This window comes from Alnus glutinosa, chromosome 12, assembly GCF_958979055.1.
Source record: "Alnus glutinosa chromosome 12, dhAlnGlut1.1, whole genome shotgun sequence".
Taxonomy (NCBI): Eukaryota; Viridiplantae; Streptophyta; class Magnoliopsida; order Fagales; family Betulaceae; genus Alnus; species Alnus glutinosa.
This window is the reverse complement of record NC_084897.1, coordinates 23,398,934-23,459,881: the sequence shown is the minus strand read 5'-3', so window position 1 is coordinate 23,459,881 and position 60,948 is coordinate 23,398,934. Positions and strand designations below refer to the sequence as shown.

The 60,948-nt window shown below is 34.8% G+C and overlaps 6 protein-coding genes across 7 annotated transcripts; 2 read left to right on the top strand and 4 right to left on the bottom strand.

Moving 5' to 3' along the window:
• Window positions 1-937: 937 nt before the first annotated feature.
• Window positions 938-11,650, bottom strand: LOC133851297 (branched-chain amino acid aminotransferase 2, chloroplastic-like). Its single transcript, XM_062287639.1, has 10 exons — window positions 11,407-11,650; window positions 11,200-11,288; window positions 10,543-10,717; window positions 7,724-7,900; window positions 7,463-7,594; window positions 4,764-4,862; window positions 4,071-4,187; window positions 3,704-3,799; window positions 2,283-2,395; window positions 938-1,219 (listed from the first exon to the last, which is right to left on the bottom strand). Exons 1-10 carry the CDS (start codon window positions 11,536-11,538, stop codon window positions 1,102-1,104), a joined length of 1,248 nt encoding a protein of 415 aa, XP_062143623.1. The 5' UTR covers window positions 11,539-11,650; the 3' UTR covers window positions 938-1,101.
• A 1,706-nt stretch (window positions 11,651-13,356) lies between these two features.
• LOC133851208 (protein CROWDED NUCLEI 4) lies at window positions 13,357-20,824 on the bottom strand. The gene is made up of 8 exons (XM_062287537.1): window positions 20,455-20,824; window positions 18,534-18,743; window positions 18,169-18,422; window positions 17,016-17,286; window positions 16,832-16,915; window positions 14,795-16,614; window positions 14,290-14,638; window positions 13,357-13,778 (listed from the first exon to the last, which is right to left on the bottom strand). Exons 1-7 carry the CDS (start codon window positions 20,659-20,661, stop codon window positions 14,329-14,331), a joined length of 3,156 nt encoding a protein of 1,051 aa, XP_062143521.1. The 5' UTR covers window positions 20,662-20,824; the 3' UTR covers window positions 13,357-13,778; window positions 14,290-14,328.
• A 1,309-nt stretch (window positions 20,825-22,133) lies between these two features.
• On the top strand, window positions 22,134-26,139 carry LOC133852023 (dolichol-phosphate mannose synthase subunit 3-like). Of its 2 annotated transcripts, none has more exons than XM_062288686.1 (4): window positions 22,134-22,267; window positions 24,144-24,267; window positions 24,368-24,475; window positions 25,792-26,139. In XM_062288686.1, the coding sequence occupies exons 2-4, from the start codon at window positions 24,166-24,168 to the stop codon at window positions 25,849-25,851; spliced, it is 270 nt and encodes an 89-aa protein (XP_062144670.1). In that variant the 5' UTR covers window positions 22,134-22,267; window positions 24,144-24,165; the 3' UTR covers window positions 25,852-26,139. The 2 variants fall into 2 exon arrangements, with proteins under 2 accessions (XP_062144670.1, XP_062144669.1); XM_062288685.1 differs by having other exon boundaries at window positions 22,134-22,272.
• A 905-nt stretch (window positions 26,140-27,044) lies between these two features.
• Window positions 27,045-28,346, bottom strand: LOC133852440 (pathogenesis-related protein PRB1-3-like). Its single transcript, XM_062289199.1, has one exon. The coding sequence runs from the start codon at window positions 27,676-27,678 to the stop codon at window positions 27,181-27,183; it is 498 nt and encodes a 165-aa protein (XP_062145183.1). The 5' UTR covers window positions 27,679-28,346; the 3' UTR covers window positions 27,045-27,180.
• A 2,035-nt stretch (window positions 28,347-30,381) lies between these two features.
• LOC133852682 (GDSL esterase/lipase 7-like) lies at window positions 30,382-35,173 on the top strand. Its single transcript, XM_062289445.1, has 7 exons — window positions 30,382-30,652; window positions 30,953-31,080; window positions 31,650-31,892; window positions 32,444-32,696; window positions 33,634-33,810; window positions 34,845-34,876; window positions 35,021-35,173. The coding sequence occupies exons 1-7, from the start codon at window positions 30,382-30,384 to the stop codon at window positions 35,171-35,173; spliced, it is 1,257 nt and encodes a 418-aa protein (XP_062145429.1).
• A 933-nt stretch (window positions 35,174-36,106) lies between these two features.
• On the bottom strand, window positions 36,107-41,883 carry LOC133851689 (uncharacterized). Its single transcript, XM_062288225.1, has 10 exons — window positions 41,316-41,883; window positions 41,055-41,241; window positions 40,834-40,967; window positions 40,627-40,739; window positions 40,392-40,515; window positions 39,988-40,137; window positions 39,707-39,862; window positions 39,239-39,318; window positions 39,100-39,149; window positions 36,107-36,577 (listed from the first exon to the last, which is right to left on the bottom strand). Exons 1-10 carry the CDS (start codon window positions 41,757-41,759, stop codon window positions 36,438-36,440), a joined length of 1,578 nt encoding a protein of 525 aa, XP_062144209.1. The 5' UTR covers window positions 41,760-41,883; the 3' UTR covers window positions 36,107-36,437.
• Between the last annotated feature and the right edge of the window lie 19,065 nt (window positions 41,884-60,948).

The window sequence follows — 60,948 nt, the reverse complement described above, 5'->3', positions numbered from 1 at the left end:
TAATGGGATGCATTATCATAATGATCTTAATTAGTACGGCCAAGAAAAATTGATCAAATGAGTCACCGTCGTAGTTGGGATAACGTCGCCATCGTTGTGATCACTATCGTCGTTGGTATCATGGTTGACAGCAGAACTGCATTGTACTGCTGTTGTGGTGATCGAGAGAGAGAAGACTTACTCAGGTTTTGTGGCTTAGACCCTAACCAACTCTCTTTAGCCTATCAAAATTAGGAAAAGATTAGTTTTCCTACTTCTGATAGGAAACCCTGATTTTTTTAACTCCGATCGACTTTCAACAATTTACAGATGTTTTCCACTACTCCCGAGGGTTGTAAAAGGTTTATATCTGCCCAAATGAGAAAGAGTCCAAAGGAGACCTACCAGACCAGATAAATTTTGAGTTGTCCAGTCATCTATCCGGGCAAGTGAATCTCATATGGGCTCTCTTACATTAAATGTTAATTGCTAACAATTTGGACAGTTAATTGTTGTGGATCCCAATCCAGTTTGTTGACACTAAAGAAGTCACGAGACTAACACAGCACAAAGAAGCCTAGTGAAATAGATAAAACTTGCAAATTGTAAAAAAAATTTGTCTTTGCTCTCATGACATCGAATGGCAAGATGCTTTTTACCGAGGATTATGAAACAAAAGAGAAACAAAATGAGTTAGGGTTAGTCTATGATTTTATAAGACAGAACACAAATTGACTGACGAATTCCTTTTATGACGACTTAAAGCGGATACAAGATCCACTCTCAAGGCTCAAAAAGTCAGTTCTCTCTCTCTCTCTCTAAAAAAAAAAGAAAAAGTAGGGCATTTTGAACCTGATACGAGGTCCACTTTAGTCCTAAAAACTGTTTTATCTTATTTGTCATTTGTTTCATATGCTTCAGGGCAGAATAGGGAGAGGGAAAAAAAACCGCAAGCGAATCAGATGAATAAAAAATTTCACGCTCTTTCAGTAGTCAGGAACACACACATTAACTTAGAAATAACTCCATAGTGAAAAACTCCTAAAGATAGTACCCAAAGCAAACTTGACAATCTTTTGCCTCTAGACGTTACAAACTATAGATATGTTCACTTGAAAATACTTACCTCAGCTCAACAGTCCAATCCATCTTGTCTTCTATAAGTCCCATCTGCAGTCTGGTAAGCACAGAGTAGAGTTGTTGTGACACAACACCAATACCACCATCTCTATAAGACACCCTGACAAAGAAAATATTACAATTAAGTGCCATTTGATTCACTTTATGCCATATAATTCACAGTTCTTAAAAGTGCAATGTATGCTCCTACTTAAGCAACTAAACAAAGCAAGCCACTCTTGATCGATAACTACATGTTATAATCTACATTTGCACTTTGCCATCAGAAGAAGGATACATATGATATATCTTTTGATAAGTCCTTTAGAAGGAAGACCAGTGAATCACATTTCCACATACAATTTCAGTTCATCTCAAACTACCTTCACAGCATCCTCATGTTTGGTCCATAAAAAGTTGTTCGAGTGGTGAGTAATTCATGCACATCAAAGCAATCGAACCCTTGACCTCACTCACCACCCCATTCTTGGAGGTAGCATCTGATCAAACATGGCCAATTACTCACCACTCGAACCACAAGGTCACTCATGACCAATGGCAAATGAAAATAACTGAAACAAGGATGTCCAAATGGATGAAAGTTTAGAGCATGATAGAAACAACAAAAGATGTGTAGTTAAATAATAAAAGTAATTCAATCAAATACTAGTTCACCAGATGTTCGACCCATGTTGCATAAAAATTTGAAAAATTCAGTAACTTCACAAAAGCAACCACACGAATTGATTATCTGATGTCGCCAGAAAAAATTCCTATTGATATGTGTCACTGTAGATCCATATTTAAGTTGTGTTATGACTGTAGTCAAAAGGACTTCCATTTGCATTAAGCTCTACAGCCGCTGATCTAAATTTCCAGCGTGACAAGTTTAAATGTATAGCATACATTGACAAATGACTCCAAAAAGTTAGGCTGTAGAATAATATTAACCATTTCTCAACCATTGATGTGATCATGCTGCAATAAGCATCATGTATTTTGGAATTTACATCGGTATGACATACTTCATCAATAAGTTCGTTAGTTCCACCATCTGTTGTTATTAGCACAAACTCATATGGGAATGGAATCATTGTTCATTTAATTTATTAGTGAGACCAAATTCTGATCAGGACTATAATTATGGAATATGGTGGTCAATCTTTCATTTTATATATTAGTACCTTCTACCCTTATAAGTGATGCTGCCCACAGGTGATACAACCACAGCTGTTCCCGTGCAAAAAACTTCATCAGCATCAAGCAATTCATCTACTGCCACATGACGTTCCTCAACCTGCGAATTATTTTACAATAGTCATCTGGCTGGTGGAGAAAAGCTAAATACTGTAGAACTAAAGGACTGATGCAACACATCCAGAATTCACAGAGAAACATCAATGATTTGTAAAATCCAGTTCATGTTATGCAACGACAACTAAAAACCAGTTAAGATATCCCTCCTAGAGGTCCAAGTCAAGTTCGCACAATATTATTCCACTAGTATGGATAGACAAGGGACACTAATTCACACATTGGAGGTTTTCCTCTCTAAGACAAACCAGATGACCACTTGGTACTTGGCACTGAAACCTGATAAAGTTGCATTGAAGAAAATAATAATCTCGTAAAATGAAAACAACATTTCAGGGAAACCAGAAAAATATCACAGTGCAGACAGGTGGAGCAAATGTCATAATGTTTTTTGATAAGTAAAATAACTTTAAAACAACATTTTGTTTCTATGAAGATTTGAACCCATGACCTACTAAAGTCTAAAAGTGTGAATAAGGCCTATTATCAGGGTATCCTCTCTATATGGAAGCATGTAAACATGCCTATTGGATCTGAAAGAGGAACTATAATCGAAGTTATCCCAGCTCGACTTGGATATTGAAAAAGGTGGATTTGTCACCCTAGATACTTTTCAACTCATTGAGCCTCCATTACTAAGAGAGAGCATAACACTCCACCTAAAGTGATATACCATGGAGATGGGCAAGGAATGGAAAAGACATAATTAGATTGGAAACGCTAAAGAATACGTCATTCATAAAGATGACTTTCTGGCCCAAGAGAATAACGTCTGCTTTTGAGAGCCACAATCTTTAAAACTCTGAATTTGGAAGACAACGCCTCTTGTATAAATCCCAAGACCAACACAGCCCAAACAACTGGTACCTACTAACTTTAAAATGTAGGCAACAGTAAGGGCTTGAACTCTTTTCGCTATATAAATAAAATGTAAATTCTACCTTTTGAGCTACTAATTTTGGTCAAAAGTCAACACAATATTGTGAAGAAACACAATGGACTGGACCAGAAGTCTGAAAGAGGCCAATGATTGAAAGCAAGTGTGAGCCATCAATTAAATAGGCCGGTCTATTAGCTTGGTCTACCTCAAATACATACCATGCGAGGTAAAATGTGGGACAGACCAAAAATTCTCATCCTTTTATGAAATCACAGTAGCAAGGAATAAGCAGCATTATAGTGGCAGATCCAGTTAGTAAAGAATGTAGCTCAATAAAAAATGAAAAATGTGCAAGTTATATCTCTAATATCAAATGCTCATCAATGGTGCCCATAGCTATTAAATAAGTACCTGAAACCCTAGGCTACGAGCAACATCAATTATACTCTTTCGAGTAATGCCAGGTAGAATCGTCCCTTTTATCGCAGGTGTAGAGATAACATTATCCTACAAGAACATAAAAATCAGAATATTTCAGCTGTGGCCACCTCTAATGACATGCGTTTAGAAGCATTGTTATTAGCCTTGCAGTTGCTTTTCTATCCATTAGGGAGCATAACAGTTTAAAGAAAAGCAGATAAGATAGAAGCTTTTCTGCAAATAAGAGTGATATTCAATGATTCGACTTACTTTTCCCCAACAATCAGCAATGACACAGACCATAATTATAAACGGTAATAGCTACAGTAAAGACCAGCTTAGCCGTTAACCGTCATACCTTGACAACAAAAATGTTGCAAGACGAAACCTCCTCTAGATATTTTTTGTTCACACAATCAAGGTACAGCACATCAGAGTAGCCTTTGGCTTTTGCAGCAGATTGCGCCTTCAGAACCTACATTTGAGTGATAAAAAAGATAATTCACTTACTCCAAATTGCCTGAGATTCACAAACCAGATAAGTAATGTCTGGTAAAGGGTAATTAATTAATTCAACAAAAAAATTGGGAGATGGCTTGTACAGTGTTGAGTTTAGTTAAAATTAAAGAGCCCACAATTTTCATTGGCCCATTCGTAAGCACAATGAAGCCCTCTTCTTCAAATTATAGCTTTCAACCAAACAGAATTATCGAACAAAAAAAAAATCATATAAGAACTACATTTTGTATACTGCTTTTGGATCCTAGATGGATCATGATTTCCTTTTTCTTTTTGGAAAGTTACACGTGCACTCTGTGGGTTGTGAATCGACGACCTCACCATTCATCTTGTTCTTGCAAGGGGAAGGTACCAATTGAACTAGAAGTCAATGGCCTTGACAATTTATGAAATTACAGAAAGTTATATTTTGAACGCATACAACCATATAACCTTTAGTGAGGAAAAAAGAAAAACAAAGTTTGTCTCAGCACAGATACAAGCATATAAGAAACATATAAGTACTAAACAAGCAATTGCAAGGTCAACTTACTGCAGCATAGTTTCCTATGGTCTTTACACCTCCAGTACCACCAGGAGTTGCACGATGCAGTTCATGTTCAACAACCAGATGTATTGGTGCCACACCTTCCTGGCATCAGACATATAAAAACACATTACATTCAATAACTGCAGTACAGGAACGCATCAAAACCATCAACACAAAACAAAAGACAAGATATGCCACAGTGGAGTAATCCAGAAACAAATGATAACATTTCTAAACAGAAAGAAAAGTTTGAATATGAAGCCCAGGATCAAAAGAAAGAAAGAAAATCATGCACAAAACAACAAAGCAAAGTACTACGACAAACAACCAATTCTCTTGCATAAGCATCAGAACGTTAAGTGATAATTGCAGGCCCCTAGTTTCCAGAAAGTTCTAAAAATAATAATCACCATATTTCAAATCCGAAGCTAAAATGAGAAGCCTCTTCAACTCCATAGTTCTGTTTTAACAAAAACTGAGAAAAGGAACAGATGGGCTAAGTTTTGATGCTAGCACCATTTGACAACAAATAAAACTGTTAAATTGATTAATAACTCATGCAACCGTTAGGGATTGAACCCATGAACTCACCCTCAAGCACTTTTTATGGAGGGAAGGAGTTATCATTTGGTACAGAGATCATTCATGCTAAATTGAAGTATAATGGTGACAAATGTAGGCATACGTTGGTACTAAAAAATTTAACAAAACTTCATACCTCAAAATTTATTCAATGTGCTTGCTATTAGACTATATTATAAATGAAAACCATCCAACATGCTGAATGTCGTGAGAAGTTTGTAATGGTACAATCCCAGAAGTTATCAAGCTACTTAACTCTGTTAAACGATATAGGAATCAAAAGATGCATCAGTCACTGTGGCAACTTATTAGTCACCTCAGTTATCTTTCTTTGGCCACAAGCTTCCAATATGATCCACTCATGAGTGAACCAACTAAAAGACACTGGTCATATGTGGCATCAAAAAGACATAAATTTGTACTCTAGTTAGTTGTAAACTTACACCCATCTTGTTGACAGGTCATTGATATCTTTAAAGAAAGTAGGGCCCACACTGATAAACCATGTCCTTGTAAGTATTAACTAATATTCTTCGCCTATGGTTTAACCATGTTATGATTGTCAGATATTCATTGCACAGAATATTCTTATATTCCATTCCTCTAATGCGAAAGAGTTAGACAATGAGAATAACTTCTATAAGGACCTGGCATAAACCAGGTCCTTTATGCCCTCAAATAAGAAATGGACACATCAGAATATCGTAAAAATCAAATACACACAAAAACACATGATGAACCTTCTCGCAAATCCCCCCATTGTGTTCTCTTTTCAGTCGTGATCCACAGCCCAGTCCACCGCTGACCCACTGCCCACGCCACCGCGGAACGCCGCCAAACCCCACCACCCTCTGCTCCGCTGCTGCTCCACCCCTGGTAAATTGTTAGATTTATTGCTTTCTCTCTCTACTTTCTCTCTTTAGAAATGGGGAAATTGTCTTGGGACTTCTTGGTTCATGAGAAAATCCAGTTGGAAAATTTTACTGAGAAAACCGCGTGGGATTTCTTGGTTCCTCAACCTGCAACCTCAAACTTTAGTGGTATTTCTTGGTTTCTCACCCCTGCGTTATTGAGACAAGGCCTCCGCATAAGTGAGCAAAGGATACTTGTCGACTCATCTCCAGAGTTCCCTGTCAACTAAATTCAAGTGCAAATATCCGATGTGGAGTCTAAATTTGATATTAGAGAGATAGACCAATAATGGATTGAAGAAAGGTGCATGGAGTCCAGCAGAACATAATAAGGGAATATGTACAGAGATATGGCCATTGGAACTGGCGTGAACTTCCCAAGTTTGCTGGTATATATGAAACTGAATTCTTTTTTGTATTATTACTATTTTTTATGAAAATTGGTAAATTAATTTGTTTTTATTTGACAGGGGTATCAATGTGAGTGGAAGAGTAGCAGACTACGATGGATGAATTACCTCCGGCCAGATGTAAAATTAGGGAAGTGCACCAAGGAAGAGGATGAATAATCATCATCATGGAACAGTAGAGGAGGAGAGGGCGTGGGGTTCGGCGGCACTCAGCTCGGTGGTGGGGTGGGTTGTGTCACGACTGAAAAGAGAACAAGATGGGGGGTTTTGGAAGAAGGTTCAATCGTGTGTTTCCATGTGTATTTGATTTGGTGTGATATTATGATGTGTCAATTTCCTATTTGAAGGCATAAAGGACCTGGTTTGTGCCAGGTCCTTATAGAAGATATTATCTTCGACGATAACTTGCGTAGAATTCACTGTTATAGCTCATTATTGGCAATGTTTCGTAAGATTTTCCACACACAACCTTGAATTCATTAAATTATTTAGTGCAGAAAGGGAAGAATCAGTAGAATATCAAACATTTCACAGTAGCTCCAAATTGAAAGGAGGCTCAAATTCCCAAAAATTCCACCTAAAATTCAGCATCTGTTAACAAACAATAATTCAGAGCAGAAATAAGCAAATAGTTCATGAGGAAAAAAAATAAAAAAACATTCAAGTCATGGTATATCTTAACAACATTATGGATCCCAAAAGTAGATAATTGAAGATACTTAAAAAGGGGGTTAAGACATCATATTTAAAGTGGCAACAACATAGAATGGATAACAATATGCAAGGGAGGATTATAAACCTTAAAATAGTTTCCAACAGGTGACACATAAATCAGAAAGGTATACTCTGGAGCAGGTGCAAGACCAAGAACAGCTCCACTCCCCATTAGCAATGGCCTGATGTATAAGGAACCTTTACCTGGAGGTGGAACCTGAAATGAGACATTAAAGATTTACCAATCTGACATGTACTGCCAATCTGCAAGATTAACGAGGTATGCTACCAAACTTTTTTTTTCTCTCTCTCTAAGCAATACAAGGAAGGGGGAGAGGTATGCTACCCAACGTTTGTTTGCTAAAACAGTAGCCTTCACAGCTTCCACAAACTGTTCAACTGTTAGTGATGGCATGCACATCCGCTCTGCACCCAACCTCATTCGCTGTGCATTTTCCTCAGGACGAAACAGTAGAATACTACCATCTTGTTTCCTGTACGCTTTCAAGCCTTCAAATAACCCCTAGAGACAAAAGAAAGAGAAATGAGGGAAACCTCATCAAGACTGAAGCAACGGAAACAGCAATCAAATAAAATGCCATATAAAAGGAAAATAAGTATGATCTTAAGGACAAACCATGATGAAGCATCCATTGATATGCATATACACACACAAGTGTCAGCAGACTTGAAGTCTATCTAGTTATTCCAAAATTGGAATTATCAGAATCTTCATTCAGTAGTAGAATTCAAACTCCTCTAATCCCCTCTTCTATCAATTCTTTCATTTCAAGTTTGACTTCCTTTGAATTCTGGAATCAATCTCATCAAAATCAAGAAATAACATGTATACGAAAACTATTTTGGCAAGTAAACCACACACTATATGATTAACCATTTAAGGTGGTGTCCCATACAGATCATATTTTAAGAGTTCTTGGACTCCTCTAGGATTCCCAGACATTCTCTCCTCCTGACTCTCTCTTCCTCACCTGGCCACTTCTCTCTCTCCATCATCCAACTACTCCTCTCCCTCACACCCGTCAAAGCCAAGAACTGCCAAACTAGCAACCCCCACCTGAAACCTCAACGTGGCCATCCCTTTCTCGACTTCAAGCACTAGATTTCAGTTAGCTCATCAGAAAATCAAACTCTGGCCCCTTTAACTTTTGGTGAATCTATTATTGAGCTGTGTGATAGGGAGTCGAAGAAGTGGACTTGCTTCCAGGTTTTGGACTCAATCCATAGCAACGCACCCTCTTTTCTTTATGAGTGTGACAACGTTCTCTCTTCTGCATTTTGTTGCTTCTGTCTATAGGTTTACCTTGGATTTTTTTATTTTTTTATTTTGCTGATTCACCGTCTTTCATCTTCCGTTCTTTCTGGCATTTCTCCGAACCCCCTATCCTCTCGTACTCCCCCTAACCATACTGTTCTTTAGCTTTAGGTACTGTTACAGGATTTCTGGTGTTTGCACTGGTTGAGTGGCAGAGAAAGAGAGAGGAATTCATGATTGTTGCTCTTTGGGGCAAGTGAGAATGAAAGCATAAAAATAGTAAAGACAGTAATACCTGTGGAGTAGGATTGATGGTGGGAGCATGCATATATACATGTGTTTTTGCAATGAAAGACCTAACTTTATTATTTGTTAAATTTCCATTTATCTTCTTCTCTTTTTTCCTTTATGCTATGCAAACGTATCTTAATTTCTATTGAGCTATTTGTGGGCTAGCTGGGTTGTTCCTCTGTATACTTCCTGTGTACTTAGGGCGCTTTACGCTTTTTTTAATAAAATCTTCTTACTTATCAAAAAAGAAAAAGAAAAAAAAAAGGGTACCTAGTTATAAGGCTAAATGAAATAATGAAGAAAATTTATATGCATTCAGCCATCTGAAGGGAGGATTTAGGGATAAGAATATCCATGTGAATTCCACTTAAAAAAATGCATGAGGATTTAGGTTGCATTCAATCCATGGGATGCAGGTACTAGAGATGTTGGGTGAATCCAATGTATATGTAATATTTGGCTTGGATCTGTAGTTGATGAACAATGTATTTTTTTAAAGGTATGGTTATAGTATTGAAAGCATGAACAACACTAGGTGTTTGAGCTATGTTTTAGCTTTTTGTATTTGAGTTTATTTTTTTTTTTATTTTTTTTTTGATAAGTCATAAGTTGAGTTTATGTAATCCTATTATTATCTTTTTGTTTTCTTTGTTCCCCTTTGATTATAAGTTTATTGAAAATAATATTTTTAAGCAAAAATAAATACTAATCTGTCCAAAATTTGATAGAAGTGACAAATGGCGAGAATGAAATAAAATAAACATAACCATCTTCCTAAAATGCCCTTTGGTGAATTAAAAGATGTAGGTTCAAAATTAAAGGTATTATTTTTGGGAATTCCTGTATATTTTGGATAAGCCCAAAAAGAAAAGCAACACATCTCGGACAAGGATATTTTGGGGAAAAAAAAAGTAATTCTTCCAGAATTTCTAGTAATAAGCCAAACGTGAGAGATTCATATTCTCAAAAATCTTATTAGATTTCTTTTCAAGTCAAATGTGGGTATCATTACATCCCCAACATTCAAATTCTCAGGCATCACGTTCCCAAGAATCTGAATATCAAAGTACATATCGGATTCCTCAAATCAAACGCCACTTAATATTTTAAGAAACCGATGGTAAAATTCCTTAACTACATTTTTAAACATAGATAAAGAGCAAGTATGCATACACGCATGTAAATTGAAGACAGATGCATCCCAAATACCAGTGCCATTAAAGTTCTACAATCAACATCCAAAGGGCCAAAGAAAATGGCCCCAAATACCAGACTAGCAAAACATAAAAACCAAACTACATTTAAATGAGTGTGTACCTCATACAAACTTCTAGCAAGTTAAACAAAAATTAACACAAATTTCAAAATTCCTGTGATGTTTGCATTACTAGTTACACAAAATTCTCACTAAAAGAGCAAAGGGTACAATCCTAATACACAGGAAGTATACAAGAAAAACTGTTTAATATAAAAAAAAGGAAGAACAAAAATCCAAAAGCTCATAAAAATTAGAAAATGACAGATTATTGAATGCTGCTATCCATGCATAAAGGTAATGTAACAGCATATGTCCAGCATATGAAGGTTTAATATCTAACCTGCCCATAATTCAAGACTCCAGCTGATGGGCTCATTTCAATGTTCCCAAAGCGCTGTAATTCACCTTTAGAGAATTCCCCTCCTCGAGCACATTTCATGGTATACATATAATCAGTAGGAAGAAATGAAAATCCAAGGTTGTCCCAGTCTATGTCAGCTAATTCGGATGTTTCACTGCCGTTGTTCAACAAAAAGCATGTCAATGACCAAAAACAAGTCCATCCGGAATGCAATATACATGTTCAACCATTATGTTCTTCCTCGTAGACAAAGAGCGACAGAGAGATTGGCGATGTACCTAATGTGAATCTACCTCATGGGTTTCAAGATAACTCGTGTGTTTGTGTGTATGTGTGTGAGTGAGCGGTCACAGGATGGCCTATCACCACCTATCAAGTTGAAAAGATTAAGCCCATTACACACTAAACCACCGTTACTCCACAAGATTGCCTCTATTTGTTAAATTATATTGAAAAGGCCCGAAACTCAGAAACTAGAACATCACTTGAGAACTTAATGGCCAAATCTATCCAAAGATTAGCTTTGTTTTCAGAACAAAGCAACCCGTGATTCAGTTTCCAAATCAAATAATTATCAAGTCGAAATGAAAAAAATAAAAAATAATAATAATAAATCAACAAGAACAATATACAAACCTGTAAGTTTCAGACAAAACGGCATCAGGCCTAAAGGGAGAAGCCTCTCGAAGAGCACCAAGAGAAGCAAGAGGAAACTGCTTCTGCAGCTGAAAGCAATTTTCACAGGGAACCGAAAGTCAAAATCATTTAAGATAGAAAAAAATCAAGCGGCGAAGGATTCGAAATTGAGAGTGAAAATGAAGAGGAAAGGAAATGCAATAATACCTTGAGAGAGAAAGGAGAGGAACGTGTTTTGTCGGTGAAGGGAAAGGAGGGGAGTTGAGTGGAAGGGTGGCGGCGGGAGGGGCATAGCAGTTGATTTGGCTGAAGCCCTGCCAAGACGGCGCTTCTCTCCATTTCTGCTCTCCTCTCTCTCTCTCTCTCTCTCTACTTGGAACGTATGTCTCTGTGACTCTGTGCGTGCGCGTCTCTCTCTTTGGAGTTTCTATTTTACTCGCTGTTGGACCTGCACGCACGCGACGCTGACTTTTAATGGTCTCCATTTAGATTCCGCTGTTTAACCTAGACCAGATTCTACGCGCCTACCAAACGAGCAAATCCTTGATCAACGGGGAATATATAACTGTTTTATCTTTTATTTTATTTTATTTTACTTTTGTGAATATGACGGTTAAATCGATTTTCATACAGCGAATACAAACTAAAATACCGAAAAATTTGATTGATGTATGACATTTAACTAGATGGTTAAATTTAGAGTTGCAAATTACTGAAAGCTATTGCAGCGACGTAAAAGAAACGTATTAAAAAATTCTCTACTTGCTCGAGAGGCAGCCCATTGGTCAGGCCATTTCCTAATTGAAATTTTTCCGTGCAGGACAAAAGGATAATGCTATCCTTGAATCAAGATTCTGACCTAGTAAACACTCTCATGATATCCTTATGGATACACACTTTGATCCCTCCAAAATGATCGATAAAAGGTTCAACCATAACGTTTACGGTGTTACACCGACCCATTATAAGAATCATAAGTTATTTTGTTTGTTAACTTACTTGAATAATCATTGTTGTAATCACACATTACCTCTATCAGATTGGATAGTTATACTGTCCTCTTTTTTCATTGAGCACGGTCAACCACTCTATTGCTTTAATATTTTTCAATTTTTTAAAATATTAAGTTAACAAATGCCTTTGCAAAAGTTAAATGTACTTATTCAGTCAAAATATTCTTTTTTTTTAAAAAAAAAAAAAAGAGTGAAAAAGCCTTATAAAAGTTAGTGTTTTGAAAATTGTTTTGTATTTTAAAATATTTATTAATGTATTTAAGAATAATAAAAAAATTCAAACTGAAAATAGAAAATAATAGAGTTGGTAGGCTAAACTACAATGAGTTGTCCTTGTCCTTCTTTAGCCAAACATCTCCACCAATTAATGTTTGAAGGATGAGAACAAATTGGGACATGATTGGGTTACAACCCCATCACAACTCTCTCACAACCTCACTCACAATGGTGTGGGGAACACCATTGTGATTGGGGTTGTGAGGGAGTTGTGCAAAAGAGTTGTAGTTTTATCATTTTCCGAACAAATTTGACCCTAAACGCCACTGGAAATGCACACCTACACCTACTTACCTGGAAAAAGAAAATGCACACATACCCTTACAAATACAAATACAAATACCCCAAAAAAACAAAAACAAAAACAAAAACCCATAAAATAAAGAGTAATTTCATAATCAAAATTTAACATTGTTATATCTAACGGTGTAAATAATGATATTTAAATTATATGGCATCATTTATATCATTAAATATAATAATATTAAATCATGATTATAAAATGACTCATCTACATTTTAAGTGAAATGGACTTGAAATGTAAAGGATCCTTGTCCAGTTATATATATGTTACCAAATTCGTCGGATAACTTTACCTTTTCTATGCCCGGTTGAAAAGAAAAAAAGACAAAAGATCAAAAATGTATGAGGCCTTCAAATTGGTACCGATTTCAACAATTCGAGGACTTTAGGATGAGTAATGCTATAGGGAGGTCCTCATTTAATTCTCCTACAATTGAATGGTAATTTTAAAAGACACATCAATTATAAGAAGACTCGACGAGAACATAAGACTTCCTTATAGCATTTACTTCTTAAAGATTGCTCCCAACAAGAATTACACTACATTTCACCAAACAGCAAAACAGACAACCCAAAAGCCATAACATGGAGACCATCATACAAAATGCTCAAACACCACCCCTTGGCAATACAAATATTGGCAACAATCGCCTCCCTAAATGAAAACTACACAAACAAAGCCAATAAAAGATGCACAAAACATTTACAAACTTCTCATAAGATCACTATGAGCAGTCATTTACATATTCAGCCCACTCAAAGAGATATCACCAGCCAAAACTACTTAGAAAGGAGTGAAGAGGACAGTCTGTGTGCATTACAGTAAGTGAACAACTGGTGCATCCAACAAAAAGCCAGAAATCTTCTACTTCTGTTTCGCGACCTTGTCCACTGTTGAATTTTGTCATCAACCTTTTCATTATGATTTGGCAGGGCCATTATCTTCAACTTCCTGTTCACTCTTTTGGAACTGTCTCTTCAATGATACTGCAAAGCAGACATGCATAAGAAAAGAAAAGAAAACAGCAGTATAAATGGATAATTACTCAGCCATGAAATAACATCAATTGTGAGCTTTGTTTTTTTAAGCATATCAAATGTCGGCTTATTTGACATTAAGTAAGGACCCCAGTGTTGAAAGCCCTAAGAAAGTTTCACAGTACTCTCCTAGTTGCACAAGTCATCAATGCAGTACGATCAAGACATCAGCATGAACATAAAGGAGCAGAAACAATTCACAAATGACAAAAGCAGGCAAAATATCATAACCAGCTAGCTATGGAAGAAAAAGACTCAATAGATTAAACAGTGTTTGTGTTACAGGTAAGAACATATACTTGCAATAACATGTGAAAAAAGAAAAACACTGAACATGAAACAGAAATTTCTAAGCAACCCGACAAAAATGAAATAATGTGAATAAAAACTATAAAAATCTTATATATAACCCACAAGCAAAAACATCAATACAAGTAAGATTTGTGAAAACAGCAGTCACCTGACAATGCTCAATAACTTGTCCAGAATTTTGTACTTCTTATGGCTTTTCTGGCGCCTTAGGGCTACAGGGTAAGATACCATTCTGTACATGTGAAGAATCCGCACAACCATTTATTCCTTCACCTGAAAGAATATCCAGCTCCAATTCCGCTAAGGGATTCAACAAAGAGTCTAATTTGTCTTCATTTGGAAAGTTGTCACTATCAGTTTTCTCATGAGTCACTTCTGAGATTTGTATGATTTTATCTATAACAACTACATTAGCCTCTTCAGGACCTTCTCGAGTTCGAGAGGATGACAACAATGCATGCTGATCTTCTGGAACATTTGGTTGGGAGGAAATAAAACTGGAACCAAATAAAGAATATTTACCAGAAAGAAACAAATAATTTATTTATACCATTTCAGACCTTGTAGCATGTTTCAAATTATGCATTCAGAAATTTATAGAAACCCATACAAGCAAAAAGCTTATCGTGAAAAATATAATTAAAAAGTTGTACCTCTCAGTATTGGCCGGTTGAGCTGCAGTGTCATCTTCTCGCTGCCTCCTTTTCTTATTGTTCTGCCTTTGCTCTGGTTGTAAATTAACACCATCATTGGATATAGTGTGTTTAACTCTTCTTTTCCTTCCAGCCCGAAGCCCTTGCTCAGAAACTGAAGGGGCACACTTTTCACTGGCATATTCCTTGATTTCAGATTCAAGATAATGTGTTGCTTTTACATCGTCACCTACAGGGGGCACTTCAACTATCACTTTTGGTTCACCAAGAGCATACCTTTCCTGCTGTCTCTCGCTTGACTTCTCTCTCACATACTTTTGCATATTGCTTGCATTTTCATGGTCAGGTACCAAAGACCTTTCTTCATACTTCATCAAAGCCTTATCTGGAGAATGTTTGAATATTAATTCTCTACATCGTTTAATCCATGAAAAAGGAGTAGAGCTATGAGTAGAAGCACCATCCAGATTGTGCTTAGATGGAGAATTGAACCCATTGTCAATGTCAGTAACATTGGCATTTTGTATAAGAGTTTGCTGTTTCAAAATTCTTTTTGCAGAAATTTTCCTCCTTGGTTCAGAATTTTGCAATTCAGCATCAGCAACAATATCTGATGCAACATTTAAATCCTGCAGTTTTTTAAGGTCTTCAATCCGGGCAAGAATCTCTTCTCTATCTGCATGCAATAGCTCCCTTTGTTTTTTCAATTTCTCTCTTTGGACCTTAAGAACCTCAATGCAATTATTTAGCTCTGCCCACTCCTTGTTTCTTTCCTCACGTTCCAAATTTATCTCCATTCTCTCAGTTTCAAGTCTTTTCATTTCTAAAGCAACCTGTTCCAACTCTTTCTCCGCTTGTACTTTGAGAGAGCTTATATAATGAAGTTCATTTTTCCTTTCTTGCTCAAAGGCTTTCTCTCTCTCCCTCAAATCACTCTCTAATTCTTCACGTCTTTTCTCAAAACAGTTCTCCAGTTCCCTCTTATGCATCTCAATATCCAGTACGAAATCTGCACGTTCTTGCTGCATCTTGCTGAACCACTCAGTACGATCATGCACCATCTTATTCATAAAGTCTTCTCGCTCACGGCTAAGTGCCTCAACATCACATTTATACTGATCTTGCATTTCAATTTTTAACAGTCTAAGGCTATCGCGCTCATCCTTAATAAACTTGGAAGAGGCCAGTCTCTCTTCAGCTACACGTTCTGCTTCCTTCCGTAGCTCTTCTCTTTTTTCATCAATTAACTCCCATTCAGCTTCGAACTTTGCCTTCTCTATTTTCAACTTATCTGAATCAGCGAGGACCTCCATTTTTTGAGCCCTAACCATATCTATTTCTTCTTTAAGGTTCATCTCTAAAACTGATAACTCACTTGTTTCGGTTTTCATGGCCTCTAACTTGTCCTTTGCATAATCAACCAGCTTCTTTTTGTCATCCAATGAATCCAGTGACTTCTGAAGCTCTACTTTCATTTTGTTAGTCACTTCTTTTTCTTCTTGCAAACAGGCTTTGTTCCGCTCAAACTCCTCCTCAGCAGCCCCTAGGCGTTTTTCTTTCTCATCAAGCAGATTCAATGTCTCTGCCACTTCTTTCTCCCTATCTGCCAATGCCCTTGACTGAACCTCCAAATCATGTTCTCTCTCCAACATTAGGTCCTCCCTTTGCCTAAGATCCATCTCCTTCAACTCCCAAGCCCGCATCTTAGTCTCAATTTCATCTTCAATAGATTTTCGCTTCATCTCCAGCTCAGCATCAAATTCTGACTTCCTTGTTCTCAAAGCATTTTCATGACTGGCAATGACTTTTTGGACTTTGTCCTGTGTTGTCCGACCAAAAAAGAAATAAGAAAAATAGAGTAATAACTCTGAGGGAGTTTAGTTTCGTCAGCAGTAAAATATCAGTAAGTATTGGCTGAAAAGATTCAAACAAACCATCCATACTCATAATGGTGATAAAACCTAAGGTCTACCCGACACCATCTTTCGGTTTATCATTTTTTTAAGAGAAATTTCCAGATAAGACAAAACGACTCACAGATTCCTTGCTTGCAAGTTTTTCCTGTAAAATAAGAAGGTCTTGCTGTTCCTTGTTAAGCAAAGCTTCCCTTCTAATGACATCCTGAATATACACAAAAGAGAAACTACATAATGGAGTTTCCTGTGGACAAAGTAGAAATATTATATACAACCAAATCAAATCAGGAATTAAAAATATAAACCTGCTCTCTTTTTGACAAGGAAGCCTTGGTCAGCTCTAGATTGGATCTATCTTCATTTAAAGCTCTACGTTCCTGCTCAATATTCACCTTTGAATCCTCTATCTCTTTTTCAAGTCGATTTAAGTCCTGAGATCTACTAAAAATGTAATCCTCCCTCTGGTTTAGCAAAGCTTGTGCATCAAGTAACCTTTCATGTTCAAGCTGCAATGCTTTCTGCCTTTCACCTAAAGATTGCCTCTCAAGAATGATCTCCTTCTCTTTTTCATCACAACTAGAACATAAAGACAACAAAAAGATTATAAAGCTACCTAACCAGGTTTCTTGCCACAGATTAATACATCACAGGAGCAGCTCCTGAACAAATTGATGACTTGTGTGAATATGGAGTTTTATGAAAGACATAATACAGAAATTTCGTGTGTGTGAACGCAAGTTGACAACTCCTGGTCTGTTTCACCGGTTAGTCTAGGAAAAAAGTAAGTCCACAAGAAGAGCAACCTCATGGTCTTGCATGTAGCTCTCTTAAACTTCATTATAAACTGGTATGGAGAGCAAGCACATGCCTATTAATCCAAGGTTTGGCTGCTAGAGAGAAAAAAAAAAATAAGAGAAACTCATAAATTCATCCTCATCTATGTTATCTGGTCTATAACTGAGGAGAGAGAAGGATGAAGCAAAAATATAAAAATTTTACTCTCAGTCCACCAAATCCAGTCCTAAATAGGCAAATGTTGGAAGAGAAAGCTAAGCACCAAAGATGATAAAGATACCAAAGTTAAATTTCTTCTTTTTGTGTTCACATCATATTCTCTAGGAAATAAAACTGACGGAAATAACATTCTGTTCTTTCCTTTTTTGTTTTTCTCCCTACTTGCTCAAACAAAATTTAAGGATCTCTGGTTGAGTCAGGTGGTACTAAATCAGTTCAAAAGATATCATGTGCTCGAATGCTTCATTGCAAACTCTCAGGACAAGATAAGTTAAGACAGTCAAAGGAGAGGCAACATGAAACTTGATTACAAATAAAATAAGAGCTAATAGATCGCACGGCTGTTTGGAAAAATAGTTGAAACTAACCAAATCCCACTTGAACACATGCTGTTTGGAAAAATAGTTGTGGAAGGAATATGATATAAATGAGTAGGACACATACTCAGACTTGAATGATACAATACGCCTCCTGAGATCATCTTCACGTGCTTCAACTTCCTGCAGTTTTCTTTCAGCAGCATGGTGACACCGACTAGCTTCCGCTTCTAAAGATTCTGCTGCATGCAGCTTTGCATCAGCCTCAATAAATTTCTTGTGAGCATCCACTACCATATTGCGCCCTTCGTCCAATTTACTCTCAGATGCAACCTTTATTTCAGCAGATTCTGCACGCATCTCATGCAAGGCCTTCTCAAGCTACAGCAATTTACCAAATGAACCCCAGGATAAGATAAATAATGATGATAGAGTCATATGGGAAAGACAAAATTTCTGTAATTTAAAGATGGCCACAATTGACAAGCTTACACTTGCTATACACTCATCCTTGACTACTACAGACTTCTTCAGACTATCTTCTCGTCTCCTTGCCTCAGCTAAAGCAGATAGATGCACAGCTTGATCACGCTTACGCATTATTTCAACTGTTTCTGCAGAAGCTTTGATCTGCTCGTGCTTGGAATCTAACTCCTTTCTTTCCAATATAAGAAGGCCCATGTGGTGTTGGTGGTCAAAGACCTACATAATGTTAGTAGTCAGATATAGACTGCAAAGAATAATAAACTGGTATAGCTAGAATGCACCTCATGGTACTACATATTATAATAATAGAACCTACATACAGAGGCAAATTAAGTGCCCAAGCCAATAAAACTACCACCGCATGAATTTGCAAACAGGATTAAAGTGTACCTAAGATTAAACACAATTTTCTTACTCAATAACAAACAATCTTATAGGACTAGTAATATGAGCATAAGCTCTTTCGCACTCATTTGTGTTGCAAATATTCAGAAACCTCACCAAGTGAGGAGGAAGACAAATCATGGCCCAGATCACATGAGCATGGAAAAATTAATAATAATAACAATACAGCATAAAATGAAATCATAAAATCAATGAAACAAGTTAGAAAAACTGTCTACAATTCAAATGCGCCTAATAGCTCTTGCAACACGAGCACCCCCCAACCCAATGACTCTTTGGTGGAGTTCATATTCTGCAACATCAACTAGCTAATAAAAGTTATTCCCAATACATGCACATACTACCGGTGCAAAAATATTCTTTGATACCATATCTCCAAAAAAAACATTATCAAATTCTTCAGGAAAAAAAAAAAAAAATATTGCCTAACAAACTCTCCACCATACACACTTAGCAAAATCATGTAGCAGAAGGAAACACTTCATATACGTCAAAATTAAATATATGCATCTCTCCCATATCTTATCTAAATGGAACCATCAAGAGGCAAGAGATCCAGATTCAGCTTCCTCAAATCGAAAAATCCAACAATCTAAAAATTTATAGACTAAAAAATGTACATAAACTGCCAACATTTCCATCATCATTCATATGGAATCAATGAGATACCATCTTAAGGTACTCTTAAGCTTTTTTTTTGGAAGGAATCAAAATATCATTAAAAGCGCAAAGCACAACCCAAATACCATAAAGTACTCTTATGCTTACAAAATAGCATTCCAGTAACTCTAAAAAAATAAAGATGGAAACCCATAATACTTGAGATTCTCTGTCAAACAAAGCCAATGTATACAAGCAACCACTCTAGCATACAGAATTTAATTTCCTCCCACAACTACGGTCATCTAGAACTATTATAATAACTTCTACATATGAAATGCTAAAACATCGATAATTACTTTCCTTGTCCTCGTAATTATTAAACATAGAAACCATACACTCAAACAATTTGTTTTCTAATAATGATTAAAACAGATAATTATGGTAAAACAAAAAATAGTTCGAATTTGATCATACGTACTAAAGAAGTGCCCCACAAATCAAGAGAGTGAATATTCAGTTCATTTTAGGCCAAGGTCCTTTCTAACACTATGGTTCAACAACTCAGCCAAAACTTTCGTCCAGTTTTTCAAGTGATTATCCTTTAACTCTCTATTTTTAGGATAACACAGCATTAAGGAAATCGAAATTCAACTCACCTAGTCCAAATAGCACGCACACACTGAAAATAAATTCGATGATTGTGAAGCACTAAGAACCGAATTCGAATTTCAAACTTTATTGAAGTCTTTACACTATTGCCGCGTTATCTCACTAAACCAAGAAAGACCTACACGCTACATAAATCAAATAAAATTGCCAAAATAAACACAGAACCAAAAATTGTATTATTCCAAAAGAAATTAAAAAAAAAAATAGAAATAAATTAAAAAGGAAGGAGATTTTGGCAAAATTAACAAACCTCAGCTTCAAGCTTTGCAATATAGGCTATAAGCGCAGCCTTGTCCCTCCGTTTGATCGACTCCTCATCGAACCCGGCCAGTCTGAGGCGCTTCCAGATCGCTTCGTCGCTGAGAGGGGTTTTCAAAACCCTAGAGCCAGGCGTTATCGACAAAGGCCGAGCCGAACTCGGAGTGATCGCGAGCCGTTCCGGTTGCGGACTCGCCATCTCGGCCTCCGAAACCCTAAGATTCCCTCTCTTTCTTTTTCTTTTGCGTTTCGGACCTTTCGGTGCTTTGGCCACTCTTGATCTGTCACTCGCACTCCACGCTAGTCTTCTTGCTTTTTCACGAATAACGCACTAGTGGACCTTACCTTCTCACTCTATGTGAACTCTGCGTCTGTAAAAGTCACCTACTACGCTTTTAATTAATTTTAGTAATTTCTGGCGTTGAAAGTGTTATTTTACTAATATAAACTTAGAGAGAGTTTAAGCCCGAATTTGGGTGATAACGACTGGATGGAACGACGTCGTTTAAAGGGTTTGATGTGCGAGGTTTTGGGGGTTTAAAATTTAAACAGTTTTAGCCGCGCGCCCTTTTGAATAAGAGTCAACTGTCCACGTCAGTTTTACTAAAATAGCCTAAAGAGAAATGCTAAGCTTATACCCACTAGATATGTGACATGTACAATCAACTATTGAATTCGTAAAATCTACATATGGATCGAATTCAATTATTAATTTTAAAAAATGATGTATAAAAAGTGTGCAATAATCATTTCTCTACACCTACATCTAATTACCTACACCTTGACGTGGTATTACCACATAAGATTTTTTATTTATTTTTTTCGTTTTTTTCTTTGAAAACAAATATCGGTATTGGAGTCATTTTTCCCAACACTCTTTCTCTCTCTCCTTGAAACTAGCCGGCCAACCGTTCCTCTCTCCCGGCCGTTTCTCTGCCTAGCCATTCATCTCTCTCTCTCTCTTCCTCTGCACCCATTCACAACCCTATCCAATCGCTTCTCCTCCCTCCAAGACTCCCTCTCTCAAAAATCCGTTCCTGTAATCCAAAATTCTAGCGTTGGAATCCAATTCTTAAGAAACCCTCGAATCCCTCTCCAATCACAATAATTCAATTCCCAAGCGGGTTGGCTGTCGTAGCACGCATCAAAGAACATAAAAAAGGCCGCCCTATCAAAATTTGAAATTTGAAATAATGGTAACTATTAGATCGAAATCTAATAGTGATTTATCACATATTTAATGAAGATTTGAAAAATCATATCAATTTTAGAAAGACTCGTATCATCCTTACAGTACTAGTCGTAAGGAATGAATGTCTAACATATCATTAGTAGTACGGAAAAGCTTATTGCACAATAGTTGTGCATAATTTGTGCACAACACAATATACATGGAGCCCACTACCATATAAGTTCTAGAAAAATGCTTGCTATACAACAGGTTGTGCACAACAAGTGCACAACCTGTTGTGTAGGTAACAAAGCTCTAAGTTCTACCCCATGTTGTGGTGAGTCCCATCTTATGTGTCTTGTATTGTGTACAAATTGTATACAACTATTGTGCATCAATCATTCTTCGTGGTAGTAATAGCAATTACACCGGTGACATGGCATGGCCCGGTGCCGCATCACCAAGCCGTTGAAGAATAAAAAATTCAAAACCAAGCATTTGTTCATTCATGGCCATCATTAATTCATTAGGGCGTCGTCACTGCCAGGCCTCAACCTCTTCTCCTCCTCCCTTCAACACCACCCCCAACGGACCCAACAATTACCATTAAAACCCAGCATTTGTTGGCGGCGCTGTAAGGTCACAACACTTTTCTCTTTCATTTTTTTTTTTTCATGATTTCGTTTCAAATTTCTCTCTATTTCTCTATCTATCTCTGACTCTCTGTTTGGTTGCTGAGAAAACTGTCGTTGGTTTAGAAAATTTGAGGAAAAAAAAACTTGTTTTCTGCAAATCCGAGGGGTTTCCGTTTAATTTTTGGATTTGACCTGTTTTAAGATCTCTGGGGCTTGACGATCTCCAGAGCCATCATTATTTATGTCTTATGAGTTTGTTGATGTTTCTTCGTATGGGCTTCTTAGATTAAGTTTGATTTGTCTGCTTCTGTTTGGTTGCTGAGAAAAAAAGTGGGAAGTAAAAGGATAAATGATTTTTTTTTTAAAAAAAAAAAAGAGTCTAAAATCTCAGTTTCTTTGGTTCCACATAAGCGAGTCTGTTTCTGTTTATATTTCATTTTCCCAAATAAAGAAGTAAGTTGGTGAGTAAGGTGTTTCTTTTGTGGCCGGAAGAACAGAAGAAAATGTTTTATTCTTCGTGGAATGCGGAAAAAAGAATCTGATCGAATTGGTTTAATTTTGACAAAACCCATTTTTGTTTTTATGGAATATGGTTATGATCAAAGTTTGATGACCTCTCTGCGACCAGAACATCATCTTCTATCTTTGGATCCTTCGGGTTCTTACGAATTTCTTGAATTTTATTTAACTTAATCCTCACTTTCACTTGCATCACTCGAATGTTTTCCATGCTTAACTTAACATGTTGAAAATTCATGATGGAAGAACTTGCAAAATGTTATAGTGCTGTGTGTTTTAGTTATTGCTCTATACGTTATTTACCAATTGCATTGATTAAGCAGCTTAGATTAAAGCAATGGGTGATTCCACTTGAAACTGCCAGATGATGTTGGGACATTGCGCAAGGGCTTTGAGTTCCATTTCACTCTCACGTCACTATGGGACAATGAAATATTTTATATGATTTATCCCTTCTGATGGCAGAATGTGATAGATTTTTTTTTTTAGTTTTTTGTTTCTTAATAAATATTTTCAGGTCATGCATCAATGCATGCTTTACTATACATGTAAGCCATAGTTTACTGCAAGTTTGACTATGCAGATAGGTTATTCTAAAATCTGGAGGATACACGTGTTTTAGTCAAGAATGGTGGTTTCTGGATATAAGGTTCTTTAACGTTTATGTTGAACGTTTCTGGATACAGGTTTAACGTTTATATCCAGAAAGGTGGTTTCTGGATATAAAAGAAAAGAGAAAAAAAAAAAAAGGAATGGCTTTCATGCTTAACTTAATATGTTGAAAATTCATGATGAAAGAACTTGCAAAATGTTATAGTGCTGTGTGTTTGAGTTATTGCTATATACTTTATGTACAAATTGCATTGATTAAGCAGCTTAGATCGAAGGAATGAGTGATTCCACTTGAAACTGCCAGATGATGTTGGGACATTGCGCAAGGGCTTTGAGTTCATTATCACTCTCACAGTTTACTGGGACAATGAAATAACTTCTATGATCCATCCCTTCTGATGACAGCATGTGATTTTTTTCGTGTTTTATTGCGTAATAAATATTTCCAGGTCATGCATCAATGCATGCTTTACTATAGATGTAAGCCATAGTTTACGGCAAGTTTAACTATGCAGATTGGTTATTCTAAAATCTGGAGCATACACCTGTTTTAGTTAAGAATGGAGCTGTCTAGATATTAAAATTTCTTTAACAAACATATATAAGGTCCTCAAGGGGGAAAAATGAGAAAAAAAGGAATGGTAATATCTGTTGAATACTTGTCTTAGGTATTTCTTGTCAAGCAATATCTGCCCTTAACCATCAGATATGTTTTTGCTCTGATAGTCTTTTGTATTGTTTCAGGCCTCAGCTTTATCATAGATCAATGAAGCACATTGTGAAGATTATGACATTGCTGGTTGGCATCTCTGCCTTATGGTTTGGCCTCTTGAAGACATATGTGGTTCCAAGTAGCCATACTTTATTAGTGAGTTAATTTCAGAAGTTTTTTTTTTTATTAATCAGTTTAATGTAATTTCTCCAATGTTGACAATGCTCAAAGTGCCCTGTTTCCATCTTCTTCCCAGCTACCTATCTATTTTATCATGTGTCTTGGATGCTATGGCCTATTAATGGTTGGAGTTGGTCTGATGCGGTTTCCAACTTGTCCTCAAGAAGCATTGCTTTTGCAGCAGGTACTTTCTTTTTTTTTCCTCGTTCACTTAACATTGCCATATCATGTATGGTGCATTTTGGTTCATTGTTCTTATGTGTCTCTATCTATCTGTCTGATTATGGTGAATACCCTTTTTCTTTTTAACTTTATTAAACAAACTTCTCCCCTTTAAAGTATTTAAGTTTATGAAGTGAACATTGTGTGGGCCAGAAGTATTGTAGCATAACTTGGGGAAGCAAGGGTGAAAGAGTCATTTTGAGAATATAATGAACTCTTTGTTATACATCATTACAGATATGGCGAGATATTTCTGATTATTTTTTGTTGCGTAGAGTTTTTATATTATCGGTGATGTATTTGCCACCTAGTATCCACTTTTTACATGACCCTTCTTTTGGCAAGATGCAGATGATTGTCGGGATATGATGGGGTTAGCGTATATATTTCCGAAGATTCCTCAAAAATCTGCTTTCTTTTCTTTTAGCTGTAAATATGTTGAAGATGGGATTTCCACTTGCAAGTGTTGGGTTTTCTCACAACATTTGAACAACTATGCTGGCAACCATTTGTTGCATTCTTATTTAAACACATTCCAAAAAAGAGGACATTTATATCTATACAAAGACTTTGTTAAGGATTTCTTTGATTATCAACTTTACTGCTTGCATATGGTTAGAGTTTTTCCCTCTTTTTCTTTTTTTTTTTTTTTTTTTTTTTTTTTTTTCATACAATACATGCATAGCAGGCTTAGCAGCTTTAAAGTTGCTTCTGATACATATCATACTGGAAATCTCAAATTTGGTTCCAACAAGTAAGCTGAAAACCAGGATGCAAATTGTGAAGTAGCTAGTGGGTGAACCTTTATAATTAATTTTCTGTGGGAGTTCTTATCTGATAGCTGAGAAACGTAAGAGTTTGTTTAAAAAATTTGTATCAGTTCATCATGTTTAGCACAAATTTGAAATTGTTGACTGTTAGATGCATATGATTGAGTTTTTTTTTCCCCCTTTGGTGACAACCAGCAGCAGTGACAACCAGCAGCCTAATGAGCATGTTATGATTCTGATAAGCAGTCTCATCTGTGTGCAGATCCTTTGGAATTATGATGATATTTTTGCATTGCTATCAAGGTGTTTAAAATTGCCTTTTAAACATAATTTGTTGATTAAATAAATATAATGTCCCCTAACTAAAATTTCAGTTATTATTATTCTTATAAAAAAAAAATCATTACTGTTATTATTATCATCATCTGTTAATTTTTTATATCCTTGAATCAAGATCATACTTGTTATCATACTTTGCAGAGTCTTAATTGTAGTATTTCTTTTGTAGGACATCATTGAGGCCAAGGATTATTTGAAGCAAAGAGGGGTTGATGTCGGTTCTGAATGATTTGGGGAAAAATCACTTTGTTCAATCTGCCAGTGGAGTGGGGAATTGCCATTTTTAGACAAATATTTTGCAGTGGCATATATATGGATTTTTACTAATCGTTTATCAAGTGACCTCTTAGGCCTATATGTGAACAAATTCCTTTTGCTTTCTTGCCCAAAGAAAAAGAAAGAAAAAATGAATCACTCTATTGGTAGAGTTGTAAGAGTGAAAAATTATGTTAATTTCCCTTTTTTCGGTTATAGTAAGTACAGAAAAAAATAAAGAGGAAGGGAACTTTTTTTAATATCTTTATCTCTTGTATGGTAGCTTTCTATTCAAATCTCACTCATCATAAAGAGTAGAAGAATGTGGAGGGAAGTTTTACTGAAATGTTCAGTTGTGAATCCTAAAATAGAATGGGAAGAAGCTATTGAATAGGGAGTAAGCATAGCTTATTGGAAAATGTTTGAAGGTCACATTGTGTAAACTAGCATTGGGGGCGGTAGTATATCATATATGGAGGCAACAAAATGATATAAAGCATGTCAATTTGGTGAAAACAGAGAGCAGATTCTGATCAAGAGGATTGATTGGCAATTGGGAAATTAGTAGTCATGTGATGGGTGCAGGAAGGTACAAGAAGTCAGAAGAAAACAAGGATTTTTTGTGTTGTAAATGCGATAAGATTCTCTAGAAATAGAAAATTGCAGAGTTTGGTTGTATATAGAAGTTGCATCTGTCTGTTTAAGTTTGATATCAGGTTGTAATTTTGTTAAAAGCTGTTGTTGGTAAGTAGCTGCGGTATAGTTTTGTTTTGCAGTAGTTGATATCAAGATGAATGGGGAGGTAGGAGTCTTTGTTAGAAGCTGCTGTTAATTAACTCCGCGTGGTATAGTCTATTATTTGGATTGCATAATAGTCATGTCAGCCATTTTAAAGTTTGTGTATTTAACGGTGTATAGTACATAATGTCAATACACTATTAAATGCATAAATTTTAAATCATAATCATAAAATAAATACTATAAGATCCTTCTCCTTCTCGGTTATCTTATTTACTCATTACCAATCACATGCAAATCGCAATCCTCATTTAATCACATCATATCAAACTCAAAAAGTACGTGAAATATTTAATTAAAACAAGAAAATAATAACGAAAACAACATTTGAATTACCACTTATCCTGAAATTTAAAGCTAACAGGAAAGGGTAGTTGATTTAATTATTTAATTAATATTATAAAACTTTCTACATCAAATATTGAATATGGACTACGTATGTATATCAAAACTAGCTAAAATCAATTAATATGATTTTAGCGATTCCTGGCTAGCTATGGCATCTTCAGTATGGTCTTTGTCCTATATAATTACCAGGAGGATAATAGTTGCAGGTGATGAAGACTGAAGCATCCGGGCAATTAGCGACAGCACAACCTAGCTGCTTGGTCTTCTTCCATATCACTTGGGTGTAATGCAAGCAGTCCTTCCCGTGCAAGCAAGAATTGCTGTTGTAATCGTAATAGTCCTTCTCCTCGTCAACCCACGTTCTCATCGCAGCCTCCGGGCCCATCCACCCCTCACCGTAGCCCCAGTAAATGTTCTCACCGTAAGGCCCATGGGAGTGGACATGCTTGCAACCGTTGGATCTCTGGTGTCGAGCGTAAGCACCGGCGTATGATTGCAGGGTTGAGTTCCACTTTAAGGCACCAAGACCAGCCCCAACCTCTTGACGGGCGGCGTTGTGGAGCTTAATGAAGACCGGAGCGATGGATTCGGCATAGGAAACAAGAGCCAGCTGGGATAGACTCAGAACACAAAGCAAAAGTACGGTATTTGACATGGGTGTTTTTTGTCTTGTTCTAAATGATCATATATGTTGCTCCTTCTCTTCCAGGCCGGCCAGTATGTATGTATATATACATACAAATCTTGACCTATTATAGTATGGTTTCTGTTGCAACTCCTAAAAAGATGACAGTTTTTCGGTAATGGATTTAGTGATTGGTTGGTGTTTGGAGAGGGTAGCTTCTATACACACATTCTCTCAACGGGTTTGGATCAAACTATATATGATCTTGGACGGTCAAAATCATGGAGTACGTGTTCAAGCATTCACGTTGAGCTTTTTTCAAAACCACTAAATATCAATTTTTTTTTAATTATTTCTCTAATTCAATTAAATGTTGTTTTTTATTGGTGAAACTAACTTTAATGCCCATCTGGCATAGCATATACAGAAAGTAACAGAATTAATTTCTATGCCAAGGACAACTTCAATTCAAACGGTTGCATGGATGAATGCATTAAATTCTTGAAATGTACGTGATGGACAATCAATTTGAAACGTGATGGGCAGAATTAATGGTGTAGATGAATGCAAACCAAAGACGAAAAAAGATGAAGCAGAGACACTAGAAAATCAAGACAACAACAACAAAAACAGTACGAAAAAATAATTCTTTCACGACCTTTTTGCACAACTTTCAAACAACCAAGAAAGTTGTGTAAAATGGGTTACACAATCACCTACAGAAAAAAGTTTGAAGCAAGCATTTAGTGCTGTACCTGAAGAAAGTTGTAGATCAGTGGCTGACGAAGAAGATCGATTTGGAACAGTCACCCACTGACCCACGGTCTCTGATTTGAAGCACTCAAGCACAGTCTCTCTCTCTCTCTGCTCGTGCGCGCGCGCGTACGACGAGGTGATGAGAAAGAGCTCTGTGCGAAAGGGGGGATGAGACAAAGGAAATAAGAGGGGAGGAGGGAAATTTCTGGGCAAAAGGGGGAGGCGGGAAATGTTGGCGCCAATGAAGGAAATAAAATTAATATATATATATATATATATATATATATATATATATATATATATATTTAACTAGTATTTTTTTTTTTGAGCTCTTTGCATTTGGAGAGTCAGAGGATGTCGTTACATTTGAAATTGGCCAAAGAGTTTGTTAAATGGTGTTCTTTGTCAAATTTTAGAGAAAAGTCAGATGCAGAGAGTTCAATATATATGAATGTTCTTAGGGGTTATATGTACTAGCATTGCGAGAACACTGCCTTTTCAAATGGAACTTATAATCACTTTGATTGAAATCAATAAGACGTGAAATATTCCATTAAGATAAATTTAATGGGAATTGATGATTCTATATCTTGGGCATGTGTATTTTAATAAGGAGTTATTAAATTAAACGTAGTCAATGAAATATGATTTCAATAATTCAGAGATAGTAAAATAAAGTGATGGTAAATTTATTTTTTAATTTAATTTTACTATGAATATTTCAAAGATGGGTCAAATGTAATTATAAAAAGTCAAAAGAGCTCTTGATTAATTTCAATTACAACTTTTTAGTACGATAGGTTGTAATTAATTGTAACCTAGCTGTAACAAGTTAGAAGAGTATTCGACACCCATTAAAGCTGGTTTTATTTTTCCTTTAAGTCTCTGCTCAAACTAATATTTATCTTTAAGGTTTGATATAATTGCACAAGGAGTAATACTCCTAATAGGCAGGCATGTGAATAAGTATTAAACTAAGACTTGGTTTCTAAGTACTACCCTATATATCTAGGATTCACATATCTATTTAAAAGTGCATTGTGTATGAGAGCTTACACTTTTTTATTACAAAATAAGAATTGAGGAAAATATCCCAAAGGTCTTGAAAGCATAGTAATGCTTTACAGAGGACTCTAGTTCTCATTATATCTTTTTAGATGTTATGCGACTTTTAATCTTACCATTGAATTTGAGATGATCATTATATGAATTTTGATCAAATGATAATTTTAAAAGTCACATAACATTTGGGAGGGCACAGAGTCTTCCTTGTAGCATTACTCCTTGAAAGCAAACCATATACAGCCTCCAAACACCATCCCAAAACCATTATCGAAGTTCTACTCACAAAGGTACGCGATTTCTTCAAGAATACATACGTTTTTATGTTTTGAAAAAACTTGTGCTATGTTCATCATAGAGCACGAACAACCCTTGAAAATTTTTTGCTGCTTTTGATGTGATTAGTTCACATATATGTTTCCAACAATGTGGTATTGAATTTTTAATCTAGGGCAATTAGTGTAGACTGTGTTGTCTAAGTCCCTGACCCATATTTAATTTTTACACCTAATTCTGTTCTGAATTATACAGAGTGTTCTAACAGAATGGTAGGGGCATATGAGAAGAGCTAGGGAGTGGATTGGAGGCTTATATCTATCCATTGGTTAGCTACCTACCAAATTGAATTATGTTCATAGAAACCAATTCTCTCTCTCTCTCTCAACATCTTCTAAAATTAGACCTCCTTGGGATGCCACAATGTGCATGAGTGTTGGCAAAATACTGCACAACGACACAACCTCAACCTACGTACAAAACAAAACAAAAACAATAAGAACAAACAAGTAAATTTTCTAAAAGGTGAAAAAGAAAAAACTGTCTGGTTTCTATTTTTAATCTGCTCAACCATATCATTGTTACATAAACGAAATTCAAAAGCTGAAAAAGAAAAATAGAGATCGAAGATCGAGCGCCATGTCCTTGTTATTCGTTTCTGTTCTTCTCATTGAGCTTTTCGGCTTTGTTAAACCGGATGCTGTTCAAGATCAGGCCGCTCCCGAGAACATTGTACTCCCAGACCCGTTAGTTCCGGGTTTATACGTCTTCGGAGACTCCCAGGTTGATTCTGGCCTCAATACCCATCTACATACATTAATGACCGCAATGTATAAGCCTTACGGCATAGATTTTAGCATTGGTGCCACCGGCAGGTTCAGCAATGGCGCCATCATTACGGATTTCCTAGGTAATAAGCATAGAAGCTTGATGGTTTTGATAAGCGCTAACCATTGAACCAAAAGTTATAATTTTTAAGGGTCAAACTATTGAACCAAAAACCCTGTTAAATACTGAATACTGATTTGATTAAACCCTTTTAACCTTAGGATCTTAACAGGTTCTAATAATGATATTCACTGGTTTATAATACTAGAACTATTAATTTCATATATATATATGTGGAATTGCTATGAACAAAAGCTAGACCTTTTTTGGTTGGGTTCTTGGGCTATTAATTCCTTGATGATACATGTTTTCATTTGTGTAGGCCATGATCTTCAGCTACCAACTACGCTTTCTTACGGGGTTTACAGGTCCCTAGATAAGGTAGTCAGATCAGGTTTCAGTTATGCATCTGCGTCTGCCGGCATTCTTCACAAAACTGGACTTGAACTAGTAAGTTCATCTATGTATATATTTTTTTCGAGAAAATTTTACTTACCACGTACACTTTTAGTTTTTTTATCACTTTTACAATCACACACTCAAACTTTAAATATTGTCAATTTAGTATATCAATTTTTCAAGTTTTTTCAATTTTATTACTCCGTTTGAATTTTCCGTTAAATTCTAACTGAGGGATGTCAAAATTCCAAAAATACTTCTCATTTTTTTAGGAGAAAGAAGAAAAAATTATAAAGATTTAGCCGTTGCTAAAGATTTAACGGAATTTACAACAATACGCATATATACCTGAATCATTGAAAATACATATATATGAAGTATTTTGAGAATTTTGATAAGATTTAATGAAAAATCCTAACGAATTAGTGAAATTGAAAAACATTAAAAGATGGATACACTAAATTGATACTTTTTAAAGTTTAAAAGTATGATTACAAAAGCAATAAAAAATTAGAAGTAGTAAGTGAAGTTTCTCTTTTCTTTCACATCCACACATGCATATATTATATATATGGAGCCATGCATGCATGTATCTGAAAGAAAATATGTTATTTTTGCAGGGGGAAAATTGGAGCATGGGGAAACAAATTGCCATGTTTAACAAGACAGTCCAAGAAAACTTGAGAAGAAACTACAACAGCACAGAGCTCCCTAAATACTTGTCGGAGTGTATCTTCTTAGTTTTCATCGGCACCAGCGACTATGAAACCAATTATATTGAAGTTTATTACAACACTAGTAAGAAATATACATCTGAACAATTTGGCAGTCTCCTTGTGATGCAATTAGGGTATCAATTGAAGGTACTGCGTCATGCATTTTATAAATAAAAATGCTTTATATATGAGGCAAAAATTAAAGAGAAATGATATTACGTGCATATAAATTTTTTATACAGCTTCATACAATCAAGATTCAGATTCTTTCAAAAAAAAGTTTCAAATTTGTCATTGAATCAATAAAATTCAATGTGAGTCCTATAAATTCAACAGTTAGGGACAGAGTCAGACATTTGGTTAATTGGGAGGGGCCAAACAAAAAAAAAAAATTAAAATATGTGGTCAAAGTATAAATACAAAAATATATTGGGTGGGTTTGATATCTCTTCATCTTAAAGTTTTTAACGCCTTCTTGAGTCTCTTCTATGCTTGGAAGATTTTTTTTTAAATCTTCCTCTTCCCAAGTTCTCAGCACTTAATAATGAACCACCAAAATAATATGCTGAGAAATTTGCCATGACCCCTACCGACCACCCCAGCTCCGTCCCTGTCAATAGTGAATTTGAAAACGAAATATGTAAGAGAGATGTATTTATATCATGAAACACGTTTGTTCGATCTACTCTTGGTTGCAGGCTCTGTATAGATTGGGAGCCAGGAGGATTGTAGTGTTTGAAATAGGCCCTATCGGCTGTTATCCAGCTTCACTGAAAGTTTTCGTGCCACGGACTAAATGCGCTGAGCACATTAACGATATGGTAGCGATTTTCAATAGGAAGCTCCACAGAAAGATTGAAGCATTGAGGTCACAACTTAAAGACGCAACCATACTTGTAGCGGAGATGTATGGGCTTATCAAGGACATGATAGAGAGGCCTTCATCATATGGTAATTATGCATTTACTTCTCTCCAAGATATTATTAATTACCACCGGTAAACTAGAATAATTTTTCTTTCTTTCTTCTTCTTCTTGTGCACGTTACAATTTGTGTCAAAGGCTTAAGTTAATACTATGTTTAATTATTTAGCTAAGGCCCTTGAAAACATTTTCCGGAAAAAGGTAGACTATTTTTCAATGTTTGTTTAAAATCTTGAAAATGGTTTGGAAAATATTTTTCGACGTTTGATTCGTATGGAAAATCGTCAAATATTTCTTATATTTTCATATAATCTAAGGAGCTGCGGGGAAGAGAGAGACGACAAATATGAGCTTGTTATTGAGATCCAATGTAATTGTTTGCTCATATTACTTGTAATTTAGACAGACAATTATGAGAGGACCCTTGTAGACCCCCTACTTGGGTAGGTATTTGGGCAACCTAAGACCTGCACGGGTAAATAGGCCCCCTCACAATTGCATGTTTGGGGGTATGAGAAAGCGGCGAAAAATAATTTACGTTTTGTGAAGATCATTTTTTGTTTTTGTTAACTGAAAACATTTTCAAGTAGACAAGTATTTGACACCGCGCCAAACACTCAAAAATAGAAAAAACCTTTTTCAAAAAATATTTTACGTCGAAACAAACATAACCTAAGGTGTTAGATCTCTAGCTGCTTCAACAAGCTAGTAAAATCTAACACGTAAAATATTTATCTAAAATAAGGATAAATTGTGAAATTATATTCGAACTCTCAATACTTATCTTATATACTACGTTAAATCACTCATTGTCCAAAAAATTTAAATGAAAAAAAAATTAAAAGTATAATAATTTAATTAATATATTAAAATTGTGCTATTATTCTCTCTTTACTTATCACTTAATTAATTTGTAACAAGCAAGCACATATCTTCATTATTTTGGTGGGCGTGCATATATGCAGGATTTACAGATGCTAGGAACAGTTGTTGTCAAGTGGGAAGTGGTGGAATAGGGTTATGCGTGCCGGAAACAGATGTGTGCCCAAATAGACAAGCAAATCTATTTTGGGATGATCTTCATCTCACTGAGGCAGCAAATGCGATTATTGCGGGCAAATGCTTTACTGATTCCGATTTCTGTACACCACAAAGCATCCGCCGACTTCTTTTCCCAGGACAGACTCATAGGCCGGGCTTCTCCTACTTTCTATTCCTACTAATAATAGCTGGAAATTTTTGTTTTCACCAAATTTTAGGATTCTAATTATATATTTTTTTTCCTTCCAAAAAAAAAAAAAAAGCAAAATCCACACATTTGTTACCCATCCATAGGCCATAGCGAGTTGGACAGGCTTTTTTTTTTTTCTTTTTCTTTTTCTTTTCTTTTCTTTTCTTTTTCTTCTTCTTTTTTTTTTTTTTTTTTTTTTTTTTTTTTTTTTTTTAAGTTTTGTAACGAAGTATTCAAACTTTAAAAAGTGTCAATTAACGAAAGAGTTGGTGATCTCAAAAGAATTCATAGTTTGAATAGGTTCCAGGAATGATCAATGCATGCGATACTTTCCTGGCCAATCCGAAATTGAGGAAGGTTCACTTATAACTCCTGATTTTTCATCACTTTTGCAATTAAGTATTTAAACTTTAAAAAGTGTCAATTCAGGGTATCTATCTTTCAATTTTTTTCAATTTCAACCCTCCATTAAAATTTTCTGTTAAATCATATCAAAATTTCTAAAATATTCCTCATTTTTTAGGAATTTTTTTTTTTTTTTGCAAGGATTTAGGTGTTAATCAGAATTCAACTGAATTTGCAAAAATACCCATGCCTTAATCTTTGAAATTTTTTTATAATTCTTTTTTTTAAAAAAAAAAAAAACACACACACAGGTATTTTGAAAATTTTAATAAGATTTAATGAAAAATTCTAACGGAGTGTTGAAATTGAAAAAAAAAAAAAAGGAAAAAAAAGGAAAAGAAAGAAAGATGAATATCTTAAATTTACACTTTTTAAAATTTGAGTAATTAATTGTAAAAGTGATGAAAATGAGAGGTTATAATTGAAGTTTTCCTAGTTTATTAGTTACATTTTATGTTTATTATTATTATTATTATATTTGTATTAGTTAGAATTACAAAAAATTTCTTGCAATTATAAGATGCTTACCTATCTGACCAGGTGTTTCGACTGCCGGAATATTGCTAGGGCAAGTAAGCCCCATTTGATACCTCTCACAATTGAATTGCGGGCAGGCAATTCCCCAACCATATTTCAAAGGCTACCTGCCTTCCATTTTGTAGCCTATATCTCGAGGTTTACTCAGGTTATGCTTTTATGGGTGGAATGTCGTGCAGTCACCCTCAGAAAATGTTCTCTCTTTTGATGTGAATGTGGTGACTGGTGAGTGGCCATCATATGAACTCCCAACACCTCAAGAGCTAGCATCATTGTATTTATTAAGCCTATTTTCTCATATAAAAAGCTTGAAAGGGTTTTGCAAGGGCTAACAAGTCCCAAAAAGATACCTTTTCCCACCCACCATGTCTCATCGGATTAAATTTTTGAGAAATGCTATATACCTCACCGATATCTCACTTTAATTTTACAATGGTGACGTGATAGTGTAATAACTATTGAATAAGTCATTGTTAAAAATATATATCCAATCTAGACTATATCATGTTAGCTTAGTAAAATAAAAGTTGGATACAAGTGTGATGTTCTAGGTGTACAAAACCGTGCTATTGAACAAATATAATTTATCGTGGACATAAATTTCTTACAAATCAACTTTTAATATTGACATGTGTCCATTGAATGTGAGAAGCACATGTTTTTTTAATTGCATATACTTCTCAGTTCTCATATGCTTTTTTAATAACTTAGAGAGCACGTCACTTTTAAATGTCGGTCTGTTTGAGTTTTCCTACAAATCAATTTGTAGAAATTTATGTCCATCTATCTAGAATAATTCTAGACGTCATACACATGTCTCTTTTATGTCCATCTAATAATAATGTGACTTTTAAAATCACTATTAGACTTGTAATTGATCATTATTGAATTTTGATCAAATAATAATTTTAAAAACTACATCATTATTATAAAGACACAAAAAGAATATAGATATGACGTCTAAAATTACTCATCTATCTTATGAGTTATGGCGTTTAATTTGTTAAATAAAGCACAAGCAAATCATGATCAAATGAGTGGTAGGGATCATCCTGGCAAAGTCATAGCAGATCCAAAAAGGCCACACGGCCCACACCCAATGGCCTATGCAAACCAAATCAGATACACGTGAGAAACCCTAGTTTTGCCTGTGAAAGAACAATCTAGCCATAGCCGTTGAGGCCAACACTTGAGCCATTAACGACGGTTATTGTTCATCTGTGACAATGCCGGGCGGGAAGATCACATTTCAATTCTTTGCAAGCTTTCCAACACAGTCAACAACTATATATATTTTCAAGAAACTACTATCCATTACAATCTCCAGTTATCTGATCGTCTGAACTTGCACCAAGAGGAGGGAAAGGCAGCTAATGGACAAGGAAAATTAAGGGAGTATGTACTAATAAGCGTATCACTTTCATGTTTGGTGCACTGAAAAATCCAGTTGCACGTAACTTCAATTGATTAACTTGAAGCCCTGACATGAGGGAAGAGAAGTCACACTGTTCATCTGGTGATGCCCGCAGGGAAAACACAGACAACAAGACTAAAGAGATATATACAAGAAGATCTTCAGCCACCATTATCATTCCTCTACATGTTGAAAATTGCTTTCTCTTCCTGATAGTAGTTACTTATCCAGCCTTCAATCAACTTGATTTCAATCGCCCTCTGCTCCAGCAACCAATCAGGATCATCTGAGCTTGAAGCACGTAAATCGATATGATGGGCTCCTGACAAATAAATAATAAAAGGAACGCATTGCTTTAGCAAAATAATATTGTTTCTATGGTTTAGCTGCTTTACTTGCTCCAACTAATAAAAAATAAATCATTTAAATTATTCGCTTGTAGTGACCTTTAGCTGATAATAGCATCATATTGCAGGATTGCATAGTCCACACTAGTATAAACACACACATACAGACACTGATGTAGCCAGCCAAAGATAAGGGAAAAACAAGATTAAAGATCAAAGTAATTCCAAAATATGGTCTAGGATGTTTTAGTTACTACTGAGTCCTAGTAGTAAGTTTCCATTGGTTAGAAATTACTGATTTGGTTTTAATTAAGTTTTATTAGAGTAGGAATAATCTAAAAATATTGATATTTGTCACAATAGGCTGTAAAAGAAGCCCATTATTAGTCTTGTTTTATGTTTTGGGTCTTATTTGTATTTTGTTTTAGTCAGTTCCTACTTGGTTTAATAGTTCTTTTTCTTTTTCATTTACAAATCTTAGTCCGTGTAGGAAAATGATTGGGATAGCCTAATAGAGGCTTTTATGTATTCTGTCAAGACAGAGATTGAGTCTAAGGTCTGATTACCTTCTTCTTCCTAGGGGCGATTGCTTAGGAAACCAAGATGTGATTGCCCAGGGTCTATTTTTCTTTTTTCTCCTCAATTCACTGTTTTAATACAAAACAGCCATCAAATCCGTTTAAGATCTTTTATTCTTATTATTATTTATAATCAACCATCCCTAACCTTATATATCAAACCAATCCAAGAAGCCTTCAACAACTTATCAAAAAACCTAATCTAGTGTCGAATTCCAAAGATCCTGCACCACACATGCACACTCGGAATAGTGAATTTAACCGATAGCAGTACCTTATAGCAAGGGATGTCATGTAACAAGTTTTAACATTCTAGTGATCACTTCTTTAAAACTTCTTAGAAATTGAAGCAGGGAGATTCTATCACGTTTCCAAAAGAAATAACAGCACTGACATTATATGGTGTCCAACATTAAATTGGTGAGCCTACTTGCTAGGCCATACCTAGGCTTGGCAAAATGGGTCGGTGGGTCAACCCGTCGGGTTAGCGTGTCAACTCGTTTAGCTAATCTAGTAAAAAATGTGTCATAAACGTGTCGTAAACATGTCATAAACGGGTTGGCGGGTCAAAAACGGGTTGGAGGGCCATAAACGGGTTGACGAGTCATAAACATGTCATAGCATAAACCCAAACCCTATATATTCGTGTCGGATTCGCGAGTTGTATCAAAATTACCAACCCTAGCCATACCAATGCATAGAATCACAATGTTAATTCTAATACAACAATGCAGTTGAGGGCTGGCGGCTACAGATTACCAAAAGACCATACTCCTGTCTGTGGTAAAATCCACTCCGCAAAAGTAATCTCTGGAGGGTTAAAATCGTTCAAAATGAAAATTTTAATTTTAATTTTTTTTTTAAAAAAAAAAATTAAAAAAAACAGTTCACAAGACACATAGACATAATACAGAACAGTAAGCTAATGTGTAAACAACTCAGTCCAATCAAGCTGAACAAAGATTCATAATCAAGTAGCTATGGCTCATTAGTATGATGGTCTGGCTCAATTGCTTTAGGGCTTTAGACTGTAAACCATTTGAAATTTTCTAAAACATCTCAGGCCAATTAAAGCTAAACACAAAAAATAAAAAATAAAAAAAATGAGGCGGGTATGGTCCTGGAGTAAGGGTAGTAGGTTCCATTGGTTCAGGTGGCAGACTAATGAAGGTATCACCTAACCATTAGCTAAATATGTTCAGCAATGTTCTCTTAGTGCGTTCTAGATTACTTCATATGAATTTCCTTAAAATGAAAATATTAAGATGGAAATATAAAAACCAAGGTTAAATTAGAGGAATTTCATAAGACAGACTTGGTACTCAACTCACACTGACGTCACTCGTATTTAAGGGGCTATAAGAAAAGGAAGATTTTGAGTCAAAAGGACATTAAGTAGTCCTACATAAGTGAAATGTGGTCAAATACAATCAGTGAGGGAGATGGCTTTGATGATTGATTGGTTGGAGTATCCACGATATCTTTAGAAGTAACAAAAAAAGAAAATCATACTAAACGACCTGAAATTCGACCCTTTGAGTTGTGGGCAACCTATCAGGCTCCTATTGAGCCACATGTTGGAACTCGACAACATTGGGATGGCTAGGCCAGTAGATTCAAATTCTTATAAATTATCTATATTAATATATCTTTTGACACCCACTACTTGAATAGGATCAACCAACCACGGTATTTTTGGGAAAAAAAGCCAGGTAGGGTTTTAGATAAATTCTTATCCATCCAAGATTGTAGATTAAAAGCAAATAAGATGGGTGCCTTAAGCCCTCATGTCCTGTTATTATGATGGATTTGATAAAAAAAAATCAATTTCAACCCACCAAATAGTCCTTCTCACAAATAAAAGTGAAGCACATCATGGTTGATCTAAGAACAGAAGATGTAATCACACAAAACATTACCTTCTTTAGTAACAAGAGCAACAATAGTTTCAGATACATTCTGCAGGACACTGCAAAAGATGTCATGTTCAATGATCAGAATTGAGATATTAAATTTTTAACAACACTAGGCAATGATATATGCTGAATGTAGAAGTACCTGCCACCACTCCAGGGATCCAACAGGCCATTTGAGAAAATGATGTTACTTCCAAACTTTTTCAGGGCGGTCTTGATATCCTTCACAACGAAATCCAAAAGATCAGATTTCTAATATAGCATTTGAGAAGTAAAACCCTTCTTGATATTACGTAAGTGAGGGCTAAAAGGCATCATCCATGGAATGGACCATGCTGTTGCAAAAAGTTACTGGTTTCCTGAAATTTCTGCATTTGATTTGAACACATGAAATTGCCCATAAAATCCACTAAGATAAATATGTTACGTAACCCAACAAGAAAATTTTTACTACCAACCAAAAGAAAAGGAAGTACGGAAGAGAAAAAAAGACCACTATGAACAGAGTCAGCAACTAAAAAATGTAGGCTGTCACTCTTTAGAGAAAAGATTTCTATGCAATTTGATTTAAACATACGATAGCAATACATTTGTAATGCGTGACACGTACATGTCCACCAAACACCGTTGTAATCCATCTAGGCCTGGGATTCACCCTGAAATCCTTCCAGCATTCCTCTTGAAAGGAAGAGAAATTATAGTCATATGTTGGAAACATGCTCGCATCCTTGCTACTAGACATTGGCATAACCATCTCGGTGCATGCCTATATTATGAAAAATATAAAGAGGAAGCATGTAAATAAACAACAAAAAATTTGATAAGTTATTTATCAACAACCATCATTTAGAATAATACAATGACATAAAAAAGTACTTGGGAACTCTAGACCTGCCAGTTCCAACCATCCATGCCATGAGGATCATCATCCAATTGAAAGCAGTCCACGCCTCCAGTATAGTTGTAATAGATGCTTACTCCTTCAAATATGCGCTCCAGAATGCTATAACCAGAAGGAGAACCATCAATCTTTCTGCAAACCTACAAGAAGATTCAAATGATATCTTAATTTGTAACAAAATTGAAAGCACTCCAGAAATTTAAACAATATCACTCAAAATCGACATCTTGAATATTGCAGGGGCGAGCTAGACTCTTAGTATAAGATACTTTAGTTATGGAACAAATTGGTGGCAACTAACAGATATAAAAGGACTTTAATTTAGACTAGGAGATTCTCCGCGTGTGTGCAAACCGTGATAGATTTTTCAAATTCTTTCATAAACTCAACTAACCTCTCTTATTGGATGTCCAGGCAACGGCATCAAAAAGTCAGAACTATAAGGGTAGTTCACCATTGCCAAATAACTATAAGCAGACTCCAACCAATTTCTCAGCTCTTCTGTGCTTTTTAACGTGCTGTCAATTGCCTCATATCAGTTAAGACCCAATAACCCAAACTGGAAAAATACACTACTTGTGTTCAGTCATCATTAGCTCATACAGAAATAGGGCATTCTTTTTCCTTACCGACATAAGCCGAACGTTTTAGTCAGTTGCAGAAGGCCATCATTTTTCTGACCCTCGGATGTTATCACATCCCACGACTCCTTTATAGTGTTAAAACAGCTGGTACTTTCACGCTATTGAAGAAAGTGATCATGTTATAATGCAGCGCATATACATGTAATGAATACTATAACATGGGATGAAAGTAAACCACGAAGATCAACACACCTTGAAAGCATTGGAAACAATGTCATAAAATGTTTCGGGAGGCACAATGTCTTCAAACTGAAGAATCGGTGCCGAAGAAGCAAGCGCACCCACAGCAACATGTGGATACTTGAGCCTCATCCATGCCGCTAACACTAATTCCAATATATATATATGCCATTAGTCAATTAACCAATGCTAACAAAAAAAGAAATGGAAACATAATGAGCGCGAACACTTACTTCCACCGTAGGATCCACCGAATAACACGACAGGAGAAGCCTCGGCGGACAAATTTCGCTTCAGTTCCCTAAGCAACACCGCGAAATCGGCGAGGGCTTGTTCGGCCGTGAGATAGGATAACGTAGTGGCGTTCTTGTACGCCTCATCTCTACTTCCATACGGCATAGACTCGCCATAGTATCGGTGCTGCCAATCAATCAAATAGTTTCAAGCTATACGTGTTTTCCAATAACAGGAGCAAAAGAAAAAAAAAGACTTACTTCAGGAAAAACGACCATGGCGCCGAAGCGAGGAGCGATTTCCCAGACGAAGCCGGTATTAGCGGCGAACCACTCGATGTCGCCCTCATTGCCGCAATAGAGGAAGATGGGGCCGAGGCGTTGAGAGCCCACCCAGTGCTCGGTGTTGATGAGGTACCGCTGCGGGAATCTCGGGAGCTCCGAGAAGCTGAAGTGATCGAGTCGCTGCGAGAAGTATCGGGTTTCGTACTGGTATTTTTGTTGTTGTTGATGACGATGATTGTGATTCGGGGGTTGAGAGAATCTGCCCAGGAAGCGTGGGGCCCATCTGAAGGAGAAGGAGGAGGAGGAGGAGGAGGAGGGAGAATTTGACGGCTGTGATGCGAGCGACGGCTGAGATGAAAAAATATTGAGGATGATGATAAGAGATGAGACGAGAATTGATGGTTTGGCTTTTGTTGCCATTTCGGTGCGATTATTTTATCCTTCAGTGGTTCTGTGTTTGAATCGCAGTTGAGGCTGTTCCGTTCAGGTCGAAAGAGGGGGGAGAGGGGGACTCGGGTGCTTGAGGGAGCGTCGTAGGTAGCGTGGTCTCGAGTAATGGGATACGCAATGAGTGGGTGAAGTTTCGCGGAAGAAATTGATGTGGCGTGATTGTTGACGTCAGCGAATGACGACTTCGGTAGTTTGGCAAGTGGGATTTTTCTACGGTCTAATACTCTCCCTCCGAGGGAAAGGGACGGAGAAAAATAAAAAATTGGAATAATAACATCATTGGTCGTTGTGATGTGTCATAATTATTTTTCACTCCTTTATGGTTTAAAAAGTGCATGGAAGATCCATGTGATATGCAATAATTACGTTTTACTTCCTCGGTCGATTTTTCGTCCACCATTTTGACGGAATCTATTAGCCCTATACGTCAGCGTCACATGTCGCCAATAAGATGGCGACACGTGTCCATCTTCATAAAAAATATAAATTTATTAATAAATTTATTTTTTTATTTTTATTTTTTTAAAAAAAAACTGGCAGGCAAGGGGTGGCCGCATGCCACCCCCAGAGGCCGCCGGGGGTGGCGCGCGGCCACCCCCAAGCCATTGGGGGTGGCCCCTTGCTACCTTTTTCCTTTTTTTTTTTTTTTTTTTTTGAATTTTAATTTTTTTTTAAAAATATGTATTTTAATTTTTTTTTAATAAATTTATATTATTTTATTAAGATGGACATGTCAGCGCCACGTGTTGCCAATAAGATGGCGACACGTGGCGCTGAAGTGGCATTTAACGGAATTTGTTAAAAATTTTAACAGAATTTGACTGTAGGGATCGATTTGTAATTATTGCATATCATAGGGACCTCCCATGCACTTTTTAAACCATAGGGAGTGAAAAATAATTATAACATACCATAGGGACCAACGGTACAATTATCCCTAAAAAATTTATCAGTAAAATTTTATTTTATTTTTTTTAAGGAAAAACCCCTCAAGCTTCAAGGTAACTCCGCCCGTATAGGAAAGACTCAACGATCAACTAGTGGATCAATTACCCGTTAATTACTTGGTTATTAACTGGTTTCATAAAACCTTATAACCTATAACCGCAAATGATGTATCACCCGATTATTCAGTTGGGTTTATTTTCGATTTTTTTATTAGCGGTTAACAATTGTCTTGCTTTTACAGCACCTCTACTTTATACCCCTTTAGAAATCAACATAACTTAGACATCAGAGTGTTTTCACTGACAGCTCTCGACAAGTCCCTGTGCCTGCCCTTTGTTTGTATTGGCAACTGGCAAGTGTCTTTGACTAGGTTGCAGGAATACGGTGTCAACAATAATTTTTCTATAAAGATGTAAAATATATGGACCATTTTGTTTTTATTAAAAAAAAAAGGAGAGAAGAAGAAGAATATATAACAAGGAGGGGTGTATATGGGCGGGCGGATACTAATCGACCACATCCAACATTTGCAACTATCCACTATACGCTATCCATTATCCACACACACGGATGCAGTTAGTAGATAACTACTATCCGTATATGTGGATGTAGATAACGATTGTAGGATATGCGTGTGCGATTATTAACCGCATTTGTATGCCCTTTATATATATTATATTTAATAAATTCACCAAAACAACATCATTTTGGTATTTAATACTAAAATGATGTTGTTTTGAATTATGTATAGGTTCTGTTTACATTGGTTGTGTTGTTTTTTAGTATAACATTTGGACAAAAATGCACAAGGAATGTGAAATCTCAAAATATTAAAGCTTAAAAAAAAGAAAAAAAGAAAGAAAGAAAGCATAAGACACTAAAAACAAGCATAAATTACTTTCAAAATCGATTAAAGTATACGCTAATAAAGATCCAAAGAATGCCAAAAAAGCTCATTATCTAATATGTAAATAGTAGATAATAACTACATTTAATAACAACACGGCTACAATTATAACGTAGATGCGTATATCTAAAAGTAATATTCACATTTTATGGATGTGATTACGAATATTGCAAACAATTGTGTGTGTGTATATATATATATATGAATAATGATTCAATGCCACCTAAATATACAACTTTTCACAACCTTACCTATATGGCAAGGTGGTCCCCCACTATTTTTTGAGTTTTCTTATTTTTTAAAAATAAATTAAAGTGGGGGACCACCTTGCCACATAGACAAGGTGGTGAAAAGTTGTATATTTAGGTGGTAGTGAATCATTACTCTATATATATATATATATAGAGAGAGAGAGAAAAGTAAAATCAACTTGAATGAGGATATTCATCGCACCAGATTTTGAAGAATATATATATATATATATATATCACAAAGGATCCCTCAAAAGTGAGCCAAATATTAATATTCTGTGTGGCCATTGGATGTACCTCCCCTCGAATGAGTATTAATCCGATCCACTGGAAATTAATATGAGAAATTTTCCGTTCCGACCTAATATTCGACCAGGAAAATCAGACCATGGTACGTGGTTTGACGGTACATCTACTTCAGACATTCTGATAAAGACAATGGAGGTTTGACGAAAAAGGATATAGAATTTGTCCCGGCCACAATGCTGAGTCGGGGATTATCCGATCGTCAAATATCTTCTCCTTTTCGTGAGCTAGCTGTATTATATCTCTATTCTATATATTAATGTAAAAAGAATTCACATGAGATTAATGTGGATACCATGAGTCCACATAAATATATATATAAATTATCTACATGTTTATATTACACCATTCTAGAAGCCAAAAATAGAATAATTCTTTTTAAATAAAAAAATAACAGAATCATCCTTTTATTCCTAATAATTTGTATTTCATCTATTTCTTCACATGATCCGGTCGTTGATATTCTTAAATCACTAATTATTGTAAGGGATCGATTAATAAGAAATAAGAAATTTAATTCTTCAATTAATATTCAAACAATTATAATAATAAAACTGTTAATACCGGCCAATATATATATTAGATTTTGAGATTAGCATATATAATTAGCACATCCATTCAAATAATAAAAACTAATTAAACATCAAAAGCACGCAATATAACAAGATTCAATATTGTTGTTAAACTAATTAACTCCGATCCATGCATGCTTGCATTCACGATCAAGTATCATTAATAAAAAATCACTATTAGTAATATGGAACACAAACATATTTTAAAATTTGAAAAGATAAATGGTTGCCAACTCCAACCATGCACTTGCTCAATCCAATCACCAAGGAAGCTGCTAGCGGAGGAGGTAAGATCGAGTAGACGAGTAGTGAAAATTTGAAAAAATAAATGGTTGCCAACTCCAACCACTTGCTCAAGGTGCTGAATGCAATGAAAATGTTTTTATGAAGAGTGTACAACAATCTAATCTCAACCAAATAAAACCTTTTTTAGGAGATAATTAAGTGTAGTGTTAGATTCTCATCACCCTAATTGTGGTTTGGAAGTTGAGACAGTTGAACATGTTCTATTGAGTTGTCCTTCCATTCGATCGGGATGTTTGGGGCGGTGATGGTAAGAAAATTTTGGTTTATAAGAAACACGTACAATATATAGTACATGGGGGCCGGAGATTTTACTCATTCAAACTAAGTTATCTGAGAGGCTGTAGATTTTCTCTCAAATGAATTTACGAGAGTAAATTCAATGGAATGTGAGAAAACGGATCGAAGACATTCAAAATATAGTGCAAATGGTACTGTTCAAGAGTCTTCACCGGGAGCTAGCACTAAATGTCTATTGGATGCATGTAGGCATTAGTATCATTGCGAAGGATCATAAGGGATATATACTTGCACCAAAGAGTACAACCAAACATTCAATAATGGAGCCAATAGCAGTGGAAGCATTGGTTGCATTGTATACAGCGAAATTCAGCAGAAAGTCATACTAGCTAGATGAAGATGCATTGCGGGTTGTGAATGTTGTAAAGACAAAGGATGGAAATTGGAGTAGATTAGGAAGGCTTGTGAATGATACAAAAGGTGTTTTAACCATGTTGCAAGACTGGTAGATTAGCCACTTGAAAAGGGAAGATAGTTCTGTTGCGCGCACATGGGCTAACCACAACAGCAATTCAACAAGTTCTAAATTAAGCTTGAATTAACGAAAGCCCTAATTATATAAGATTGTATCATTAGAGCAACATGTTATCTCTTATTAATAATTACGAATGAATTATGAAGGGATTTTAAAAACAACACTCATAAACTCTCACAACCAAAACCAGATCTTTTACCATATTCAAACCTAAACTCTCGATCTCAACTCACACGTACACTTAAGACTCTCAGAATCCCAAAACTCTGATACATTTAATGTTGCTTGCACATTCTAATAAACAAACTCTCGATTAACACAAACATGCAAAGCATTATGGGCATGTTTCAACACATGCATCTTTCAGCCTCAAAAGTATTACCACACTACTCCTAATATATACAAGAGAACCTCCTTAGGCCGAAACCCTACTTGGGCCTAAGCCTCTAATTGGACCAAAGCTACCAAATTAAACCCTATACAAATAACAACCCTTAACAAAATATGTAATTGTTGGAATTTGATGCAATATACAATAATAATAATAATAATAATAATAATAATAATAATAATAATAATAATGGAAAAAAAGAAAAGAAAAGACGGGTCTTTTGCTTGGTAAAATCAATAATTTCTTCCAATTCTAAATATTACATGATAGAGATAATAGGTATAATGATAATTATGCTTGATACTTATAAGAATAATAACTTTAATTAAATCAACACAAAAATAATCCTCTCGTGTATTAGGATTTTATAGTCTATATTTCATTTTAATTAAAATAGTAGGTTTGATGATTTAAAATAATATCAAAGCAAAAGTACTAATTTTGAGTTCACACGCAAAGAAAAATGTTAATATATTAATTTTATGACTAAATTCATAATTTTTTATGAACTTAAACTTTTAGGATAAATAATAATTTAATTTATTATTATTATTATTATTATTATTTTATATATTTACTTTTTAATTATAAATATTTACTTTTCAACTATGAATATGATTAGATTAGATCACCCATACGTAAGCATGGGACAAACAACATAAAGCAGGTGCTAATGGCAAACAATAGAAAACAAATGGATTTGATCTAATCCCATATCACGAGACAGTTTAAAGATTTCTTCAACCCTCTAATCTCTATGTGTTAGATTGAACGTGGGACCAAACTTACGCGGACAGAATTTGTCTTCTCCTGCTCTTGCGTGCCGACCATTGCCTTTTTTCAATTAAGGTCGTGAGATTCAAAGAACCAGCTCCAAACCGGTCCGGCCGCCTCTCTATATATAACAGTGTGGGACAAGGAAATGAAACCCGAATTCTTAATCCCAAAGCAAGCACAAAATACATACACTTAACGTGGATCCCATTAATTTGAAGGCATTATCTTAGCCCTAGTTAGCTAGTTTGTTATTGTCTTTTGGAGAGCATTTTTAATTTTTATTAAAAATATATTGTAAAAAGTCAATGGATCCATTGACACTTTCAAAAGATTCTTTGAGAAATGAGGTTGTCCATGACTTATAAAGTTTCTAGGTCATGTATTTTTTGGCAATGTGAGACACTTTAACACATCTCCTCACGTGAGCAACTTTGACCAAACACATGTTCAACATCGAGCGGAAAAATGTCCATCTTTGTACAAAGAACTAGCTTCGATACTATGAAGAAATCTAAAATGTAATAATAAATTCAGAAATAAGAAAGAGAAAAGAACACAATAAATTACAAGTGGTTCGGCGTTAAAGACTATATTGTGCTAATTAATTTGTTTGTTTATAATACAAAAATCCATATTTATAGGGTTTAGAGTGAATAAAAAATATGAATACAATTAACACGTAAATTGATAATATTATAATATCAACCAAATATGAAAATGTTCTATTTCCTAAATTTTTATCCACAAAAGTGGTCGCAAACGATGTGTGATCATCCCATAAGATGATGACACATTTATCAAAATGATAGATTATATAAAATTGTAACACATTATTTGAAAATCAAAATTAGAAAAAAAAATATATATATATATATATTAAGATGTATAACACTTCTTTATAAAAATTCTAACATATATTTTGATGAGGTACAGTAAAAGTATGTTTTTTTAGGTATTTTATGTTTTAAAATTGTTTGTAGATGTTTTTGTTAAAAAAAAAATAAAAATTATCAAACACTCACAGCTAGCCACACATGTGAAAGTGCCACAATCAAAAATTTTGATTTGTACTTGTCACATATCGCATCAATTGAAATAGGATATGACAGACACAAATCAAAATTTGATTGTTTTATTAACATTTGACGAGCTATGAAAAGAGCCTGTAGATGGTTAGACTGCTATCTAATTTGATTGAGATTTATAATAATTACCTGGCTAAACTTTTAATATAAGATCAATATGTCATATCGAATGCGTGATTAATGAACAGTTCAAAATATAAATTGATAATTTAAAAAAAATAAATAAATAAATAAGTAAGAATGAGGATTTAACCCTTCTTTTTTCGAAAAATTCTATGTAGACTATCTCATAAATGTTGTCCAAATTGAACCGCTAATGGCTAGAGATTCAAATTCAATCTAATTTCATATTTTTAAATGCACAAATCAAAACGCAAGCTTTTTTTTTTTTTTCATTTTAATTTCAACAACCTAATTAAAGACCCTAACCAATTCCAGGTATAAGAGTCAACAATAAAGAGGAGGAGTTGAGGACTTTTAGCCAATGGTATACTTTCCAACTAACAAAATCGTTATGATTCAGTTTGACTGATAATCATTCTTTTTCTTGCCAATCAATTGAAAATCTGATGGTTAATTATGATGATTATGCTCAACTTCATGCCTACAGTTTAGGGGCTTTTAATTCAACAAACAGTGGAATTGTCCTTGATCAAGATTTTCAAACACAATCATTCATGAGATACTCCATCGATCAACTGCATCGATTTCGCGATTTGGTCTAGTGACTAGCTAGCTAGCTAGCTAGCTGCTCTTCATTTTTATTGGTTGGCTAGTTAGAACTTAAACTAATAATCATTCCATTTTCTCGGAAACTAATGATGAAAGATTACTATAATTGATGGATTTTCTCACATGCAATATGTCAATTATCAACTACTGTATGGTCGCCTTTATAGCAGTTAGTTAGAAAACGGCAGGGAGGCGGTGGTAGCCACACCATTATTGTTCAGAAAGAGGACGTTATAAATGAAATGAATAATATTTATTTTCAATTAAAAAGTAAGATTTAAAGTTGATGTATTTAATAATATATATAGTTAATGTTAGTATGTTTTTTAAAAAAATTTAAATAATGCGAAATTATGTATACCATTAGATGCATCAACTTTAAATTCTAATCATAAAATAGATAGTATTTATTTTATTTGAAATGGAGAGGATCTTATTCCGTTTGTTAAAGTATTGATTAAGTAATCAAATTTATCTTCTTCTTTTTTTCAGCTTAAGTTTTTGGGATAAGTGGTGATTTAATATGGTATCAAAGTCAAAAGTCCTGAATTACGAACTTTGACTCCGTCATTCACTCTATTTTCAAATATATACCACGTGCTGGGCCTCACCAATTAGAAGGTAGTTTGAGCCTCTCCACGTAAGTGGTAAATTAACAATTATCACACTATTCATATTCATTATTAAATTTGGTTCAAAAATTATATTTCACCAACTCTCTCTCAACTAGTGAAATTTAATACGTAAAATATTTAATTAACTAACTGTTATAATAAATAAATAACAGTTATCAAATTCAAAACTTCTTGGGTATATGTTGTCAAAATGTTGCAATCATAAGTTGCTAGATGATCTTGGAATAGAAAGCAGGAAAGTTTAGTGAATTTGGCATCTTCATTATATATGCTCAGTCCATCTACTTTTGTGTTGTGACATTCATTTCCTCCATAGTCGTTATTGTTGTTTGTTGGTTGCGTTTTTGCTTTGATAAGAGTTTTCTTCTCTATAGATCTGCCCCCATAGATGATCTATGGGATAAAGATTAGTCTGATGCGAGAGATTATTCCTCACGACCTGTATAGTTTGGTATAGGGGGTTATCTTTTACGGCCGGTTAAAAAAAAAAAAAAATTATAGGATATTTGGCTACCTTTGTCATCTAGTCTGCTCAAAACAAAGCAAATATACTATATATTTAACTATTTTTGTACATATGTTAGCAAGGGATGAAAGTCATAAATAACATTTTATTATACAAATTTAATTTGTTTGTATCTATAACTTTTATGATTTTACAGAGTTTTAAGTTTTGTAATGTAAGAACTTTATACACATTCATGAAATATTTGATATTTTGTGAAATACTAGATATTTCGTTAAAAATAAAAATAAAAAAATAAAAATAATACCTAGCAGTTAGCACTACTAGCTGCACTAGTGCTAATTAATATCGGAAACAGTAGCTGGTCGGGCATGGTAGCAAGTGTTCAAGAATCAAGCCATTTATTACGGCCTTGGAAATGGGATTGACATTGGGTTAATACGAATTTCCTTCCCAACGAACTATTGTTTTACCAGGGGTTGGTGGGGGATGAGATATGCCAATGCCGACAACCGGAACTGGTTTATTTTTGTTTCAACTGCCGACAACTTTGCACCGTTTGTCAAATTATTCTAATTTTTCTAAATAAAAGTTAACTAAAAGTATTTCTAGTACTCTTTATATCACGTTATTTATTTTTTATTACTATTTAAATAAAAAATAATAATTAAAAAATGTACTTTTTTGTTTTTGCTTTTTCTTAAAAATAAATTTCAAACCTTTATTTTTTTATTTTACTTTAAATCACATTAATAATTTTTTACTCCTCTTCAAACAAAAATTTTACTACAAAATCAAGAATTTATCAAGTAAACTCAGATTTGGATTATGTGCTTAGTATTCAGATCAAGATAGTAAATATAAAAAATTAGAATAAAAATAATTGAAAGTAACTTTTTGGGTGTACGCGGATATGAATCACCTCTTTAGGAGGTTCAGCCACCTTAAAATAGTGGTTTGAAGTGGCGAGACAATTTCCAAGTAGTTAAATCACTCATTTTTGTAGTTCAACAACCAAAAAACCCATTTTTTTTTCTTTTACTATTCAACTGGGGAAAAGGAAGCTTAATCTAGGCTGTTTATTTTAAATGAAAGGTCTCATCTAAATCCAAATATCGCGAACTGGAATTAGGAGTAATAGTTCGTGTTCATGTTCATGTTCATGTATCGGGTTCAAGTCATATTGAAACATTAGTATAAGGCTAGATAGGTTAATTCTAACTCGATCTATTTAATTAATCAGATCAGACCTATCAACTCTTATCCGAAATTTCGTGTCGGGTTTGAGTCGTATCAAAGTATGAGAATGAGACTATATATATAGGTCAACCCTAATCCGACTAATTGAATTAAACAAGTCAGACTTCTAAATCCTAATTCGTTAATTTCTATTTGCAAGTCGTATAAAAAATTATAAGCCATATATAACTTGACTTGAGATCAAAAAAGAAATGCATCTGGCTCCCTAATGCTCCCAAAGACTACAAATTAATTAGAAGCAATTATATATTTTTTACATATGTTTTTTCTTTGTTGCTAGATCAGGAGGATCGATAAAGATAATTATTAAATGGTCCGAAGAGTAGATCGATGAGAATTGACAGTTAACAAATTTTGAACCTAAAAGGACAGCAAATATTGGTGCCTATATTTTCAGTATGGAGACAGAAGACAAAAAAAAATGTCATTGACAGTCGACCTTGAGTTCATGTCAGCAAGCTGCGAAGGCCAAGGTTACTGTCATAGTGACTATTTGCATGGCTAATTGCGCAGTGTCCTTGTGGCCCCTCCTGATTTATCTACAAGCATGCTTGCATGTTCTTGTGGATAAGAAGCTTATGCATGCATGGAGTTAGGAATACCCGACATGCACATGAAGAGGAAGCAATTATTTTCTTCTTTTGCGGACACACGGCAAGTATGCAGGTTGGATAAAGAGCACGTGGCATGCCATCAATATATATATATATATAACAACAAGAAATGTTACACTTTTAAAAAAAAATAAGAAAAAAAAATTATTCATCCATTCTAATGATGTGTCACTATCATATGTAATTTATTAATCTTTTAAGAGTCAATGTAATAACATTTCCTTCTATTTTTTCCTTGAATTTTCTTGGATGAATTGCATTATGTAGCATATATAGCATTCATAAGATGGAAAAGATTTCGTAAAGATCAAAGCTATCATTTAGCTGGAAAGTTACTACCATTTCCATCCCTCCACAAGTAATTTCTAGTCTCTAAATCGTACTTGGTATATATATATTGTGTCATCAATATGCCTCTTGTTCTAGAGTGGGTACGTATGAGCCGCTTTATCATGCAAGTACCAAGAAGCTCCTAATGGCAACTGACTGGCTGAGGTGATGGAAGCCATCTTCCATATATCTCTTATCTCCCGCGAGAGGGAAGAATCTAGCCCATACTAGGGCACATATTCTCTCTATTATTATCGCCACTTCTTTGTTGTGACTTTTCAGCTTTTGCTCAAGTCAAATCTCGTGAGTGAGATCTCACCTAACCTAAAATGAAAGGAAATTAAAAAAAAAAAAAAAAAGAAATTTAAAGAATAACCTAATCTAAAAGGTATTTGTGTTATCATCAATACGGTTGCATTTAGATTTGTAAATCAAGAAACTTGAAGAACAACTAATTGTTAGTAGGAATCATTAGGTATGAATTTTATTTAACAACGAATTATATATTTGGGTTTTGAATTTTTTTTTTTACATGCATGCAACAAGAGTATTTGTGTTATAATTTTTTTTTTAAAAAAAAAAAATACCTTAAATTTAATCATTTCAAACCCATATATATTGACAAAACTTAATAACTACTCCATCCATAAATTTCGTCAAAAAAATGTTTACACCTTATATTTTATGAAACTAAAATTAAAATTGAAAATTGAAATCAGAATTCTTTTCTTTCAGATATTTTTATTAAAATAAATCATACAAGTATTGACTTATCATAGAGGTGTCCATTCAAATTAAATGATAAAGATTTTGCTCAAATATCATTCCGGATATCCGGACCCCACTATGCTCTAAAGTATACAATAATGATAACTTTCACGAAGCATAAGTTCAATTCGTATTCGTATTCGTGGAACGTTTCATCTACAATGGTAAGTCAAGTCCATGACTATGTACATAGGAGATTCTCAAAGGCGGATAAGACAATCGAAAAAGTTGTCAGCAAAATTGATTCTAGCAATCCATAGTAGATGGTGTGCATACATAAAATAATAATAATAATAATAATAATAAAAATATATATATTTTTTAAATTAGTTGAACTGATTGAAAGATTAAGAGATAGTTATAGAGTAATAACGGAAAAGACACCATATGAGACGGTGAGACCGAGCAAAATGATATTACTCTTGCCAACAATAACCTATACGTACGTATGTACCAATGAGTCTCCCATTTGACAACCTCCTCCTCTTATTTTCTATCAACTTCAAAATATTTTAATTTTTTTTTATTTTTTATATCACATCAACGATTTTTTTTTTTTTTTTTTTAATACGATTCAAATAAAAAAACTCTCTACAACACATTTTTTTTTTTTTTTTTTTACTTTTTCATACAAATTCTTTTAATTTTATATCACATTAATCATTTCTTACAACCGCTCCAAAAATAAAATAAAATAAATCACCGCAAATATGAAGGAAAGGCCGGTTGGCAAAGGGCCTATATGTACTCCATTAAAACAGGAACCCGGCCTATTTTTATATCTGATGCTGTGCATGGGCCCCTGCTGCCATTACTTTGTGCCACATTTTAGCCGGCAAAGCCTTGACTGTGTTTGCTGCTAACCCCCCAACTACCGGGTCAATTTGAGGGCATGTCACAACCCCACCCAAGTGTCTCCCTCTCTCTCTCTTGCTCACTGTGTTGGGAGGGCAGTCACCATAGTGGGGGATGACATGGGTCTCTGCTTTCTCGACTTTTAAACGCAAGCATGATGGTTGTGTATGAAAAAGCTTCCTTTAACGAGTCTTGGAAAAGAGAGTTCAAGTGGGGCAAGCTTATAATAAAGCCTTTTGCTTTATACAAAAGTCGGTGCGTTTGTTGATGCTATCCTCTCAATGAAAAATCAGGCCAGATTGTGTGTTTTACTCTGACTAGGATCATGTTATCCATTCCCTAATGATTCTGTCTTCTCTAAATTCAAATCTCTCGGCAAATTAACTTTATGGATTGTTCTTTCAAGTAGGGGCCATTTGTATTTCGCCTTTTTCTTTAGGTGTTATAATTAAGCTCTTCGGGAGAACGAGGGCGTACACATCCCAGACACAAAGACAGCCTTGCCCCTTTCAAATTTTATGTTTTTGTGTGTCTTACTGTTGGCTAAAAAATTCAAAAAATAATCATGAGGTATAGCGGAGGTTAATAGGAGCGTTTTGGTAGGGGGTTAAAAACTGTTTCGCATTTGCTATCCGATTGTCCGCAAGGGTTGTGGGCAGTGGAAGTTACGATTGCCCGTCCGTGCATGTGTGGTTTTGAGTAAATTCCGCCTGCCCTAGATGGGCAGAGGGGATCGTTACTAAAATTCGCCTCCACAAAATGCGGATGTGGAATAAGAATATTATTCACCCATATAGTACACTTTACGCTCCTAACAAGGGTTATAAGGCCCGAAGTTCAAATTTCTTCTAGACTGCATTTCTTGTGAAATTAAGGGTTTTCTAGATCTTGCTATCATTATTGTCAAGCAATCCCATTCTACAAGAAGTTATTAGCGCTAGAACATTAATTTGAGGCTAAAGGCTTATTGATATGGGTTTGTAAGTTTAAAAGGGATAAAGTGTTCTTTTCATATTTAAATCAATTTTTTTTTTTTTTGACAGAAGAAAATCATCATATATTGCATCATTGAAAAATACATCAAAATTGATCTTATAAAACACAATAGGATCTATGGACAAGGTTGTTCCCTAATAACAATGTTACTAACACTCCGTAGAGTTTCTTCGAGCCAACATAAGTCAATAAAATTCTGAGGAGCATCATTTGCTAAAGTATAAGCAGCTGAGTTGCATGCACGTGGAATTGCTTGGAAAACCACCGACCGAAAGTGCCCCATTTCGTGGTGGATACTCTCTATGAAATGTTTGAACTTGGATAAAAAATGGGGCTCCTATTGGATACTCTCTATTAAATCTACATGAATAGACATATTAGGGACAAAATTAATATCACAATATATTACCTCAATCGATGAAAAAAGACTAGAATGTCCTTGGTAAATGTTTTTTTTTTTTTAAAACAAAATATCTAAGTATTTCACTAATCAAACATTACGAGTATAATACTCTTCTATCGCAAAGCATAAAGTTCTACAAAATTATAGTCACATGCTATGAGGTTACATATAGGCCGCTAACCCATGTACAAAAATAGTTAACGATCAAATCTACTCCGAACAAACTAGATATAAAACAATGGTAACCAAATATCCTAGAAAAATTTATTTAAACCAGCCATGAGAGATAACCCCTCACACTGAACTATTTAGGCCATGAGAGATAACCCCTCACATCAGATTAACCTTTATTTCATAGATCGTCCATAAGGGCAAATTTAAAAAGAAGAAAACTTTTATTCAAAGCAAAAACACAGCCAGCAAATAGCAGCAGCGGCCATGGAGGAGATGAATGGCACATCATAGAGGTAGATTGACAGATGCATAGCGGAGATGCCAAAATTTTTGATATGGTTGGAGAACACCTACAAACAAAAGAAAAAACCAAAATGCATGGGAGGGGGAGGGTTGGAGCGGGGAATAGAAAGAGAAATGAAGAGGAAGAGGGAGCAAATCTACTCCCTCCTCCTGTCAGATATGTTTCGAGTAATATATGCTATAGACCATCTTTTTATTCTTCCAAAGTTGATGTGGCTTTTAAAGTCATAATTAGTTCAAAATCTAATAGTGATCTATCACAGATTCAATGATGATTTTAAGTGATCCATCCAAAATCCAATGATGATTCTAAGAGCCACATCAATTTGGGAAGATAAAAAATGGTCTTTAGCATTACCCTTGATTTTTTATCCGCCACATAAATTATAAGAGAGAGAGAGAGAGAGAGAGAGAGAGAGAGAGAGAGAGAGAGAGAGAATGAAACCCTAAAGTTTAAGTACTTAGTTCGTTTGAGTGTTGAATCCAAATATTATTTGAATTCACTGTGCAAATTATAAGATTTGACTTTGTAAAATAAAATTTGAAAAGGTTGAATAAAATATAATTTATTTTTAAAAAAAGTAGAATATTATTCAGAATAATATTCGAAACAAACACACTTAATTTATTTACCGGCTAGTATGCAGCTTTAAACCTTTTGACATTTACAAGCACAAATCAAAATAATTATTGGAATCAATGACTTACTAATGGAGCAAGGAATAATTTCATTTCGAGCTCAGCTCAGTGGGCATAGATGACCGACGTTAGAATATTAATTTAAATAACAATAAAAATAATAATTTTACTGACTTTAATTTTTAAAATAAGTGATAATTTAATACGGTATCAGAGTCAAAATCTTGACTCGAACATTGACTCTATAGTTTAATTATTCCCTATTTCAATTAAAACAACTCAAAAATTGTTAAAATATTAAATCAGATAATTAAATTTATTATTTTTTTATAGCTCTCAAAATACACAAAATAAGGATGATATATATAACAAGTAAAGTAAATATGAGTCTTCTGAGCCTCCAATCAGGCGAATCACATTATGTGGAAATGGCATGATGCATGTGGAGCTAATTAAGGTACGTAGGTATGATGGGTGGTATAAATCAACCCATGTTAGAGGATCGGAGCATGGGATATTATGACAGTGCTGTGAAGAATGTAGACATAAAAGAGGTTATAATAAGGCTTAATTGGTTTCCTTGATTATGACGGTTGGTATAGAGGGGGACTAAAGAAAAATCCGACGCATAATAAATTAAAAAAATAAAAATAAAAAAGCAAAAGCAGCCTCTAAAATCTAAATAATATTAGTTTTTTTTTTTTTTTTTTTTAACTAAACACACAAATAAAGCAACGTGGTCGGCTGGAAGAAAGAAACATCACAAAACCTTATCCCATATTCTCCTCCTCCATCATTGCCAACTTCTACGCTCCACAATCATCAGATCCCCACGGAATCGAATGCCCATCATGCCAAATCATTGGTGGGGGCCGCATGTCTATCACTCTTACCCATCCACGTGTCACCCATCCGAGACCGACACCTATATATATCTGCCAATTTTTTTGTGTACAGGAAATTGAGGGAGATAAGGCTGGGGGCCAGGGGATCGATCGGATGACATGAGAACCACCACTAACTTAGTTGGTTTTATGTCACTCTTCTGTGTGGTTGTGGATGAGATTTGGAGTTTACTTAATTGTTTATCTTAAAAAGAAGGATTTGTTTAATGGAATTCCCGTGATTATGCCCCTAATCCAATCATCCCTTAAACTGAAAGTTTGGTGATGATATACACGTACACTAGTATTTTCTTATATATTCTCGACTGTGTCAAAGTCAATGCCTATCTAATAATAGTATTAATAAACACAAAATAACTTCCTGGCAAAGCAGTGATCAGGGACCTTATTAATTATACATAAAATAATCTTCTTGAAATTCTTTTAAAGAAAGAATCATAATTAAACGAGAAATGCAACACCTTTTGATGTGATTGGGTATTAATTGGAAAATTAATATATTATTATTGCAATGATTCTCGGAAAGAAAAAAATGGCATATATAGTTTCCGAAATTAGAATCCTCGGCCTAATTATATAAATTGTTAATTATTAAAGAGACTTTTTCCGCACTCAAACAAATGGAGCTCATTTTTTTCTATGTTGTTAAAGATTACAGAACTTCATCCCTAGAGGCTAGAAATATGTATAGCGTCTTATCCTCTGTCCTTTTTGTCCATGTCATAAAAATAAATAAAAAAAATAAATAAAAGCATTCTTTCCTGAAAATCATAAATATCAAATGCAACATCACCAATTCGGTATGTTTTTGCTACACTTTATATTTATTTGTATCACATATTTTATTTAGGTTGATGTGAAGTAATTTAAAATGTGTTACATCATCGATCCGGTATGAGAAGACCATGATAAATATAGTTGTGAAGAATAATATTATTTTTTTAAAAAAAAAAATCAATAATTTATCTTATTAAGCAGCCTTAAAGATCGACTTCAACTAACACATGTATTTGAGCTTCTATGTAACATTTTATATTGAATGGTATACACCAAATGCTTGACATTTTCTTTTCTTTTTCAAAATCTTGATTCTTGAAAATATTAAAAATAGCATTGGATAATATATTATTTACTTGTATGTTTCTTTTTAATGAGTTTTAGGATTATTTTATTTTGGTTTAAAAAAGTATTTTGATGTAACATAGAAGTAAAAACTGTTTTTATGAGTGTTTATGTTTAAGTTGTTTGTTAATATTTTTGTTTTGAGAAGATAAAATTAAAATATAGGAAACAAAAATTTTAATAAAAGAAACCTTTGTTCATGTAGTTATAGTTCTGATTAAATTATTAAATTTATTATTTTCTATTAACTTTAAGTTTTTGAGATAAATTATGATTTACCTCTAATTTCAATTAAATATTTTATGTGTTGAGCCTTACTTATTAGGAAGGAGTTTAAGCTCACACTACCATCTTACTGATTTAACTTAATCTTCAATAATGTAGAAAAAAAAAATTCAAAAAAAGAAAATTGTAGAAAAAAGCTAGGAACCCCATTTATTTGAGTGCAAGAAAAGGATGCTAATTATATAAATTAGAATAGTATTAAGAACGTTGTAATTTTTTTAAATAACTACACTGAGAATTATAATTTCAGAAATTATACAACTTTTTGTTTCTTTTTTTTTCCTTTCTAAAGACATTGCATGATTAATGTCTCTTTTAGTTTTCTAAGAATATTTAACTAATTTTTTTTTTTTTTGAGATATTACAATTTTTCTTATAATTTTTTACAAACTATCGTGTCAGTCCATGTCACAATGTTACATCACCATTGAGCGTGAGATTGATCAAATGGTGATTTTAAAAGTTTCATCGTTTTTTGATGGGCACTTAATGTACATGTAGAATTACTTCAAATTCAAAAATGGATTGAAACTTGATTGTATTGAGATGTCAAGAGGTGTACAAGAGATGTGCAAGAATCATTTCTTAATAGGTAATTTAAAAATAAGATGTATATGAGATATACAAAAAATATATGTGTATCATGTCTCTTACTCTTATTATGATCTTATTTCAAAATGGGGGAATAGGATCTTTCCATTTCATGGCCAATAGTTAAAGTTTGTGGATCTAATTGTACATGATGTTAATTAATGTTAGCATGTCTTTTAAAATATCTAAATAATATGGCATTATATATACCGGGACATAAATTTTTTTACGTATTGTAGAAAATTTCATGAAAACCATATTTAAGATTTACATGTGTTTATGAGAATACCTTATATAAAGATGAGCTGTAAATCCTTCATTTTACAGCAATTAATTATAAGTGGACAAGTCATTAAAAAAAAATACGATAAATATGAAAACATCTAATCCTTTAAAACAAATTAAAGAATGACGATTTCTAGACAGTAGACCTCTCATTTCAAGAGTCTCTTATGAATCTCAACAGGATCCCGAGCCCTTCGCCTTCGCCTAAGCCTAAGCCGAAGCCCGACTATTCTTTAGAGTTGTGGCTACGGGAGTATTGGGTAGAACGCGTGAGGTTGTTGGGCACCAAAGAAGTCCAACGGCATGAAGACGCGGCCTTAGATAGATTGAGGGGGCGAACCCTCAAGGAAATGACAAGGGAGTATGTCCTTGTATCAGCGAATCCATCAACTGGAATTCTCATGTGGCTATCTAATTCCCCCATAAATGGAGGAGGGAGGATACTTGTGCTCTGACCAAACTATTTAAATGAAGGTGCGGAGCTGGGTAAAAATCATTATGAAGCGGCCCTATAATTTGAGACTTTCGAGGTCGAGATTGAGAAAAGGCTGAAAGTCCAATAAACACTCTTTTACTTACTCATCAACGAGAAAGCCATAGATACTATTATTAATAAATTCCCATTTGAGAACATCAAAGAGGAGGCATCGGAGTTCATTGAATACAAAATCAAGTATGTTGAAGTGAATTATGGATCAATGGAACGGCTTTGGGTGATGGTCTTGGGCAGATTTCGGCAGTGGCTTTCGTCGTGGATTCCGACGGCTGGGTGATTGTCTTTTCCTCTTGATTTTATCTTTCCTCGATTTTCTTAGACAGATCCAATGGGGGTAGTGGGGTCTTTGCAAGGAATAAAACTCAAAAAGTGATATTGGTGTTTTCATATCTAATGTTTAGTGTGTGTTTAAATGATGTGTCAATATCTTATTGGAGGCTGTAAAATTTAAGTTTTACAACCCATCATTATCAAAATGGCTCTTTTATTGTTTTAATATCATGTGATTGTCACTTTTTTTTTTTTTAATAGCATTAATAAAAAAAGAAACATGCTTAAATGACACATGTTACTGGATCAGGATCCCCTCAAATTCTTTACTCGAATTTGATACAATTCGGGCAGGTTGTTGTGAGTAAACATTTATGAGATTCACTTGACCGGATAAGCAGTTGGGCAGCCCAACTTTTATTTGGTCAAGTGGGTCTCATAAATGCTCACTCACAACTACCTGCCCGAATTCTATCAAATTCGGACAAAGAATTTGAGGGGATCTTAATTCTAAATATATATATAATGACTTTAAATCTTCGCAATAAAATGGATCGGAGAATCCTTTGTCCCAAAATTGGAATGCTAAAGGGAAATCTCATAAATATCGCCATTATTGCCGCCGGTGGAAACCAGCACAGCACCTTTCAAATTGACGAGTGGCCTGGCCCTGGGGTATCAACAATGCTGTGTGAGGTATAATTCCTTCCATCTT

Excerpts from the sequence above, each read along its gene's own strand:
- LOC133852682 (XM_062289445.1), top strand. The coding sequence starts at position 30,382 with ATGTCCTTGTTATTCGTTTCTGTTCTTCTCATTGAGCTTTTCGGCTTT. Across the intron at positions 32,697-33,633 it reads AGAGAGGCCTTCATCATATG|GATTTACAGATGCTAGGAAC; the intron begins GTAATTATGCAT and ends GCATATATGCAG. Across the intron at positions 33,811-34,844 it reads CTTTACTGATTCCGATTTCT|GTGTTTCGACTGCCGGAATA; the intron begins GTACACCACAAA and ends CTATCTGACCAG.
- LOC133852023 (XM_062288686.1), top strand. The coding sequence starts at position 24,166 with ATGAAGCACATTGTGAAGATTATGACATTGCTGGTTGGCATCTCTGCC. Across the intron at positions 24,268-24,367 it reads CAAGTAGCCATACTTTATTA|CTACCTATCTATTTTATCAT; the intron begins GTGAGTTAATTT and ends TCTTCTTCCCAG. Across the intron at positions 24,476-25,791 it reads AAGCATTGCTTTTGCAGCAG|GACATCATTGAGGCCAAGGA; the intron begins GTACTTTCTTTT and ends TTTCTTTTGTAG.
- LOC133851297 (XM_062287639.1), bottom strand. The coding sequence starts at position 11,538 with ATGGAGAGAAGCGCCGTCTTGGCAGGGCTTCAGCCAAATCAACTGCTA. Across the intron at positions 7,901-10,542 it reads GAGTCTTGAATTATGGGCAG|GGGTTATTTGAAGGCTTGAA; the intron begins GTTAGATATTAA and ends TTTTGTCTCTAG. Across the intron at positions 4,188-4,763 it reads CCATAGGAAACTATGCTGCA|GTTCTGAAGGCGCAATCTGC; the intron begins GTAAGTTGACCT and ends ACTCAAATGTAG.
- LOC133852440 (XM_062289199.1), bottom strand. The coding sequence starts at position 27,678 with ATGTCAAATACCGTACTTTTGCTTTGTGTTCTGAGTCTATCCCAGCTG.
- LOC133851208 (XM_062287537.1), bottom strand. The coding sequence starts at position 20,661 with ATGGCGAGTCCGCAACCGGAACGGCTCGCGATCACTCCGAGTTCGGCT. Across the intron at positions 18,744-20,454 it reads TTGCAAAGCTTGAAGCTGAG|GTCTTTGACCACCAACACCA; the intron begins GTTTGTTAATTT and ends AACATTATGTAG. Across the intron at positions 18,423-18,533 it reads AGGATGAGTGTATAGCAAGT|CTTGAGAAGGCCTTGCATGA; the intron begins GTAAGCTTGTCA and ends AAATTGCTGTAG.
- LOC133851689 (XM_062288225.1), bottom strand. The coding sequence starts at position 41,759 with ATGGCAACAAAAGCCAAACCATCAATTCTCGTCTCATCTCTTATCATC. Across the intron at positions 40,740-40,833 it reads TTGTTTCCAATGCTTTCAAG|CGTGAAAGTACCAGCTGTTT; the intron begins GTGTGTTGATCT and ends TTTCTTCAATAG. Across the intron at positions 39,863-39,987 it reads TGGATGGTTGGAACTGGCAG|GCATGCACCGAGATGGTTAT; the intron begins GTCTAGAGTTCC and ends TTCATAATATAG.